The sequence below is a fragment of the Zea mays genome, chromosome 8 (assembly GCF_902167145.1).
Source record: "Zea mays cultivar B73 chromosome 8, Zm-B73-REFERENCE-NAM-5.0, whole genome shotgun sequence".
NCBI classification, from domain to species: domain Eukaryota; kingdom Viridiplantae; phylum Streptophyta; class Magnoliopsida; order Poales; family Poaceae; genus Zea; species Zea mays.
This window is the reverse complement of record NC_050103.1, coordinates 71,778,608-71,849,342: the sequence shown is the minus strand read 5'-3', so window position 1 is coordinate 71,849,342 and position 70,735 is coordinate 71,778,608. Positions and strand designations below refer to the sequence as shown.

Genomic DNA, 70,735 nt, shown 5'->3' with positions numbered 1-70,735 from the left:
GAGTAAAGAACCTATCATCAACCGGTATACCTTTTGATCCACTGACTTACCTCCAGTGTCGAGGTCGAGATGCCCATTAGTTCCCATGGGTGTCTTGATGGGTTTGGCATCCTTCATTCCAAACTTGCTTAGAATATCTTGAGTATACTTCGTTTGGCTTAGGAAGGTGCCCTCTTGGAGTTGCTTCACTTGAAATCCTAAGAAGTACTTCAATTCCCCCATCATAGACATCTCGAACTTCTTTGTCATGATCCTACTAAATTCTTCACATGTAGATTCGTTAGTAGACCCAAATATGATATCATCAACATAGATTTGGCATACAAACAAATCATTGTCAAGAGTTTTAGTGAATAAAGTAGGATCGGCCTTTCCGACTTTGAAGCCATTAGCGATAAGGAAATCTCTAAGGCATTCATACCATGCTCTTGGGGCTTGCTTGAGCCCATAAAGCGCCTTAGAGAGTTTATAGACATGGTTAGGGTACTCACTATCTTCAAAGCCGGGAGGTTGCTCAACATAGACCTCTTCCTTGATTGGTCCATTGAGGAAGGCACTTTTCACGTCCATTTGATAAAGCTTAAAGCCATGGTAAGTAGCATAGGCCAATAATATGCGAATTGACTCAAGCCTAGCTACGGGTGCATAGGTTTCACCGAAATCCAAACCTTCGACTTGGGAGTATCCCTTGGCCACAAGTCGAGCTTTGTTCCTTGTTACCACACCATGCTCGTCTTGCTTGTTGCGGAAGACCCATTTGGTTCCTACAACATTTTGGTTAGGACGTGGAACTAAATGCCATACCTCATTCCTAGTGAAGTTGTTGAGCTCCTCTTGCATCGCCACCACCCAATCCAAATCTTGAAGTGCTTCCTCTACCCTGTGTGGCTCAATAGAGGAAACAAAAGAGTAATGCTCACAAAAATGTGCAACACGAGATCTAGTGGTTACCCCCTTATGAATGTCGCCGAGGATGGTGTCGACGGGGTGATCTCGTTGAATTGCTTGGTGGACTCTTGGGTGTGGCGACCTTTGCTCTTCATCCTCCTTGTCTTGATCATTTGCATCTCCCCCTTGATCATTGCCGTCATCTTGAGGTGGCTCATTTGCTTGATCTTCTACTTCATCAACTTGAGCTTCATCCTCATTTTGAGTTGGTGGAGATGCTTGAGTGGAGGAGGATGATTGATCTTGTGCATTTGGAGGCTCTTCGGATTCCTTAGGACACACATCCCCAATGGACATGTTCCTTAGCGCGATGCATGGAGCCTCTTCAATACCTATCTCATCAAGATCAACTAGCTCTACTTGAGAGCCGTTAGTCTCATCAAACACAACGTCACAAGAAACTTCAACTTGTCCAGAGGACTTGTTAAAGACTCTATATGCCCTTGTGTTTGAATCATATCCTAGTAAAAAGCCTTCTACAGTCTTAGGAGCAAATTTAGATTTTCTACCTCTTTTAACAAGAATAAAGCATTTGCTACCAAAGACTCTAAAATATGAAATGTTGGGCTTTTTACCGGTTCGGAGTTCATATGATGTCTTCTTGAGGATTCGGTGTAGATATAACCGGTTGATGGCGTAGCAAGCGGTGTTGACCACCTCGGCCCAAAACCGATCCGATGTCTTGTACTCATCAAGCATGGTTCTTGCCACATCCAATAGAGTTCGATTCTTCCTCTCCACTACACCATTTTGTTGTGGCGTGTAGGGAGAGGAGAACTCATGCTTGATGCCCTCCTCCTCAAGGAAGCCTTCAATTTGAGAGTTTTTGAACTCCGTCCCATTGTCGCTTCTAATTTTCTTGATCCTTAAGTCGAACTCATTTTGAGCCCGTCTCAAGAATCCCTTTAAGGTCTCTTGGGTATGAGATTTTTCCTGCAAAAAGAACACCCAAGTGAAGCGAGAATAATCATCCACTATTACAAGACAATACTTACTCCCGCCGATGCTTATGTAAGCAATCGGGCCGAATAGATCCATGTGGAGTAGCTCAAGCGGCTTGTCAGTCGTCATGATGTTCTTGTGTGGATGATGGGCACCAACTTGCTTCCCTGCTTGGCATGCGCTACAAATCCTGTCTTTCTCAAAATGAACATTTGTTAATCCTAAAATGTGCTCTCCCTTTAGAAGCTTATGAAGATTCTTCATCCCAACATGGGCTAGTCGGCGGTGCCAGAGCCAACCCATGTTAGTCTTAGCAATTAAGCATGTGTCGAGTTCAGCTCTATCAAAATCTACTAAGTATAGCTGACCGTCTAACACACCCTTAAATGCTATTGAATCATCACTTCTTCTAAAGACAGTGACACCTACATCAGTAAAGAGACAGTTGTAGCCCATTTTGCATAATTGAGATACAGAAAGCAAGTTGTAATCTAATGAATCTACAAGAAAAACATTGGAAATAGAATGGTCAGAAGATATAGCTATTTTACCAAGACCTTTGACCAAACCTTGATTTCCATCCCCGAATGTGATAGCTCGTTGGAGATCTTGGTTTTTCTCGTAGGAGGAGAACATCCTTTTCTCCCCTGTCATATGGTTTGTGCACCCGCTGTCGAGTATCCAACTTGAGCCCCCGGATGCATAAACCTACAAAACAATTTTAGTTCTTGACTTTAGGTACCCAAACGGTTTTGGGTCCTTTGGCATTAGAAACAAGAACTTTGGGTACCCAAACACAAGTCTTGGAGCCCTTGTGTTTGCCCCCAACAAACTTGGCAACTACCTTGCCGGATTTGTTAGTCAAAACATAAGATGCATCAAAAGTTTTGAATGAAACAGCATGATCATTTGATGCATTAGGAGTTTTCTTTCTAGGCAACTTGGCACGGGTTGGTTGCCTAGAGCTAGATGTCTCACCCTTATACATAAAAGCATGGTTAGGGCCAGAGTGAGACTTCCTAGAATGAGTTCTCCTAATTTTGCTCTCGGGATAACCGGCAGGGTACAAAATGTATCCCTCGTTATCTTGAGGCATGGGAGCCTTGCCCTTAACAAAGTTAGACAAGTTCTTAGGAGGGGCATTAAGTTTGACGTTGTCTCCCCTTTGGAAGCCAATGCCATCCTTGATGCCAGGGTGTCTCCCATTATAGAGCATACTTCTAGCAAATTTAAACTTTTCATTTTCTAAGTTATGCTCGGCAATTTTAGCATCTAATATTGCTATATGATCATTTTGCTGTTTAATTAAGGCCATGTGATCATGAATAGCATTTACATCAACATCTCTACATCTAGTACAAATAGAAGTGTGCTCAACGGTAGATGTAGAGGGTTTGCAAGATTTTAATTCTACAACCTTAGCATGTAATATATCATTCTCATTTCTAAGGTTAGAAATAGTAACATTGCAAACATCAAAATCTTTAGCCTTAGCAATCAAATTTTCATTTTCTACTCTAAGGCTAGCAAGAGAAATGTTCAATTCTTCAATCCTAGCAAGTAAATCATCATCGTTATTTGTAGAATTGGCAATTGAAACATTACAAACATGAGAATCAACCTTAGCCAATAAATTAGCATTTTCATTTCTAAGGTTGTCTATTGTCTCATGGCAAGTGCTTAGTTCACTAGATAGTTTTTCACATTTCTCAATTTCTAGAGCATAAGCATTTTTAACCTTAACATGCTTTTTATTTTCCTTGATTAGGAAGTCCTCTTGGGAGTCCAAGAGGTCATCCTTTGCATGGATGGCACTAATTAGCTCATTTAGTTTTTCCTTTTGTTCCATGTTAAGGTTGGCAAAAAGAACGCGCAAGTTATCCTCCTCATTGCTAGCATCATCCTCATCACTAGAGGTTTCATATTTAGTGGAGGATCTTGATTTTACCTTCTTCCTTTTGCCGTCCTTTGCCATGAGGCACTTGTGGCCGACGTTGGGGAAGAGGAGTCCCTTGGTGACGGCGATGTTGGCGGCGTCCTCGTCGTCGGAGGAGTCGCTTGAGCTTTCGTCGGAGTCCCACTCCCGACACACATGGGCATCGCCGCCCTTCTTCTTGTAGTACCTCTTCTTCTCCTTTCTTCTCCCCTTCTTGTCGTCGCCCCTGTCACTATCACTTGATAATGGACATTTAGCTATAAAGTGACCGGGCTTACCACACTTGTAGCAAACCTTCTTGGAGCGGGACTTGTAGTCTTTCCCCCTCCTTTGTTTGAGGATTTGGCGGAAGCTCTTGATGACGAGCGCCATTTCCTCATTGTCGAGCTTGGAGGCGTCGATTGGTTGTCGACTTGGTGTAGACTCCTCCTTCTTTTCCTCCGTCGCCTTGAATGCGACGGGTTGAGCTTCGGATGTGGAGGGATCATCAAGCTCGTTGATCTTCCTTGAGCCTTCGATCATGCACTCAAAACTTACAAAATTCCCGATTACTTCCTCGGGGGTCATTAGTGTATATCTTGGGTTGCCACGGATTAATTGAACTTGAGTAGGGTTAAGGAAAATAAGAGATCTTAGAATAACCTTAACCACCTCGTGGTCATCCCACTTTTTGCTCCCGAGGTTGCGCACTTGATTCACCAAGGTCTTGAGCCGGTTGTACATGTTTTGTGGCTCCTCCCCTTTGCGAAGCCGGAACCGACCGAGCTCCCCCTCGATCGTTTCCCGCTTGGTGATCTTTGTGAGCTCATCTCCCTCGTGCGCGGTTTTGAGCACATCCCAAACCTCCTTGGCGTTCTTCAACCCTTGAACTTTGTTATACTCCTCTCTACTTAAAGAGGCGAGGAGTATTGTTGTTGCTTGAGAGTTGAAGTGCTCGATTTGGGCCACCTCATCCTCATCATAATCTTTATCCCCTATGGATGGTACCTGTGCACCAAACTCAACAACATCCCATATACTTTTGTGGAGTGAGGTTAGATGAAATCGCATTAAATCACTCCACCTAGCATAATCTTCACCATCAAAAGTTGGTGGTTTGCCTAATGGGACGGAAAGCAAAGGTGTATGTTTGGAAATGCGAGGGTAGTGTAGGGGGATCTTACTATACTTCTTGCGCTCTTGGCGCTTAGAAGTGACGGATGCCGCGTCGGAGCCGGAGGTGGATGGCGATGAAGAATCGGTCTCGTAGTAGACCACTTTCCTCATCCTCTTTTTCTTGTCCCCACTCCGATGCGGCTTGTGAGAGGAAGATCTCTCCTTCTTCTCTTTGTGGTGAGAAGAAGATTTCTTCTCCTTCCCTTTGTTGGAGGAGCTCTTCTTCTTCTCCTTCCTCTTGGTGCGGGACTCTTCCGATGAAGTGCTCCCGTGGCTTGTAGTGGGCTTTTCGCCGGTCTCCATCTCCTTCTTGGCGTGATCTCCCGACATCACTTCGAGCGGTTAGGCTCTAATGAAGCACCGGGCTCTGATACCAATTGATAGTCGCCTAGAGGGGGGTGAATAGGGCGAAACTGAAATTTACAAATATAAACACAACTACAAGCCGAGTTAGCGTTAGAAATAAAAACGAGTCCGCGAGAGAGGGTGGAAAACAAATCGCAAGCAAATGAAGAGTGTGACACGTGGATTTGTTTTACCGAGGTTCGGTTCTCGCAAACCTACTCCCCGTTGAGGAGGCCACAAAGGCCGGGTCTCTTTCAACCCTTCCCTCTCTCAAACGGTCCCTCGGACCGAGTGAGCTTCTCTTCTCAAATCAAAACCGGGAACAAAACTTCCCCGCAAGGGCCACCACACAATTGGTGCCTCTTGCCTAGATTACAATGGAGTTTTGATCACAAGAACAAGTGAGAAAGAAAAGAAGCAATCCAAGCGCAAGAGCTCAAAAGAACACGGCAAATCTCTCTCGCTAATCACTAAAGCCTTGTGTTGAATTGGAGAGGATTTGATCTCTTTGGAGTGTCTAGAATTGAATGCCTAGCTCTTGTAAGTGGTTGAGAAGTGGAAAACTTGGATGCGATGAATGGTGGGGTGGTTGGGGTATTTATAGCCCCAACCACCAAACTTGACTGTTGGTGGGGCTGTCTGTCGTATGGCGCACCGGACAGTCCGGTGCACACCGGACATGTCCGGTGCCCCAGCCACTTCATCAGTGCCGTTGGAATCTGACCGTTGGAGTTCTGACTTCTGGGCCTGCCTCGATGTCCGGTGGCGCACCGGACACGAACTGTTCAGTGTCCGGTGCGCCGGTATGGGCGCGCCTGCCATCTGCGCGCGCTGCGCGCGCATTTAATGCATTGCAGGTAGCCGTTGGCGCGAAGTAGTCGTTGCTCCGAGGATGCACCGGACAGTCCGGTGAACACCGGACATGTCCGGTGAATTATAGCGGAGCAGCCGTTCTGATTTCCCGAGGCTGGCGAGTTCCTGAGGCCGCTCTTCAGAGAAGCACCGGACACTGTCCGGTGTACACCGGACAGTCCGGTGAATTATAGCGCGAGTGCCTCTTGGAAATTCCCGAAGGTGGCGAGTTCGAGCTGGAGTCCTCTGGTGCACCGGACACTGTCCGGTGTGCACCGGACAGTCCGGTGCCCCCCAGACCAGAGGTGCCTTCGGTGGTCCCTTTGCTCCTTTGTTGAATCCAACATTTGATCTTTTTATTGGCTAAGTGTGAACCTTTTACACCTGTATAACTTACACACTAGAGCAAACTAGTTAGTCCAATCATTTGTGTTGGGCAATTCAACCACCAAAATTTTTTAGGAACTAGGTGTAAGCCTAATTCCCTTTCAGATAGCTTCGGCGCGAACAACGGTTCCCCCGAACGTCTTCTCCCGGGACCTACATCAACCCTCAGTCAAGACAAACGACACGCCTGAGCCCGAGAAGGTCTCGGCCCTGCTCGAGGTGCCCTTGGCTCAGCTCGAGGCACCCTCAGCTACCGAGGGTGAGGCTCTACGCATCAAGGAAGAGCGGAATGGGGTCACGCCTAATCGAAACTGACAGACCCCGTACCTGCAATATCTCCACCGAGGAGAGCTACCCCTCGACAGAGCCGAAGCTCGGTGACTGGCGCGGCGCGCCAAGTCATTCGTCTTGCTGGGTGACGGAAAGGAGCTCTACCACCGCTGCCCCTCCGGCATCCTCCAGCGATGCATATCCATCGCCGAAGGCCAGGAGCTCTTACAAGAAATACACTCGGGGGCTTGCGGTCATCACGCAGCGCCTCGAGCCCTTGTTGGAAACGCTTTCCGACAAGGTTTCTACTGGCCGACCGCGGTGGCCGACGCCACTAGAATTGTCCGCACCTGCCAAGGGTGTCAATTCTACGCAAGGCAAACGCACCTACCCGCTCAGGCTCTGCAAACAATACCCATCACGTGGCCGTTTGTTGTGTGGGGTCTGGACCTCGTCGGTCCCTTGTAGAAGGCAACCGGGGGCTACACGCACCTGCTGGTCGCCATCGACAAATTCTCCAAGTGGACCGAGGTCCGACCCCTAAACAACATCAGGTCCGAACAGACGGTGGCGTTCTTTACCAACATCATCCATCGCTTTGGGGTCCTGAACTCCATCATCACCGACAACGGCACCCAGTTCACCGGCAGAAAGTTCCTGGACTTCTGCGAGGATCACCACATCCGGGTGGACTGGGCCGCCGTGGCTCACCCCATGACGAATGGGCAAGTAGAGCGTGCTAACGGCATGATTCTGCAAGGACTCAAGCCACGGATCTACAACGACCTCCACAAGTTCAGCAGGCGATGGATGAAGAAACTCCCCTCGGTGGTCTGGAGTCTGAGGACAACGCCGAGCCGAGCCACGAGCTTCACACCGTTCTTTTCTAGTCTATGGGGCTGAGGCCATCTTGCCCACAGACTTAGAATACGGTTCCCCGAGGACGAGGGCCTACGACGACCGACACAACCAGACCAACCGAGAAGACTAACTGGACCAGCTGGAAGAGGCTCGGGACATGGCCTTACTACACTCGGCGCGGTATCAGCAGTCCCTGCGACGCTACCACGCCCGAGGGGTTCGGTCCCGAGACCTCCAGGTGGGCAACTTGGTGCTTCGGCTGCGACAAGACGCACGAGGGCGCCACAAGCTCACGCCTCCCTAGGAAGGGACATTCATCATCGCCAAGATTTTGAAGCCCGGAACATACAAGCTGGCCAACAGTCAAGGCGAGGTCTACAGCAACGCTTGGAACATCCGACAGCTACGTCTCTTCTACCCTTAAGATGTTTTCAAGTCATTCATACACCTCGTTTACATACGCCAATAAAGTCTAACCATCGTGGAAGGGTCAGCCTTGCCTCGGCAAAGCCCGACCCTCCCTCGGGGGCTAGAAGGGGGGAACCCCCTCCGCGTCAAAATTTTCCTCGGAAAAAGTCTTTCTGCCAGAATATCTTTCGTGCTTTTCGACTACTTCGGTAGTGGGATCATGAAAACGACGGAGTACACGTAAGCAGGCAAGGCCGATCGAGCCGAGGGACTCCTACGCCTCCGGGATACGGATACCTCACTCATCGCCTTCTGCGAGAAGTAACTCGCGTTCGGATGAGCGATCCTGCTGACCGAACAAGCCTTAACGCTCAAAAGACTTTCTGCCGAAACGGTTTTTTTGGGTTTTCTCGGCTACGTCGATAATAGAATCCCACGGACGAGCAAGAGTACACGTAAGCGGCAAGGCCGACCGAGCCGAGGGATTTCCTACGCCTCCGAGATACGGATACCTCACTCATCACCTTCCGTGAGAAGTAACTCTAGCTCGGATAAACGATTCTGCTACCGACGAGCAAGCCCTGATACTCGAAACAAGAGGAAAAGAAACGCAGCTTTACAACGCGATGACAGTATGTTTGGGCCTCGGCGGCCGCAAAAAACATACACACACTACAGACAAAGCTGATCCTACAGGCTCAGACGTCGATGGAGGGGGAGCAGCAGCACCCTCAGCGTCAACTCCACCTTCGGCGAAGTCCGACCGAGCCTCGGACGGCAACACGGGCGAAGGATCTCCGCTCTGAAGGACGACGTCAGCACCACGCCCGGGCCATCGCCGCCAGGGTCTCCTCCAGGAACCCGGCCCGAGCAGACGGCTCGGCCGGCCGCCCCGAAGCCTCAGCCAGCTGTCCCCCGAGGACACTAGCCCGACTCGTGGCCTCGGCAACTCGACTCTGGCGCTGGTCCCGCCAGTGGACGGCCCAGCCAGGCTCCGGCCGACGAAGTTTTCTTTTCGAGCCAACTCTGCCTTTGTTCGTGCTGGCACCGCTACCTCTGGCTCCGGCTCATTGAAGAGCGGTCGAGGGGTCCTTTAACTACGCAAGAGAAGCCTCGGACGGCAAGGCCGACCGAGCCGAGGGACTCCTACGCCTCCGGGATACGGATACCTCACTCCACCTTCGCACGAGGCAACTCACACTTGGTTAAGCGGTTCGGCTAGCCGACAGGCAAGTTCCAGTGCTCGAAAATAAAGAAAAAACATGGTATTACACCCAAAAATACCTACGTGTTCAGGCCCCGACAGCCACAATGAACAGACACCGGCACTCAAGGTGCCATTACAAACGGAACTTCGGTTCCACCCCCGCAGGTACGAACAACCTCCACATCGGGGAGCCTGCAGGGCGACAAACTCCCGGTAACTCGCCAGCGACCTCTGCAGCAGCAGCGACGGTCCCAGGACGAACGCTGCCGCCAGAAGGCTCTCGTTCGCGTCCCCACTCAAGGGACGCGAACCAGACATTAAAGCCAAAGAGCCAGAGGTCGGTCCGCGGGTAGCACTGACGGGCTTGTCGGTGGAGAAGCTTTCTCCAGCTGCCACCACGTCAGCACCGACGGCGGCGTCCACCAACACCACACCAGCGAGTGCCAGCCGCCCCAAAGCGCACCGGCAGGTCCTCACTCCCGTCCTCGCCACGAAAGCGAGGACAAAGGACGGAATGTTGCATCCTAGCTGGGCAGCAATAGTCCGCCTTCCCCGGCATGGCTGGGGGCGCCTCCTCCGCAGAGCTGGAGGATGGTTTCCACCCCCAGAAGCTGGAAGAGGCGGGACGCCAGCCCACGTGAAGGCAGGCCCCGGCTTGCCTCGCTCTCCGCCCCAGCAAGGATGATAAAGATCCTTGAAGCTGAGGGCGGGACTGAGGTCGCAGCCCGGCTCGCTTCTCCCCACCATCGAACTGGTGGTCACCGTCTTGGGTGACCACCGGCGAGGGGATGTGGCCGGGCTGCCTGATGAAAATTCTTGAAGCCGAACGATGGCTGAAAGGTACCAACTTCCGCGAAGTTGCGTTCCTCCAATGACAGCAAGACGAAAGCGACGCGAGTGCTCCCCATCCGGGGGCTCGGAAGGTGGAAGGACGCGATGCATGAAGGGAGTGCGAAGACATGGTTGCCATCCAAGGGAGTAACCCTCCTTTTAAAGGCGACTCTCCCCACTTGCGTCCTCAGCCGTCGTGGACTGAGTCTTCTCCAACATGCTCCAAGGTCCTCCCCCTACGACACGGGGGCTGGGTCCCACGCGTCATGCAAGCTGGCCCAGGATAGAAGGAGCCAAAACCGCCGCGCGCGGTGCGCGCAACTGCCCAGCAGTTACAAGCCTTCCTCCACTATCGCCCGGACCAGCGGGTGAAAGGGCGGACCGCCATGCAGGCGGCATGCAACCGCACCAAGGGGGCACACCTTTTCGACTTCGACGCGTCCAGCATGGAGGCCTAGGTCCACACGTCATGTAACCGGCGCGCCGGTTACTACGTGCGAGAAACTGCACCGCCACTCACGCCAGTACCGCGCCTCCCCGACTGCGGAACCGGTGTCGCGACTCGAGGCGACCCTGCGCATGACCCGATAGTGCCAACCGAGCACTTCGGTCACGGGTCAGTCAGCCGCGGGAGAAGGCGCGACGGTCGATACGGCCAGAAATGGGCCGACAGTAATGGCGGTGGCAGGCGGGCGGAAGCAGCAGTCAAGTCGTCAGCAAGCTCACGCCCCCTCCTGGGACAGCGAGAGAACCCTCTCCCACGGCGTGAAGACGACGCGCCCGTGTTCCGTTCCTCGAACGGCTCGCGCACGCACAACGACTGCCCCGTGAACCACTCGTCCCGTCGCATTAACTCTGCGGCTGGAGAGGCGACACCTTTGGCAGGCGAAGCAGGCGACGCTTCACCTCCGCCATAATGACCGCGTCAAAAAAGGTGCGCCACGTCATTCGATTTCGTATCCTTTTCCACTTCCTCTTTATCTCTCTTGCTACAGGGACCGGGAAAGGGGATGCTCCGAAAGGGATCCTTCTCCGCGAAGGAAGCGGGCCCCGAGCCCCCCTACTGATAAGAGGTTCGAAGGCTGGCCCCTCGGAAGGGTTCAACAGCCGCCTCAGAGCACTCGGGCTCCGCGCCCACTACTGGTCAGAGGCTCGAAGGCTGGCCCCTCGGAAGGGTTCAACGGCCGCCTCAGGCCACTCGGGCTCCACGCCCACTACTGATCAGGGGTTCGTAGGCTGGCCCCCGAAGGGTTCGACAGCCGCCTCAGAGCACGCAGAGCGAGGGATGACCCTAGGTACGTTTGATACATAACCAAGGCTCGGGCTACGCTCCCGAGGTACCCTAGGACATTTCTGAGACCGACGGGAACGATTTTGTAACGGAATCCCACCAGAGGGAGGCATCGAGCCCTCGGACCCCGTCAAAAGGGGACCGGGTCCGGCGAATCACCCGCAGGTACTTTTGGAGCGCGCCTCCGGGCCACTAGCCGACCCCTAACGAATGGGGCACGGGCGTCCACTCGGATTACCCGTTAGCAACTCACTGGAGACACCATGTTCGGCGCCCTCCGAGGGCAACATGGCGCTCTCCCCCCTCCTTGCGGAAAGGCGACGCAGTGGCGTATGAAAAAAGCTGAGTCTGTCCTTGACCGTCCTCACGCTCTGTGCGGAGGCTCGGGGGCTGCTCTCGCAAACCCGGCTCCGGCCAAACCGTTGACAGCGTCAACATACCAGCCCAAGAACTTGGGACTCGACTATGCACCCGGGCTACGGCCAGTTCGCATGAGGGAACAACCAGACCTGCCGAAGCATCACGAAACGCGCTAAGACCTCGAAGGAGTCAAACCACTCCTCCGAGGCCTCGGGGGATACACCCGGCGGGTGCGCTCGCGCGCACCCACCGGAACGAAACGCAACCGAGAAAGGCCGGTCCCCTTGCAAACAAGTGCGACAAAAGCCTCCAAGCGAGTATCAACACTCCCTTCGAGGCTCAGGGGCTACTGTCGGGGACCATAATTAGGGGTACCCCCAAGACTCCTAATCTCAGCTGGTAACCCCCATCAGCACAAAGCTGCAAAGGCCTGATGGGCGCGATTAAGGTCAAGGCTCAGTCCACTCAAGGGACACGATCTCGCCTCGCCCGAGCCCAGCCTCGGGCAAAGGCAGCCGACCCCGGAGGATTCACGTCTCGCCCGAGGGCCCCCTCAAGCAACGGACACACCTTCGGCTCGCCCGAGGCCCAGTCTTCGCAGAGAAGGAACCTTGGCCAGATCGCTACACCAACCGACCGTATCACAGGAGCATTTAATGCAAGGATCGCCTGACACCTTACCCTGACGCGCGCTCTTCAATCGACAGAGCCGAAGTGACCGCAGTCACTTCGCCGCTCCACTAACCGACCTGACAAGAAAACAGCGCCGCCTGCGTCGCTTCGACTGCTGTGCCACTCGATAGAGTGAGGCTGATAGTAGCTAAGTCCAGCCTCGGGCGCCATAGGAAGCTCCGCCTCGCCCGACCCCAGGGCTCGGGCTCAACCTCGACGCTAGACGACGGACTCCGCCTCGCCCGACCCCAGGGCTCGGACACAGCCTCGGCCTCGGAAGACGGTCTCCGCCTCGCCCGACCCAGGGCTCGGACTCAACCTCGACCTCGGACGACGGACTCCGCCTTGCCCGACCCCAGGGCTTGGACACAGCCTCGGCCTCGGAAGACGGACTCAGCCTTGCCCGACCCCAGGGGTCGGACTCAGCCTCGGCCTCGGACGACGGACTCCGCCTTGCCCGACCCCAGGGGTCGGACTCAGCCTCGACCTCGGAAGACGGACTCGACCTCGACCTCGGAGGAGCCTCCGCCTCGCCCGACCTAGGGCTCAGACCGACCACGTCACAGGGGGGCCATCATTACCCTACCCCTAGCTAGCTCAGGCTATGGGGAACAAGACCAGCGTCCCATCTGGCTCGCCCCGGTAAACAAATAATGATGGCGCCCTGCGTGCTCCATGACGACGACGGCTCTCAGCCCCTTGCGGAAAAAGGAGACGTTAGCAAGGATTCGACAGCCCCGACAGTTGTCCTTCCGCAGGGCTCCAGCTCTCCTCCGACGACCACGACATCACATGAACAGGGTGCCAAAACCTCTCCGACTGCCACGACGGCATGTACTTAGGGCTCTAGCTCCTCTCTGCTAGACACGTTAGCACACTGCTACACCCCCCATTGTACACCTGGACCCTCTCCTTACGCCTATAAAAGGGAGGTCCAGGGCTCTCGTACGAGAGGGTTGGCCGCGCGGGAGAACGGACCGGCGCATAAGGCTCTCGCTCTCTCCCACGCGAACGCTTGTAACCCCCTACTGCAAGCGCATCCATCCGCCCTGGGCGCGGGACAACACGAAGGCCGCGGGTTCCCCTTTACTGTCCTCCCCCCTTTGTGTCCCGTCTCGCGCTGACCCATCTGGGCTGGGACACGCAGCGACAATTTACTCGTCGGTCTAGGGACCCCCTGGGTCGAAACGCCGACACGTTTAGAAGACGCTGCTGAAGAGCGTAGTTGACCGTTTGATCCTCTATATTTAGGGTATATGAGCCTTTAGATGTTCTTACTGGAGCCAGTCTTACATATTATCAGAGACAGACAAACATAAAAGAAGTTAGAAGTTAATATAAGCGTTTAGAATAAATGTCGATACAACACATGTATAGAATAAACTTTTTAGGTTTATATATAATAATAATGTGTTTAAAACGGTTTGGCTTCTATGAGAGAAAGTGCCAAGGACGTTTTTTTTAAAAAAGGGAGGGAATACTCCTACGGTTACATCTGAGGAAGACTAGAAGAACATGTTCCTTGACAAAAGAGAGCGAAAAAGAAGGTACACGCAGTGCACGCAGAGGCGAAAGAAGATGTGACTGCGATCCGTAACTCGTGATGAGAATGGAAAAAAATGAGTGCCTAACCACTTGTCACGGAGAAAACATACTTGTGTGTCCCTATAGAATGTGTTTGGTTGCTTGGCCCAGCCTGAGCCAGGCTCATTGAAAGAACCAGGCTCAAGAGAGCCCGCATCTACAGAGACGGTTCAAAATGTTTGGTTGTCTGATCAAAATAAGCTAGGCCCATGTGGCACATTGTTTGGTTCTCATTTTTTTTAGCTTGGCCCAATTGGGTTGCCGCCACTTTTCAGTTTTGATGTTTACAATACAGCTCCCGCCAAATTTCAAAATCGAACTAATTGCAATCATCTAAATATAAACTAATTACAGCAGATTTGAACTAAAAATATGTTTACAACAGATTTGAACTCAAAATCTCGCTGTGATTCTTGCAATCAGACTGAAGCGTTGAAATCCAATAGATGTGATTACAACAGATTTGAACTAAAAATATAATTTTGACCCATAAATTGAACTAATTGCAATCATCTAAATATCATTTACAATAATCTGAATTAAACAGATCCATACAACCGAACAGCAACATATTTGAACTAAAAATATGATTTTGATCCTACAAACCCTGATCCATTTGACAGCAACAACTTGAGAAGAGAAGAAACATAAACAGAATTAAACAGAAATTCAATAGCGCAAACACTGCAGAATTACATTAACCGAAACTGACTCAATAGCGCATTAAACAGAAAACAGTAAAAGATGTGATTTTGACATCTATTACTGTGAATTAAAACCCTCATATACAGTAGTCACATCTATTTGACAGCAACAGACATATTTGACCCTTGAGTATATGAACAGCCAAGCAAATTAGGCCGTAGATCGATGTGACTACTGTATAAAAAATTAACGAGCTACAATCCTCCCTAGATTCCTCGATGTCTAAAAACCAGCTACTTGAACAAGAAGTCAAGGAGCTGACTGATAAATGTTCAGAGCATCAAGAACAAGCACATTTAGTTCAGCAAAGAAGTCTGGAGCTGGAAGATCTGCTTCACACATCAAAGACTCATGCTGAAGGTGCATACTCTCGGACACAGGAACTGGAGCAGGAGCTGAACAGCACATATGAAAAGCTCAAGGGGGTTGAAGAAGAACGTGAGCAGTACAGAAGCAAGGCTTCGCAGCTCTCTAATGATCTAGAAGCTTATCAGACAAAAGCAGCTAGTCTTGAAGCTGTGGTGGAAGCAGCAAGTGAGAAAGAGAAGGAGCTTATGGAGTCATTGAGCCAAATAACTGAAGAAAAGAAGAAAAATTGAAGAACTGACTGCAGAATACGAAGCTAAACTTGAAGAGAGCTTGAAGGAAAAGCAATCTCTTGAAGAGAACTTGAAGGAAAAGCGATCTCTTGAAGAGAGTCTGCAACAAGAGCTGGTGAAATTAAGAGAAGAAAACGAACACCATCAAAACAACATTGTTGATCTGAACCTTCAACTCTCCACTAATAATGACATGCACAGTCAACTGGAGACCCAGCTAAAGGAGATCAATTAACTGAAACAGTGATTTCAGAAACAACTTGAGAAGAGAAGAAAGAACATAAACTGCATAAACAGAATTAAATAGAAATTCAATAGCGCAAACACTGCAGAATTACATTAACTGAAACTGACTCAATAGCGCATTAAACAGAAATTCAGTGCCACTAGACTCTTCAATGTAAGTTGGCTGTTTCATTAAACAGAAACTGCTGTAAAATACCATGAGACCTGAAACAGAAACTGAAACAGTAACACCAATTTCTCATGAAAAGTGTTTGCCTCAGAAATTATTATCAATTTAAATCGCTTGATCAACTCATGAGAGTAATACAATAGATTGCCTCAGTTTTGTATGAATAAACACATCATATGACCATACATGGGAGAACATAGGGCAGGTGGAGAAATCTGATTAAAGGATAGAGAGTATGTTTGGTTGCCTGACCCAAGAAGAAAACCAAGAGCAAGGAAAACAAAGCAGTAAGTCAACCTCCCATGAATGGTCATCAGTCAAATATATTTCATCACAAGCAAAATTCACAAAATGAGCAAGGAAAACAAAGCAACAAGTCATACTCCCTTGATTGATCATCATTATAAAACATATCATCATAGGCAAGTAAAGGCAACAGTTCAATATAAAATCATCACAGACAGGTAGAAAAGTCTCAGAATTATTAATTATCATCCACAGTTGAAGCGTCCCCAATCCTCTGGGACTCAAATGTGATACAATTACTAGTCCCAGGAGGCTAGTAAACACATTTATACATCAGATGATTCCAGATCTGCTTAAACGAGACAAACCTATAAAGGTGGCGATCAACTTTAAGAGTTGGTCCACAACTCGGGACATATCATCAGAGTGGGGCTGAAGCAGCCCGATATACGCAGCGAAGCAAATCAGCGGTCCAACAGCCACAGGCAAGGTTGGGAACAGTCGTAACTCTTACTCGATCTCCTTTTTCTGAAAAACAACAAATAAGCAAGGGTGAGTACAAACGTACTCAACAGCCCACCTTCACCCGTGGAATGGGGAAATCAGATATAATGCATGGAATATGTGGAGCTCAGGATATTTGCAGAAACAGCAATATTTTATGCAGGGTTGTTTTTGAAAAACATTTTGTATTTTGCAAAGCGCATCCTCTCCAAAAAGAGCAGGAAGTTTTTCAGTATTATAACAAAATCCCCTGGACTAAACCATCCAGGTATCTCAGCAGTTTCCCACTGGTTTTCATTTCCAAAAACAGCTACTGGACTTCCCGTCCACCATAGCTCACGACTCAACCGCCGAACCTTTTAAAAACCACTTTTCTCAAAACCATCTCTTTTTTTGGAAAACAAAACATTAATTGCCATACCATACCAGACTCGTCCATTCCTGTGGACACAGACTATTCGAATAGGTTTTCAAACTCTGCGCAGAGGTGTACACTTTACCCACTAGTTCGGCTCTGCGATCCCATGGCCAATGAGACCCGAATCCGACTTTCTTTCTTTCCCCGCACGTCCTAACCTTAACGGTTATCCGGAAGGAGTCAGGCCACCACCATGTCCAAACCGGACAAAACTTTCCCCCTCCTTATCCTCCCGGTGCTCCCCAGCCTTCATAACCCTGGGGTTGGACCGTACGAGTTCAGATTGAGTGACTGCCCACACAGTCTCGAGTGGTTGTACTATTAAAGAGTACAGGTAGTGAAGATGACAAACCGGTCGTTATACGAGGAGACAATCCTTCTGCTCACGCCTAAACCAGCTGAGCCAACACCTTAGGCCCTCCCCTAAACCAGGGAGTCCCTGATTATCCCACTCACAAGGTGATAAGGGTGAAAACCCTTCATCACACACATTTTGAAAAGCATTTTCTTTTGAAAACTCACACCTGTTCTCAAATCATTTGGAACATATATATCAGGGATTGATTGTGGCAAGCGGCTGGGTGGCCATAATAACTTGTCTCAAAATCATATCATGCATAAAATAACAGGCTGAGGGTTGTGGTTGAAAAATCATAGGTAATTTATGCATCAAAGGGATCCAGTGAGCTTGCCGTGCTTATCCGGCGAAGGGGGAAGGAGAGCTCGCGGAACTGGCTTCTGGCTCCACCGCCTGGCGTAGACTTGCAGATCTGGCCTCCACGAGATGGCACGAATGCTCCGATAACTATGCAACATGAACAAGCAAACATACAAACAAGCAAGTATACCATCAAATATTTAGTATAGTGTTCAGAATAGCGATATATGGATGGGTAGAGTCTTGAGTAGAATCTGTGTCATGTGGTGTTGTGATATTACTGGTGGTGGAGCGGAGGTGCTTACCAGGAGGGTGGACTGGAGGCGAAGCGACACTATGCGTGTAGTCGGCAGAGCAGAGTAACTGAGTGGGTGGGGTGTTTGCCTTGGTTGAGGGTGTTGAGTGTGTGTGGAGAGGGAGAGGGTAGCTGGGTGTATTTATAGCTGGGTGTATGTGGTGTAGCACAGTGAAGTTCACTGTTGGTGAGAATAGTGACGAATGAATCGTCTGACTTAGTATGAACAGGAGAGTTATAGGCAGAATATGGGACAAGAGTATTTTGGGAGTTTTTTGGAATATGGACCATGCTTAAGGGATGACATGGTTGGATAGGGAATAGTTTGATAAGAATTTAGAAACGAGAATTATTGGAATCTGAGTTTGGGAGCCTGGTTCGAAGGAATCTCAAAGTTAAGCGTGCTCAACTTGGAGAAACCTGGGATGGGTGACCAAATGGGAAGTTCCCACTGGAAGGAAAATCACAGTCACCAGAGTTCGTATGACTGGAATATGGGTCTGGCTGGTCTTAGGTGGACTGGACAGCATGATGTATGAGTAGTTGAAATTTGGGGTGACGACGAAAAAGTTACTAGATTTCATCGATGAGTAGTAACGATGATGAATAGTAACGATGATGAATAGTAACGATGGTGAATAGTGTCAGTGAATAGTAATGATGAATAGTAACCGTGAATAGTGATGGTGAATAGTCGTATGAACGAACGATGACCGATGAATAGGAACTATGAACGAACGATGAACGATGAATATGAACTATGAACGAACGGACGAACGATCGAATGATCGGACGAACGAACGATCGGAATTTCGGCAGCATAACAGTAGGACAAAGATTATCTGGAAGAACAATGAATAGGGACCATGAACGAACGATGAACGATGAATAGGAACTATGAACGAACGATGAACGATCAAATGATCGAACGAACGAACGATCGGAATTTCGGCAGCATAACGGCAGGACAAAGATTATTTGGATGAACGAACGAACGAACGATCGAATGATTGGACGAACGAACGATCGGAATTTCGGCAGCATAACGACAGGACAAAGATTATCTGGAAGAACGATGAATAGGGACTATGAACGAACGATGAGCGATGAATAGGAACTATGAACGAACGATGAACGATCGAATGATCGAACGAACGAACGATCGGAATTTCGGCAGCATAACGGTAGGAAAAAGATTATTTGGACGAACGAACGGATGAACGATCGAACGATCAGACGAACGGACGAACGAACCATGAACGATCGGACGAACGATCGAACGATCGGACGAACGAACGAACAAACTAAGAACAGGGGACGAACGATCGAAGAACGATCGAACGATCCTTGTGCTAGTGTGTGCTTGTGTGGAACATGGAGTGGGTGTGTGGGGGGGGGGGGGAGAGTTGCCATGAAATGGCTTGGGGTGGGATGAGAGGAGGCCCTTGCCCCTCTATTTATAGCCATGGTGGGGGGATTAGGGGGAGGGATGAGAGGATTAGTGGGAGGATGAGAGGATTAGTGGGAGATTAGCATGTATTTGTCTTGTATAAGTGAGATTAGCTTGTAGAGCTCACCGTATGACACTAGAGGCATACGTATACGTTTGAGCATGAAGAAAGTTATGAAGAAAATATTTATAGGGACTTGAAAAATGATTCTAAAGTTATTTCTCAAGAGGAAAATACTTGGAGATATATCGGTGGAATATCTGGGCAATATTTCTTGAAAGAACTTGAGGGGGATTACTCGGGAAATATCTGGGCGGTATTTCTGGAAAGAATTCGAGGGTGATCACTGGGGAAATATCTGGGTAGTATTTCTGGAAGAATTTGAGGGGGGTCACTGGAGAAATATTTGTAGGATATTTGAGGAGGATTTTGGAGAGAATATAGACCACTATATTTTATTTGCTGATATCAACTCGCAAACAAACATTTTGAAATGAAATTTGAAATTCATTTTGAATTTAGAGCGAGTTTGAGAAAATTTCAGGATTTGAATTTTTGGGATGCTACAAATCTACCCCACTTAAAAGGAATATCGTCCTCGAGATTCGGCTTAGAAGAGTTATGGGTATAGCTTTACTTCAGCTACATATCTTCACTTTGCAGACTCTTCGAGAAGATGGAACTTCAACAAAATCTGGCCTTTGCGGAGCATCTGGTTGCCGATTGCAAACGCTGATTCTGGCTACTCAAAGATCATCTTCAGGCTTCTAGGTTTCGCTTGGCGGCTAGCTTATTGAGGAAGCATTGATGCCAACACACAAACCTTTCTCTTGCAAACTCCCACATGGATTCCTTACTTGATTGGTCTTCTGGTGCTTCATCAACAAAACTTGGGTGACCACTTCTCATCCAGAAACTTATAAGCTTCGATGATCTGGTCCTCCACAAGCTTGCTACATGCCTTCTTCTTTTTCTCCATAGCAGAAACCTTATTGGAACACTACCCCACTTAAAATGAATGAGGGTAGATCTCTTGAATCTTGGGGATTTGAACTCCTTGAAGTACCACATAACAAGGGTGTTACGGGTCCTTCTGCTGTTGTTGCTGCTTGAGAAGGCTGCGGAGGGATGACTGACACAGGGTTGATTCTGGGAGAACCTTCTTCTTATCTTCTCTTCACTATCTTCTTTTCTCTTCTCACTTTTCACTTTTCACTGCCTCTTTCTTTCTCTTTGCTCTTCCCACTCGAGGAGTCTATCGATGAGTATTACCATCATACACTGGAGGAAACCAAAGACTATGAACCATGTGCAACAGTCTTCAACCCAAGAATCACCAAGCATTATGATCTTAGGGGCGAGGGAGTGGAAAAATGGAGTTGCTTGTGATTTGGCAGAGGGGATTTTATCTGGTGTGTGCTTTGCTTGGGATGGGAAATGAGGGAGCTGTTGGGGGGTTTATAGGCGAGAGGGGGTGCTCGGGGGGGGTGTGGAGTGGTAGTGATGGAGCAGGTGACACGAGGCAGCAGGCGCGACATGGGGAGGGGGGCCTGTTGCCGGCGACGATGGCGGTGGGTGCGCTGCAAAAGGGGGCGTGGGTGGCGGTAGTGCGCTGCAAAGGGGGCGTGGGGCGGTGGTAGTGCGCATGGAGGCGGACACGCGTGCGAGGGGCACGGGTGAGTGGTGGGGTCGATGACCCTGATGTTTGTGATCTCTGGTTCCAAGAATCTTTGCCTCTCTGTATGGTAATAACTCCTTATGTCCTCTTTTCCTGTTTACTTTGACTCAGGGGCAGTGCTTTGATTCTCAGGGTCGATCCTTTTGACTGAGCGGCTGGACTGGTTTCTTCTGTAGCTTGTTCCAGGCTTCAAGGGTAAGCTTCTCGATATCTTCTTGGGTAAAGCACTTTTCTCTTGAGATGGGTTAAGGTGAGAATGGAAGCATAAGGTGAGGATTAGATCTAATTTGTGATCTATGTTTTTAGAGAAAACCTTTCTTAAAAAGAAAGAAAACACATAAGTTCAGCAATGATAAGCACAAACAAATCAAATATTTTGAATAGGGGAATAATAGAGTTTTTCCAAAGCACGAACTACTCAGATTCGGGGGCTAAGCATAACTACTATTGCTTGGCTCCTGAATTGAGAACTATGCTAAATGCAACTTATGAGCACTAACGTTAAAGCATCACATATGCACTCAAAAGGGAGGAAAACATCAAGCGAAATTCATTTTGAAATGCCCTAGGGGGCCACACAATTAGAGTTTTGCAAAACACGTGTCTACACGATTACCTCTCATACATGCAGGGCTCTAGCCAAAGTGAAGAAAAACTTCACTACCCAATGCATGCAGAGGACTGGGCATAACTAACTCAGACCTGGCAGCTTCTCTTCTGGCAAGGCTGGCGCACAACTTCAATCTGAGACATCTCCTGGATTGGTTAAGAGGGAGCTGATGTTGATGACTTCTTCTGGCAGCGACTGAGATGGCAAGACGGGGTCGAACTCTTCTTCAAGCGCGACTGGCTCTTGTAGCTCCTCAGAGGGCGGTGGTGCTGGCGGGGTGCTTGCAGCTTCTTCCTTGACTTCAAGGGATGGTGCTGGAATCTTCTTCATGGTGAGGGGCTCAAACAACTCTGGCGGGGGATCTTGGGAGGACTCGGGGTGCTCTTTCTTATCCATAGCCTTAGGGAAGACTGGAATTCCTTCCAAGACTATGGCTCTTTCCGGGAGTTCCCAAGACTTCTTTTCTCCTCTGGTAGAGACCGGGTGACCTTCAAGAATCTGGGGGTCTTCAGCTCTGATGGGTTGAACAGGGTTGGATGAAGCGGGCTCTTGGATCCGCAGGGCTCTACGTTGGTTATGGGTTACCAAGTAGGCCTCCATCAGCTTCTAGACATGCTCATCCTTGGCTTGCTTCAGGGCTTCAACAGCAATGACTTCACGACTTTCCAATGCAGTTGCACGGGCTTGAGCTGTGGTGAGATCCACATGGAGCTTACGGTTGAGCTTCTCTTCATCTTCTGCTCAAGCAATCATCTAACGGTGGTGCCGAGCCAAGAAATCATACTGTGCATCTAGGGTGAGCAGGTAGGCAGTGAGGTACACGACTATGGAGTCGTCCTCAAGCAGCTGTTGTCCTTCCAATGCACGCATCCTGGCCATCCAAACGGGACAGTCTCTCTGAAAGGGCGGAAAGAATCTGAGCGGTGTGTCGGCCACTTCTTCTTCATAGATCTGACACAGGGTCCTCAATGCCTTGCGGGCGACGACTTGGCAGGTGTCTCTGAATCTGTGCCCAGCAGCAGTGACACTCCATTCCACATGGTGTGGACTGGATCCAATGTATACAATCACGACACACTTCTCTGTGCCATGCTCGACGAATTCATGACCATCATACTCTGGCTGGCTCCTGATTCCGAGGCGAACTATGCATGCTCTCAGCAACTTGGGGAAACCATCTTCATTTTGGCAAAAGCTGGTTTGGCAGCGAACCTCCATCTGACTTCTGAGAGAAGGAAAGGGGGAAAGCATTTTTGAAATGAAGGGATGAGAGCAAGATTTTTTTTAAGAAAATAGTTTGGACTCAAAAACTTTTGATCAGGCTAAGGGTTATGTCCTGCGGCCAACCTAACAGCTTCGATACCACCTGAAGCGTCCCCAATCCTCTGGGACTCAAATGTGATACAATTACTAGTCCCAGGAGGCTAGTAAACACATTTATACATCAGCTGATTCCAGATCTGCTTAAACGAGACAAACCTATAAAGGTGGCGATCAACTTTAAGAGTTGGTCCACAACTCGGGACATATCATCAGAGTGGGGCTGAAGCAGCCCGATATACGCAGCGAAGCAAATCAGCGGTCCAACAGCCACAGGCAAGGTTGGGAACAGTCGTAACTCTTACCCGATCTCCTTTTTCTGAAAAACAACAAATAAGCAAGGGTGAGTACAAACGTACTCAGCAGCCCACCTTCACCCGTGGAATGGAGAAATCAGAAATAATGCATGGAATATGTGGAGCTCAGGATATTTGCAGAAACAGCAATATTTTATGCAGGGTTGTTTTTGAAAAACATTTTGTATTTTGCAAAGCGCATCCTCTCCAAAAAGAGCAGGAAGTTTTTCAGTATTATAACAAAATCCCCTGGACTAAACCATCCAGGTATCTCAGCAGTTTCCCACTGGTTTTCATTTCCAAAAACAGCTACTGGACTTCCCATCCACCATAGCTCACGGCTCAACCGCCGAACCTTTTAAAAACCACTTTTCTCAAAACCATCTCTTTTTTTTGGAAAACAAAACATTAATTGCCATACCATACCAGACTCGTCCATTCCTGTGGACACAGATTATTCGAATAGGTTTTCAAACTCTGCGCAGAGGTGTACACTTTACCCACTAGTTCGGCTCTGCGATCCCATGGCCAATGAGACCCGAATCCGACTTTCTTTCTTTCCCCGCACGTCCTAACCTTAACGGTTATCCGGAAGGAGTCAGGCCACCACCATGTCCAAACCGGACAAAACTTCCCCCTCCTTATCCTCCCGGTGCTCCCCAGCCTTCATAACCCTGGGGTTGGACCGTATGAGTTCAGATTGAGTGACTGCCCACATAGTCTCGAGTGGTTGTACTATTAAAGAGTACAGGTAGTGAAGATGACAAACCGGTCCTTATACGAGGGGACAATCCTTCTGCTCACGCCTAAACCAGCTGAGCCAACACCTTAGGCCCTCCCCTAAACCAGGGAGTCCCTGATTATCCCACTCACAAGGTGATAAGGGTGAAAACCATTCATCACACACATTTTGAAAAGCATTTTCTTTTGAAAACTCACACCTGTTCTCAAATCATTTGGAACATATATATCAGGGATTGATTGCGGCAAGCGGCTGGGTGGCCATAATAACTTGTCTCAAAATCATATCATGCATAAAATAACAGGCTGAGGGTTGTGGTTGAAAAATCATAGGTAATTTATGCATCAAAGGGATCCAGTGAGCTTGTCGTGCTTATCCGGCGAAGGGGGAAGGAGAGCTCGCGGAACTGGCTTCTGGCTCCACCGCCTGGCGTAGACTTGCAGATCTGGCCTCCACGAGATGGCACGAACGCTCCGATAACTATGCAACATGAACAAGCAAACATACAAACAAGCAAGTATACCATCAAATATTTAGTATAGTGGTCAGAATAGCGATATATGGATGGGTAGAGTCTTGAGTAGAATCTGTGTCATGTGGTGTTGTGATATTACTGGTGGTGGAGCGGAGGTGCTTACCAGGAGGGTGGACTAGAGGCGAAGCGACACTATGCGTGTAGCCGGCAGAGCAGAGTAACTGAGTGGGTGGGGTGTTTGCCTTGGTTGAGGGTGTTGAGTGTGTGTGGAGAGGGAGAGGGTAGCTGGGTGTATTTATAGCTGGGTGTATGTGGTGTAGCACAGTGAAGTTCACTGTTGGTGAGAATAGTGCCGATTGAATCATCTGACTTAGTATGAACAGGAGAGTTATAGGCAGAATATGGGACAAGAGTATTTTGGGAGTTTTTTGGAATATGGACCATGCTTAAGGGATGACATGGTTGGATAGGGAATAGTTTGATAAGAATTTAGAAACGAGAATTATTGGAATCTGAGTTTGGGAGCCTGGTTCGAAGGAATCTCAAAGTTAAGCGTGCTCAACTTGGAGAAACCTGGGATGGGTGACCAGATGGGAAGTTCCCACTGGAAGGAAAATCACAGTCACCGGAGTTCGTATGACTGGAATATGGTTCTGGCTGGTCTTAGGTGGACTAGACAGCATGATGTATGAGTAGTTGAAATCTGGGGTGATCGGCTAATCAATGAATAGTAACGACGAATAGTGACGACGAAAAAGGTACTAGATATCATCGATGAGTAGTAACGATGATGAATAGTAACGATAATGAATAGTAACACTGAATAGTACGATGGTGAATAGTGTCAGTGAATAGTAATGATGAATAGTAACGGTGAATAGTGATGGTGAATGGTCGTATGAACGAACGATGAATGATGAATAAGAACTATGAACGAACGATGAACGATGAATATGAACTATGAACGAACGGACGAACGATCGAATGATCGGACGAACGAACGATCAGAATTTCGGCAGCATACCGGTAGGACAAAGATTATCTGGAAGAACGATGAATAGGGACCATGAACGAACGATGAACGATGAATAGGAACTATGAACGAACGATGAACGATCAAATGATCGAACGAACGAACGAACGATCGGAATTTCGGCAGCATAACGGCATGACAAAGATTATTTGGATGAACGGACGGACGAACGATCGAATGATGGGACGAACGAACGATCGGAATTTCGGCAGCATAACGGCAGGACAAAGATTATCTGGAAGAACGATGAATAGGGACTATGAACGAACGATGAACGATGAATAGGAACTATGAACGAACGATGAACGATCGAATGATCGAACGAACGAACGATCGGAATTTCGGCAGCATAACGGTTGGAAAAAGATTATTTGGACGAACGAACGGATGAACGATCGAACGATCAGACGAACGAACGAACGAACCATGAACGATCGGACGAACGATCGAACGATCGGACGAACGAACGAACAAACTAAGAACAGGGGACGAACGATCGAAGAACGATCGAACGATCCTTGTGCTAGTGTGTGCTTGTGTGGAACATGGAGTGGGTGTGTGGGGGGGTGGGAAGAGAGTTGCCATGAAATGGCTTGGGGTGGGATGAGAGGAGGCCCTTGCCCCTCTATTTATAGCCATGGTGGGGGGATTAGGGGGAGGGATGAGAGGATTAGTGGGAGGATGAGAGGATTAGTGGGAGATTAGCATGTATTTGTCTTGTATAAGTGAGATTAGCTTGTAGAGCTCACCGTATGACACTAGAGGCATACGTATACGTATGAGCATGAAGAAAGTTATGAAGAAAATATTTATAGGGACTTGAAAAATGATTCTGAAGGTATTTCTCAAGAGGAAAATACTTGGAGATATATCGATGGAATATCTGGGCAATATTTCTGGAAAGAACTTGAGGGGGATTACTCAGGAAATATCTGGGCGGTATTCCTGGAAAGAATTCGAGGGTGATCACTGGGGAAATATCTGGGTAGTATTTCTGGAAGAATTTGAGGGGGGTCACTAGAGAAATATTTGTAGGATATTTGAGGAGGATTTTGGAGAGAATATAGACCACTATATTTTATTTGCTGATATCAACTCGCAAACAAACATTTTGAAATGAAATTTGAAATTCATTTTGAATTTAGAGCGAGTTTGAGAAAATTTCAGGATTTGAATTTTTGGGATGCTACAACAGTTCCAGATTCAGTGCCATAGGCATAGAGCAAAGTATTAGGCATAGATCAAAGTACTACGCATAGAGCAAGGTATTAGGCATCATAGGCATAAGACTGGTCTGCTCAAATCTTTGGAAGGTGCTGCCTTAGCCAAAGCACACGGTGTTTAGGCTCCATCTTCACAAAGCCATCACCTTGCCTTTTGTTGTCCAATAGGTAGGTAAGGCAAGTCATCAACTCCTCATCAGTGAAACCTGGAATACTCATACAAATTTGATACAGATCAGGGTGGACATCTGTGGTCTGGACTACAACAGGTGCTTGGACAGCTTCAGCTAATTTGTTCACAGCTCCAGTAAGCCCTGTCATAATCTCCAACTCTTCATCACTGAGTCTCCTTTTCTTTCCATATGATCCATAGGAACTACCAACACCAGCACCACTATGAGAAGGGCTGGCACCAGCAGAACCAGAAGCAGTAGTACCAACAAGACATGGTTCTTCAGATGCACCAGCACCTTTAGTGACATCCGAGATGGTGCCAAGGGGCTCATTTGAGGCCATGGCATACTTGCCAGTAGCCTGCCCAGCTCCAAATATAATTTGCATCTGCACATAGTTTTCAATTGCCACATTGAGGAATTCAGCATCCTTTGGGTTGTCTTTTGTATGGCCCAGCAGATGTTCATCATCAAGGATGATTGTGAATGTATTCTCATCCCAATGAGCACCGCTTAGGTCCTTGAGCCTACAAACCCTGATCCATTTCTGACGCCACTTCCTCAAATGATTGTAGACCTAGGTTCCTGTGACTTCTTGGCCACTGAATTCAGTCAAAGCCTTGGCAACAGAGTTGACATGGACCTCCTTGAACCCTTTATCCGTTTTTACTCCTTGCCCAACCAAGTCTGCAAACTTCCTCAGGATAAAGCCTGACATCACAGGGGTCCAGCGCATGGCAGTCCTTGAGTTACTACCAGCAGCAACTTGCTCAACTTCCATAGTCTATATAAAATTGAAGTCAAAAGAAGAGGTAATGAAATGGCATCATAGCATAGGACCAGTTTTCTCAGAATATAAAAATAATTAAGTTTCAAAGCAGAAAGTAAGGCTGATAACAAAAAACATCACTGCAGATCATAATTTCTCTCAGCATATAAAAATAATTAAGTTCCAGAAAAAACATCACTGCAGATCACAATTTCTCTCAGCATATAAAAATAATTAAGTTCCACAAAAAACATCACTGCAGATCACAATTTCTCTCAGCATATAAAAATAATTAAGTTCCAAACATCACTGCAGAGTACAATGTTTCTCAGATTGTAAGGCTGAAAACAAAAAACATCACTGCAGATTACAATGTTTCTTAGAAGAAAACCACAAAGAAATTACACACGGCTAGACCCCCTATGCTGCCACATTTGAGTTGATATAGCATCTCTTTGTTGGGTCCAAGTTTGGTTATCATGAACTGCATCAATGGCACCTTCCACATTGGCAATGTTTGGAGCCCAAGTGTTTTCCGAAGGAAAATGTGAATCCAGCCCATATCTAAGAATCCAGTTGTGAAGGATGGTGCATGCTAACACAAGCTTAACTTGTGTCGGATATGGATGAAAAGGCTTGTTGTATAGAATCTTGAATCTATTCTTCAAGACACCGAAAGCTCTCTCAATTGTTACTCGGAGGGAAGAATGCCTTAGATTGAAGAGTTCTCTTGGATTGAGTGGATGATTTCCTCCACCAAATTCTCTTAGATGATATCTTGTGCTACGGTAAGGAGGTAGAAATCCAGGTCTAACAGCATAACCAGCGTCAACTAAATAGAATTTTCCTAGTTCAAAGAATTCTAGTTAGTTTGATTGTGAAGTAATTTAAAATCATATTCAAACATGTCATGGAATTACCTGGTGGCACAATGAGACCATCAGATCTTTCCAATGCATCTGATAGAATCAAGGCATCATGAGCTGAACCTTCCCAGCCAGCAAGAACATAGGTAAATCTCAAATCAAAATCAACAGCTGCTAGAACATTTTGTGTTGTTGTGTGCTTTCTACCCATGAAAGCTGCTCTCATTGAACTAGGAACCCTAGCCAATACATGTGTGCCATCAATGGCACCAACGCAATCCTAAATGTTTAAGTTAAAATTATTAAAACAAAGACAATACTAATAGATTTCAATTAAATGGTTAATGTGCAATCCTAAGTGGAATGGAAAGTACCTTGAAGTACGGGTACCATCTTCTACTAACATGAATTTTGGGATGGACAGAGGTGGAAGGAGGGGTGATCATCTCAGTGCGTAGCTTACCAATTGCACTTAACACCTCGTGAAAATATCTACTAATAGTCTCAGTAGATCTTCGGAAGGTGAATTTGAGAACTCTAAACCTTTGATTATGACCAACAACATGTAGAAACATTGCAGCTTGTTCTTCTACAGAACTGTGAATACTATCCCTTAGCAAGTGTCAAGACCGAAACAAAGCACAAAGCTCAAAGAAAGGGACCTTAGACATTCTAAGCAGCTCCACACATTGAATATCATCAGATTCATAGATAAATCTAAGATTTGCCTGCCTCTCAATGTCCCTTTGAAACATTGGACCATATGTGACACGAGGATGAAAGAGTACGTGTAAGGCATGCAAACAGCCAACAAGATATAGCAACAACCAATGTCGATGCTCTCAACTTCAGCAAATGACGATTTGGACCCAACATATCTGAATAAATAAGATAAGGGAATTGTTGAATGAGAAAAAAATTGTACTCTGCTCAGATTAAAAAAACAAGCCAGGGTTGCTACATCTAATGATGTTCCTCCAAACTGGCTTGGTAACATCACTGAAAAATTGTAGTCTGCTCAGATTGAACCAAAAAACATCACTGAGAAATTGTGGTGTGCTCAGATTGAACCAAAAAACATCACTGAAAAATTGTGGTCTGTTCAGATTGAAAAAAAACATCACTGAGAAATTGTGGTCTGCTCAGATTGAAAAAAAACATCACTGAAAAGTTGTGGTCTGCTCAAATGTACAGAAAACATCACTGAAAACTGGTCCTAAGCTCAGACTTTACATAATTTCATCACTGAAAAAATGGTCAGAATATAAAGAAGAGAGTTATGGAGGTAGCAGCATAATATAATGCATTAACTACCTGCATAGTATAAAAAGAAGATAGTTATGGAGGTAGCTGCATAATATAATGCATTAATCCATTAAATTAAACAAGACAATAGGCTACAGAGGGGGAGAAGAAAGGAGGAACAAAAGGTAAGATTGTTGTAAGGAAAGAGGAAAACAGGAATACATGAAGGTAAGAGGGGGAGAAGAAAAGAGGAACAACTAGCTACTTAATATAATAGACAGATTATGCTAGTTGCATAATCCATTAAATTAAACAAGACAAGCATGACAAACATGTTAAATTCAGTTAAGTCAATAAATAAACACATCACTGAAAAGTTCAGTTAAGTTAAGTTAAGTTAAGTTATAATTGAACAACATGCTACTTAATATAATATTGAAAAGTTCAGTTAAGTTCAGTTATAATTGAAAAGTTCAGTTATAATTGAACAACATGCTACTTAATATAATATTGAAAAGTTTAGTTAAGTTCAGTTATAATTGAAAAGTTCAGTTATAATTGAACAACATGCTACTTAATATAATATTGAAAAGTTCAGTTAAGTTCAGGTAGTCAAGAATATTGAAAGCACATCACTGAAAACTTCAGTTAAGCACATCAGTAAAAAAATCTATTGATTGCAGATATAAAGAAAGCACATCACTAAAAAGTTCAGTTAAACATGCTCAAATGGCTTTCTTACAGTACTGACAGAGCCTTAAAACATCACTGATGAATCATACATTATCAAAAGGGTATGTTTCCTATTTATTCTGTAAACAGATCTAGACAAGAATTTAACGAGGAATACTAATCAGATATACTAATCAAATATATAAACAAAGACAAGAGTTTGGTACTAGACAACAGATCAGCAAGGCAAGTATACTAATCAGATATATAAACAAAGACAAGAACTTTACGACAAACGAGAAGATCACAGATCAGTAATCGAGGGAACTAGGAGGACAAACGAGAAGAGAAGATCTAGATGGGTACTAACCTGAGAAGAGGGAGACGACACAGCTAGGGTTCACTCGCAGCTGAGAACCGATCGAGGTCGTAGGAGAGCGATCTAATCTGAGAAGAGGGAGACCACACGGCTAGGGTTTGCTCGCAGCTGAGAACCGATCGAGGTCGTAGGAGAGCGATCCTTGCGAAGCAGATGAAATCAAATGAGAAGATAAAGCAGATGAAAGTAGATGAGCAGCCAAGAAAGGGGCTTACCTTGCGAAGTAGATGAAAGTAGATCGACAGATCGAGCTCGTCCGCGGGCGTGGTGTCGTCACCACGGGTGGAGAGAGATGACGGCGGCGAGCCCGTGAGCACGGCGACTGCGAGTGAACCCGAGAGGCGAGAGCGAGTGAACCCGAGAGGCGAGAGCGAGTGAACTCGAGGGCGAGAGCCGCGGCGGCGGCTGCGAGTGGCGAGAGAACCCGAGAGGAGAGTGGTGAGAGGATAGAACCCTAGAGCCGCGGCGGCGCCTGCGAGTGGTCTGAAGACGAGAGCGAGAGGAGAGTGGCGAGAGGAGAGAACCCTAGCACCGCGGCGGCTGCGAGGGGTCTGAAGACGAGAGCGAGAGGAGAGTGGCGAGAGGAGAAAACCCTAGAGCCGTGGCGGCTGCGAGTGGCCAGGCTCACTTGCGAAGCAAATTTTCCGCGTTCGAAATGGGCCTGGTTGTGCGCTCGTTTGAGACAGGCTCGTGCGCTGGGCCACGAAACCAAACATTGAGACGTTGTTTCAAATGGGCCTAGTTGTGCTCTGGGCCAGGCAACCAAACATACCCATAGTTGTCCAAATGGGCCGGCCCGTCGGGCGGCACGCGGCCCGGCACTGTAGCAGCCCGGCATGAGCACGGCCCGGCCCGATTGGAGCCGTGCCCGGGCCAGCCCGGCACGGGCACAGTGCCATGCTTGGGCAGCTAAGTCGGTCCGCGGTGCAGGCACGAGCCTAACACGGCAAATAGGCCGGCCTGGTACCAGCCCGCCTAAACGCGGATGTAATACCGTCGCGCGCCGCGCCTAACCGCGATCCCCATTCCCCACCCGAAAACCTAAACCTAATCCCGCGATCGCCTCTCCTCTCGCTCTCGCGCCTCTCCCACGCTGCCGGCTGCTGCCTCTCCCTCGTCCGCTCCCCTCCGATCAACGGCGAACCTGTGCCGGCTGCTGCCTCTCCTTCGTCCGCTCCCCTCGGATCCGACGATCTGGTGACTGGTGTTGTCGGGTATCGTATCGGCCTCCGTCTCTCGCCCTCTCCCTCGTCCGCTCCCCTCTGCTCGACAGATCTGCTTCTCCCTCGTCCGCTCCCCTCTGCTCGCCGGCGAGCCAGCGCTGTGCCGGACTGCCGGTCGTCGACGGATCCGTCGATCTGGTGACCGGTGCTCTAATCCTCCTCTCCTATCCCTACTCCGTAACCCTAATCCTCGATCTGGTGACTGGTCTTCGTGTCTCCTCTCCTCTCGTTGCCTCATCGGTGGATCTGGTGCTTCGGCGAGCAGGTATGCTCCTCTCGTTGCCTCATCAATTTCGTGTCTCCTCCTCTACTAAGACCTTGTCCCTCTCCTCTCTGCATGTGAAGGACGTCGGCCATCTGGTTGGTGTCTCTCATCGTGAGGAGCCGGAGACGCCGTGAGCTCGTGACGGGTTGGGCTGGCCGCTGGCGATGGCATCCATTGGAGACGTCCAGGAGCTAGACCCAATCGCCGAGGATGAGGAGAGGAGGCTAGAAGACGAGAACGCAGCCGATGATGCACTCCAGTTCCTCATCGGTAGTGCTGGTGTCGTTGAGGCGGGAACCGCGACTGGATCCACGCCGACTGGATCCACGCCGACGAGCCCCACGGTCGAGGCGACCAGTGGCTCTGGATCCCACATCCGTTCGAGGAGGAGGGGACCTACGTCCAAAGTATGGCAAGACTTTGAAGAAGTGACTGCCATGGAGGGAGGTAAGGAGGTAAGAATCGCTGCCGTTTGCCATTACTGCAAGCAAACTTTATCTGCTAAGTCTTCTTCTGGTACTGGGCACTTGATCAGACACTCGATGCATTGCTTAGCTAAGAAAGAAAAGGAGAAAGCTGGCATTGTCCAGTCTGTTCTTAGATTTAATACTGATGGTTCTGTTATTACATGGGAGTACTCTGCTAGTGTTGCACGATCTGAGCTTTGTCGTTTGATTGCTAGATTAGATTTGCCTATTTCATTTGGTGAATCAGATGCTTTCCAGGAGTACATTACCCGTGCTCACAATCCTAGGTTCATTAAGTCATCTAGGCAAACAACTGCAAGGGATTTAATTAAACTCTTTAATGACCGGGCTGGACAACTAATTGAGGTCTTAAAATCTGTATCCTCTGTTGCTTTAACCTCTGATATTTGGTCTGGCAAGGCCAAAGAGGATTACATAAGTGTAGTTGCTCATTTTGTTAATTGTAACTGGTGTTTAGAAAAGAGGCTGCTTGGTTTAAGACCTATAGAAGTTGCACATACAGGTGAAAACATAGCTGAGCGTGTTGCAATTGTTGCAGATGACTATGAGATTAGTGATAAAATTTTTGCTATTGTTCTAGATAATGCTTCTTCTAACAAAACTGCAATGCATCATCTTAAACCTGTTTTCTCTGGTTACATTGGCCATATAATACAGTCTGATGCTTCTACTGATGAATGCTTGAGTGAAGTTTTCTTGCATCAGCGTTGTGCTTGCCATATTATTAATTTGATTGTGAAATGTGGTTTGAAACGCTTGAAACAACATGTTGAAGATTTTAGAACTGCTATTACTTTTTTAAATGCTTACAATCAACGTATTGCTGCTTATAAGCAATATTGTTTGAGTGTTGGTGTTAGACCTCGCAAGTTTGGAGTGGACATGGATGTTAGATGGAACTCAACTTTTCTTATGCTTAAGCATTTAGTTCCCTATAGAGGGACTTTCTCTGTGTGGATTAAGACAAACCATCCTTGCAAAGAGGATGGGTCTGTCTTACTTAGTGATGATCATTGGTACATTGCTGAGAAGATGTTATCTTTTCTTCAAGTCTTCTATGATTCAACTGTTGCACTGTCTGGTGTTTACTATCCAACATCACCTTTAATGCTACATCATATCTTGAAAATTGCTAGACAACTAAATGCATTTGAAAATGATAGACTGCTTAGAGAAGCTATTGTTCCTATGAAGTCCAAGTTTCTGAAATATTGGAGGGATATACCCATTCTCTATGCTTTTGCTTTCATTCTTGACCCTAGAGCTAAGATGAGGGGGTTTCACAAACTTCTTCTCAGGTTGTCTTCTCTAATTGCTACTGATTACAGTACCTTTCCATCTACTATTCGTACCAAATTAAGTAAGATGTACATAATCTATGAGACCAAATTTGGTGAGGTGTGCTTGAATGCAAATCAGCAGCCTGCATCTGGTGGTTCTGGTAAGGCTAGTGAGGCTTGGGATGACATCTATGGTGATGATGATTCTTTTTTTGCTTCTATTGGAAGGGGTGCAGGTCCCTCAGTATCATCTTCTCAATCTGCTCTCTCTGAACTGTCTTCATATCTTGACAGTGACACTGAAACTCAGTTTGGCTCTGATTTCAATATTCTTACCTGGTGGAAAAGCCATAACCAGACTTATCCTATACTTTCTATAATTACTAAAGATGTACTAACTGTCCCTGCTTCTACAATATCTTCGGAGTCCACTTTTAGTCTTGCTGGCAGGGTCCTCGAGGAACGGCGACGGCGGCTAACAACTGACATGGTGGAGGTCCTCTCATGCATCAAGGACTGGGAGCTAGCAGACTTGCACAAGCAGCATGAGGTGGAGAAGGAGACCAAGGAACTAGAAGTGGCTTATGGATCTTTGTACCTGGATGATGAACAAGAAACAGTTTCTGGGATCAAGAGAAAGGAGCAAGAAAGAGTTGAAGTGACAAGGAACAGGAGAATTAGAACTTGAACTCATGATTTATGTAATGGACTGTAAGTCTGTAATTGACACTTGAACTTGAACAGTTTAACTATAACTCTATAAAGAGCTGGTTGTACTCTTTTCCTTCCTAGGGTTTTCTTACGAGGTGTGAGTTTTTACCTAGGAAGGTTTTTAATGAGGCAGCATTGCACTAAGGCTCCAGTCTTAATTAATTCTGTGTATATTGCTAAAATGTGTGTAGAAATCTGTGTATGAAACTGTTTATGTTTTTTAGTACAAATCTGTTTATGGGCCCGGGCCCGAGCACGACACTAGTAGCCCGTCGTGCCTCCGGCCCAGCCCAGCCCGTGTAAGATCAGCCATGCCGGGTCTGGACTGGTTACTGTAGCCCACGGGCCGGCCCGGCCCGGCCCGACACGGTATATGATCGGGCCGGGCTTGGGCAAGTGTATTTCGTGCCGGGTCAAATCGTGCCCGGGCCGGCCCGGCACGAACGTTTGGACATCTATACCCAGTGGCGAAGCCACCAGGGGGGCCGGAGTGGGCCTGACACCCCCAATGGCCCAACCAAGTCAAATTAATAATGTATCCTATAACCCATTATCTTGCTGCCAGTTTATTATTTGGTAGTCTGAAATCCTTAATTTTTGGCCAACCAAGTGGATTAGTTAAGCTGGGTAAAGATTCTTCTTATCCGATGGTAAATAAATTATTGAGATTACTCTTAACTCTCCCTGTGTCAACTGCGACCACAAAGAGAGCCTTTTCAGCTATGAAATTTGTGAAGACACGTCTTCGAAGAAAAATAGAAGATGCCTATTTACGGGATTATCTAGTCATTTATATTGAAAGGGAATTAGCGGCAATGATTTGTTCTGATGATATTATCAAGGCCTATAATCTAGCTAATACACGTAGAGCTAAATTCAAAATAACTGAGATGTAATTTTATTTTGTTTGACAAAATAGATGTTGTTTCATTATACAGTTTTTTAATGAAGATTATATATCAATATATACATTGTGGTTGGTTCCCTTACCATTTTTATATTATGTTTTTGCTGGTTTGGTTGCTTGGAGGCTAAGCCTATCTCCTCTGTCTTTGGATCCTGGCTTCGCCCCTGTCTATACCTGTCCCTTGCACTCCTCTGCCTTCCTGCGTAGCATAGCAAAGAAAGCGCATGAACTGGCTTCGATGGAACTCGCCTTTCGTTAACCAAAAACTCGCCAACTGGAAGCTGTGCTGTGCCGGAAACGAGTGCTTTATTTCTAGTCGCTGTGTTGCTGGTGCCAGACTGCTCGCTCGCTCGCTCGCTCGCTCTCCGTTGCATCGCTGTTGCCTTGCTTGCGCACAAAGCAAAGCCGAGGAGCGCGCCGGAACAAAGCAGAAACTCACAGGGGCCAAAGTGCCAGAACCCCCCTCTCCCGTCGCCTCCCCCATATATCTTCGAGTCTTCTCGTCGTCCGCTCCAGTCCCTGCAGCACTGCACGTCGCGTCGCCCACCACCCCCACGTCCTCCCTGTCTCTCTCCCCCGTCTTACCAACCACCAGTCCACCACCCGATCGCAACGTTTCCAGCCAAACCAACGCACGGACGCCCTCTCCCGCACCAGGGCAGCGGCAGCGGAGCGGCGGCCAATGGCCATCGAGGCGGACACGGCGGCGGCGAGGGCGGGCTCGGTTTCGGAGACGGCGCCCATATCCCCGACCGATGCGGTGGCGCCTGCGGGTCCGGCGCGCTCGCGCGGGTGGCTGAGGAAGCTCGTCTCCAGGGACTACAACCTGCCCCGGAGCGGCCGGCGCTGGAGGCTGGCCGTCCCATCCGCCGCCGGCGCGTCCAGGCTCGCGTCGTCGCTCTCGCGCTCCCTCAGGTGGAAGCGCCGGCTCCCGGGTCTCCCCTCCCTCACCCTGCGCAGCGGCTCCGCGGCCGCCGTGGTCGACGCCGTCGCGTTCCGCGTCATGTACGTCGTCGAGGCCGTCGTGCTGGGCCTCGCGCTCTCCTGCTTCTTCCTCTGCTGCGGCTGCCACCTCTAATTGAGCTGCCCGCTTTTATTTCTCCCGTCTCTTCACTTCACTTCACCGCTCGGCCTTGGCGTGTACCAAATGCCCATCGTTTTGTTTTCCCCTTTCGATGTTCTTCCTGTACATCTCCTGCTTCTGGAACAAAGCAATATGAAAACTTGCGGTGCCTATCGGGTGTTGATTATTTTAATTTGCGTGTTTTTGGATTCATGCAAGAAATTGCGATCACGGAGAGTGGGACCCAGCGAGTTTCTTGTTTGTTTATGCACATCACTGTCGCTGTCCCGTTGAAAAAAAAAAGAAAGCAACGGCGGGATATCTTGCAATCCAACCAACCAACCAAAATCGTGGCTGCGGCTGTGGACAATCGGCAGCTTGCGAGTAGCTCCGGTACGGAGGGGATCATGGAGGAGGGGCGGCAACTGGAAGCGGCGGCGTTCGGTTTTCCGGCGCCGGTGCAGCCGGGGGCCACGCGCGTGGGGTGGATCGGCATCGGCGTCATGGGCGGCGCCATGGCCAAGCGCCTCCTCGCGGCAGGGTACGCGGTCACCGCGTACGCTCGCACGCCGTCCAGGGCGGAGAGCCTCGTCGCGGCGGGCGCGAGCCTCGCGGACTCGCCGGCCGCCGTGGCCGCCGCGTCCGACGTGGTGTTCACCATGGTCGGGAACCCCGGCGACGTCCGCGCGGTGGTCCTGGACCCGGCCGCCGGGGCCCTCGCGGGCCTCCGCCGCGGCGGCGTGCTGGTGGACTGCACGAGCTCCTCCCCGTCCCTCGCGCGCGAGGTCGCCGCGGCCGCGGCCGCGGCGGGCTGCCACGCCGTCGACGCGCCGGTCTCCGGAGGCGACGTGGGCGCGCGGGACGGCACGCTGGCCGTCTTCGCCGGCGGCGACGAGGCCGTCGTCGCCTGGCTCGCGCCGCTCTTCGCCAGCCTCGGCAGGGCGACCCGCATGGGCGCGCCGGGCAGCGGCCAGAGCAGCAAGATCGCCAACCAGGTCGCGGTGGCCGGCGCGGTGGTGGGCCTCGGCGAGGCCGTGTCCTTCGCCCGCGCGGCGGGGCTCGACGCGCCGCTGTTCCTCGGCGCGGTGTCCAGGGGCGCGGCCTGGTCGCGCGTCATGGACGTCTTCGGCGGCCGCTTGCTCCGCCGCGAGTTCGCGTCCGGGGGCAGCGTGCGGTACATCGTCAAGGACCTCGGCATGGCGCTGGAGGTCGGAGACGGCGGGGAGGAGGAGGTCAACGTGCTGCCTGGAGCGGCGCTGTACCGGCAGATGTTCTCGGCCATGGTGGCCAATGGCGACGGGGACCTGAGCTTGCAGGGACTGATCACCGTTATCGAGCGCCTGAACGGCATTGCAAAGTAGCGAAGGCTGCAGCAGGCAAGGTGCTGCTTTTTTGTTGATGGAGACTGCAGGAAAGGTGTTCGCCGGAATGCAACACTGGACCCGAAGACGCCTGAGCTTGTGACATGGACTTGTTTTTTGTATTCAAAACACTGTTTCGAGCTTGATTTGCGTTTGTAATTTCGCCCCTAAATAAAACTTTGCTTTCAACGTGTGAATTGTGAAATAACGCCACAGCAAAATCAAAGCGCCTCAACTGAAGCCAACGTAATCATCTGACGGCTGGGCTAGCTCGCGACTCGCGAGGACTGTAGACACCACGAAAGACGGCTGAGGACCGCCGGAGGCAGGGGGAGTAGTGTCATCTTTATCTCTTTCCCCTTCACAGCCAAAATCTTCAGCAGAGGGTTTGTGGGAACCTCGTTTCTGTAATACAAATGAGATCTTGCACTTGCAAATCTGACCCTTTCTTTACAGTTGTGCCGAGAAAAAAATTCTGCATAGAAAAGTTCACAGAGATTTCAATGCTTTGTAGAAAAAACAATTCATCTTTTGTATGTGTTAGAGAAATAGAAAATGGTTAACCCCATATGTGCCTAGGCCATTTGGCCTAAGGGTATTTTTTAGTCTGAGAGCCTGTTAAACATATTTTCCCTACCAAGAGTTGGAATAAAAAAGAAGACACCCTATCTATATGATTCCAAGGGGAGGGGCAATCCCACATTCTTGTTTGAATGTACTGGTTACTAGTTCACAGCTAATATTAGCTTAATTCTGTTTGGAACCAAAAGCTAAAAGGTAGATATATTGATGGTTTTATCTATCATGTATTTCGCCTTTTATATGCTACTGGTAAACCATGTGAATAGAGGTAAGTGAAAAGGCCAAAATATCAGATCTATTGGGTAGGTTGGTACAATTAGTGAGGTTCTTGTTATTTGGCTACTTAGCTAATAATTAATTGATATATTATCTGCACATATTATAATCCATCCTAGCTAAGCTAATTTTTAGTATCTAACAATTACCGAAGTGGATTCTAACACCTCCTTAGTTGAAACAATGTATATATGCAAATTTACTAAGTGATGGTATCAAACATCGACAATTTACACGCTATATAGTGGTCTGTTGCACATTTTTACCACCACCAAGCTTTTAGATACCGTATTTATCTCTAGAATATTCATACTTTATCATTAAGTATAGTTAGTATCTTTGTTCTTGGACATGGAGATAAATCTAAAATATTCTATGAAAAAATATCTCTTCTCATATATTTGTTTTTCGAATCCTTCAATAAACTCTCAAGTGAAATACTCGATCCGTTTCAAATTATAAAATATCTTATTTTTGTTGGAGAGTCAAAACGTCTTAAGTTCGATTAGAATTATTTTTAAAATATTATTAGAAAAGAATCTAATAGTATCATAAATACTATTACTTTATTATACAAATTTGATCAACATCGAATGTTTTGACTTACCAAAATGTTAAAATATCTTATAATTTAGGGTGAAAGGAGTATTTTTTTCTCAAGTACTTAATGTTTTTTATGGAAATTTTCAAATATGCAGTGCTATATTCGACAGTTTCCTTGATAAAAACCACCTACCACTACTATTCGTCGTGTTCTTTCATAAAAAATGTTGCAAGATACCCTCATATTTAACTACAAGTTCATTAAAACAACAAAGACTCCGTGGCCCAATGGATAAGGCGCTGGTCTACGGAACCAGAGATTCTGGGTTCGATCCCCAGCGGAGTCGCATTTGTTTTTTTTTCTAGTTTCATATATTTGCATATAAGATATTTTAACTGATTACGAATATTCCTTTTTCAATTTCAGAGTTTTCACTGATCACTTTTCATTTCTCTTCAGATATCTCACTGAATGTCCTTGCAGCATTCATATTTGTTTTCACTGAATGGCCTTTGTTTTTATCTTCAGAACTTTCACTAAACGCCCTTGCATCATTCTCACTGAATGTCCTTGCAGCATTCACATCCGTTTTCACTGCGCAGCCTTGCAGCATTCGTATCTTTCAGTGCGCGACCTTGCAGTATTTTTTTTTTCTTTTCCATATTCAGAACTTTCACTGAACGGCTTCACAACATGCCAGCGTTCATGCATTCACTGAGCGGGCTTGCAGACTATTAACCTCCCACTCGTAGTCCAGAGCGTTAATACCGAATCCACGAAGCTATGGAATTTTAAGGAGAAAAAGGATATCTCAAATGTGCCATTAAACTCAAGTATGGAATTTTAAGGCTCCATGTCTTTACTTCTCAAGTGCAATTCACCAAATGATGCAGAGTTTATTGAGAAAAGGATGTCTCGAATATGTCATTTAACACATGGATGGAATTTTAAGAGTCCATCCATGTCTCTACTTGTCAAGTACAATCAGCAGCAAATGACGCAGAATTTATTGAGAAACGAACAGATGACACATGCATGTGGAAGTGCCGACTGAATCAAATCTGCATCCAACATATGGCCCCAAGTCGTGAGATCTTATCGCCGCTTATTACCAGTCGCGATCTCCCACGCCTGCAGAATATGGTTCACGATCCCCTCCACGCCCACTCCATGTTTCACCTGCATAATTATATAAAGATGCCATCATCACTGATTTCAGTGGAAGTAAAATGTCCTTGAACATGTAAACCTTGTTCTCCTCTCAACTAGCACAAAGTCACGAGGAAAAAAAAACTAAAGATGTGCATAGTTTGATCTTGAACCTGTGCAAACACAAAGGGCCCTCCTTCGCGCATGCGAAGTGCGTCTCGCTCCATTACAGACAGATCAGCTCCAACAGCAGGTGCTAGGTCTGTCTTGTTTATTACCTGAGTTCAGAAACTCAGACATTTTATGCCGGCCAATAAAATATGACCAGTGTGCAAAAGTCAAAATAAGTTTGCAGAGCTACAAATGAAGTTAAGTGCACAAGGTTATAGATGATGCTGGTGAATACAGCACGACGCACCAACAGATCGGCCTGGGTTATCCCAGGGCCACCTTTTCTTGGTATCTTGTCCCCACCAGAGACATCGATAATGTAGATTATGTAGTCTGCTAATTCTCTGCTGAAGTTAGCTGCCAAGTTATCTGCATGGAAAAGGCACAAATGGCACTCTTTAATGCTGGATTGTTGAAATTTTTCAGAACCAGAGGGATGCTTGACATATTCAGGACACCTGAGGTTTCAGCTAACATGATGCTCCAAAAAAAACAGTAGAATCAGAATGCAAAATTTTCTTTTACGCAAGAACTTGAAAGGAGCATATTCTAATGTCCAGTATCAAACATGAGACAGCCATAGAAGCAACATGATCCATGTAGAAACTATTACTCTGAAATAATGTTTAGATGGGTATGTAGGTTTGCACTTTGCACAGATATATCAATGACAATAGGAATGACCTAGATTGAGTTTAGATCCAGTAAAAACATTCTGTAGGTTGATACGGATATATGCATTGTTAGGAAAGTAATCCTTGATTGGTGCTAGTTTACTTATTCTGTTTTAGGAAATAGCAAGTATGGTAGTGGATCAGTCTTATATTGACGGATCCAATCAGCAAGATCAGGACTGATAGCAGTCTGGATTATTCCCTTGTAATAGCTAGTTTGTTTCCTTATGATAGTCTATAAATATATGGCCTTAGAGGCTAAGAAAAGGCGTCAATAGGACGCCACCAAATCTGCTGTGTTTCTCTCTAAAGTGTTCGCGTGCGTGTGAGTACCAGTGAGGTTTCTCATACCTGGAGAAACTTACCTGGGAGGTAGGAGCTCGCCGGCAACCTGCAGGGTTGTCTCTCCGGCGTAGATTCTAACATGCATAACAATAGAAATGACCTACATTTATTTTGGATCAAGTAAAAAAATATACCTCCTCCAGATTCACAGAGTAGCAAATCAGCTTTGTACAAGTTCGATAGCTCCTCCAGAGGACCAAGATTTATGCTGATGTCTTCGCGAATAGCCGCATGAGGGCAGCCTCCAGTTTCCACTGCACGTATACGTTCTTCAGGGAGCGCTCCATGTTTAATTAAGAATTCTCCATCTTCTTTTGTGAATATATCATTTGTGACCTGAATGTGAAGAGAACAAATAGAAAAGGCTCATTGTAGATATTCTATGTTCTGGAAATTTTCGCAAGAAGAAAAACTACTTTATTTCTATATCAGTGCATCGCACAGGTAAAATCACTGATTAAGAAAGTGAAAGACGCTTTGGTTTAAGTTGAATTATCAGAAATATGACAAATAAAACCTGCTTTATTTTACAAGTGAAAAGTCTGAAGATGAGAAGCAAAACTGAAGCACTGGGTTATAGGTGAATATCTCGAAACTATATGACCAGGCATGCAGAAAATCTTATGTAGCATTGCATTTTCAGTTCGGTGAGGAAACCAGATCGCTTCTGTAGAAGAATAAGAGGGCAGAGTGCCACGTACAGCTGCAAGACTATACTTGTCGCGTAGAAATCTGCACAATGCTAGCATGAGGGCAGTTTTCCTGAATAAGGAAAAAAATGTTCAAAAAAGTGTCAGGATCCATATAACTGAAAGTGTAGCTGGTGCTGGTCAATGCACAGACAATGAAGTTTATTGGTTTCAGTAGTAGAATGTTATTCAGGCTACTAATCTACAGGATGATTATGCGTACATGCAATGTTCCAAATTAATCATATCAACTAACCACTCCAAATGTCAGGACGGAGCTTCAGGAACAAAACCAACGAAAGGGTATGAATCAGCACAAGCAAGCGCTTTATCGACAAAGATCCCATCGATGTCCAGAAGCCTCCATCAAGAACAAACCTAACCCCAGATTAAGCTGCAATTTGCACCGGTGCAAGTAGGAATTACGAAAGAAACTTCACACAGATGTCGTGGAGGCGCGTCTCTCTCCGGCCGCCACAATTTCACATCTTCCGCCAAGTAACCGCACCGGAATTATGAGATGTAAATGTAGGCTACCAGCCTACCAGAGATTGGAATTTGGAAGGAGTAAAAGCAAGTAGTAGAAAGCATCCGAGCTCACCCGGTGCCTACGGGGCCGCCAATGCCGACGGTGAAGGCGCGGTCAGCGAAGTCGCGCGAGGCGAGCGGCGGCGCGCGCTTGGTGAAGTCGCCGGGGGAGTAGATGGGCTCGTGGGAGTGGGGCGCGAGGCCGTCGTGGGAGTGCCACACGCGTCCGTCCTCCCCTACCCACGATCCCCCAGCCGCATGGCCACCGCCGTCCCTGAAAGCGCAGCAAATTAAATGCCACACCAAGAGCGCGTCGAGTCAGATGTGCAGACAGCGACCGAGATCGCGGAATTCTAGGAGCGATGGCACGCGCGCGCGCACCCGTGGGAATGGTGGTGGTGGTCGTCGTGGGAGTGGGAGTGGTGATGATCATGAGACGCCATGGCTGGGACTGGGAGCTTGGAGGTGGAATCGGAAGGGAGGCTGGACTCTGGAGGTTTTCAGATAAGAGAGGTGGCGGATCGGAGCGCAGGTTCCGTGAGGAGCTAGCTTGCTAGACTAGTCTGAAGATGCTCGTTGATTTCGGGTGTGGCGGAAGAAGTGGACCAATTCAGAATGGGCCGATCGCGGGGCTCCCAGCTGCGGTTATTTCCGCAACATAGAGAAATGGGCCGTTAGGAAGATAGACCGTTTGAGGCGCTGACGCACTCAGGGAGGCCGTGGATTAGAGGAGGCGTGACGGAATGCGATGCGAGTATCCTATCAATCTGTTCGGAGTATGACTGTGCCTGGAGTCAAATTTAAGAAATGTGCTGAATTAGCAAAAGTACAGACCAAAGCATTTTTAACCCTTGATGTTTGCACTAGGTGGAATTCAACATACCTTATGCTAAATATTGCACAACAATATGAAAAGGCATTTGAAAGGTATAGTGATGAAGATCCATACTATAGGCTAGATTTAGAAGGTGAAAATGGCCTCGGTGTTCCTGAGAAATCAGATTGGGAAAAGGCAAGAAAAATGGCTGAATTCCTAGAGCACTTCTATGAACTTACCCTTCGTGTTTCAGTCACAAGTAAACCAACCTCACATTCTTACTTCCACGAGATTGCTGATGTTTTGGTTTTATTGCGAGAGTGGTGTCGTAGCGAAGACAACTTATGTGCTGAAATGGACAAGAGAATGATTGCAAAATATTATAAATATTGGGGGGAGAAGTACGGAGAGAAACTCAACTTGGCTGTTTTTTCTGTGTTGCAATTTGAAAGGGAATTAGGCTTACACCTAGTTCCTAAATAATTTTGGTGGTTGAATTGCTCAACACAAATATTGGACTGACTAGTTTGCTCTAGTGTATAAGTTATACAGGTGCAAAAGGTTCACATCTAGCCAATAAAAAGACCAAGTGTTGGATTCAACAAAGGAGCAATAAGGCAACCGAGGGCACCTCTGGCTGGAGGCACCGGACTGTCCGGTGTGCACCGGACAGTGTCCGGTGCGCCCGTAGACTTCGTTTTCTACCCTTCGCCAGAGGACTTCGACTTCAACCCTTCGCCCTCGGGAATTCGCGGAGGCCGGCGCGCTATAATTCACCGGACTGTCCGGTGTGCACCGGACATGTCCGGTGCGCCAACGAACCGCGGCCTCCGGAACTCGTCATCCTCGGGTTTTCACGACAGCCGCTCCGCTATAATTCACCGGACTGTCCGGTGTGCACCGGACTGTCCGGTGTGCCAGCGGAGCAACGGCTCTCTGCGGCGCCAACGGCTCCCTGCGGAGCATTAAATGCGCGCGCAGCGCGCGCAGACGTCAGGGCTGCCCATACCGGTGCACCGGACATCAAACAGTGCATGTCCGGTGTGCACCGGACACCTCGGCGGGCCCACAAGTCAGAAGCTTCAACGGTCAGAATCCAACGGCAATGGTGACGTGGCAGAGGCACCGGACTGTCCGGTGCGCCATCGAACAGAGGCTGCCAGCAACGGTCACTTTTGGTGGTTGGGGCTATAAATACCCCAACCATCCCACATTCATTGCCATCCAAGTTTTCCACTTCTCAACTACTACAAGAGCTCTAGCATTCAAATCTAGACACACCAAATAGATCAAATCCTCTCCAATTCCACTCAAGCCCTTAGTGACTAGCGAGAGTGATTTGCTTGTGTTCTTTCGAGCTCTTGCGCTTGGATCGCATTCTTTTCTTTCTCATTTATTCTTGTGATCATACTCAATTGTAACCAAGGCAAGAGGCACCAATTGTGTGGTGGCCCTTGCGGGGAAGTTTTGTTCCCGGTTGATTGAGAAGAAGAGAAAGCTCACTCGATCCGTGGGATCGTTTGAGAGAGGGAAAGGGTTGAAAAAGACCCGGCCTTAGTGGCCTCCTCAACGGGGAGTAGGTTTGCGAGAACCGAACCTCGGTAAAACAAATCCGCGTGTCACACTCTTATTTGCTTACGATTTGTTTTGCGCCCTCTCTCGCGGACTCGTTTATATTTCTAACGCTAACCCGGCTTGTAGTTGTGATTATTTTTGTAAATTTCAGTTTCGCCCTATTCACCCCCCCCCCCCTCTAGGCGACTATCAATTGGTATCAGAGCCCGGTTCTTCATTAGAGCCTAACCGCTCGAAGTGATGTCGGGAGATCACGCCAAGAAGGAGATGGAGACCGGCGATAAGCCCACTACAAGCTAAGGGAGCACTTCATCGGAAGAGTCCCGCACCAAGAGAAGGGAGAAGAAGAAGAACTCCTCCAAGCGGAAGGAGAAAAGATCTCCCTCTTCTCACCACAAGGAGAAGAAGGAAAAATCCTCTTCTCACAAGCCGCATCGGAGTGGGGACAAGCCCAAGAGGATGAGGAAGGTGGTCTACTATGAGACCGACACTTCATCGACATCTACCTCCGGCTCCGACGCGGCGTCCGTCACTTCTAAACGCCAAGAGCGTAAGAAGTATAGTAAGATTCCCCTACGCTATCCTCGTGTTCCTAAACATACACCTCTACTTTCCGTCCCATTAGGTAAACCACCAACTTTTAATGGTGAAGATTATGCTATGTGGAGTAATTTAATGCGATTTCATCTAACCTCTCTCCACAAGAGTATATGGGATGTTGTTGAGTATGGTGTACAGGTACCATCTATAGGGGATGAGGACTATGACACGGACGAAGTGGCCCAAATCGAGCACTTCAACTCCCAAGCCGCAACCATCCTCCTTGCCTCCCTAAGCAAGGAGGAATACAACAAAGTACAAGGGTTGAAGAACGCCAAAGAGATTTGGGATCTTCTCAAGACGGCGCACGAAGGTGATGAACTCACCAAGATCACCAAGCGGGAAACGATCGAGGGGGAGCTCGGTCGCTTCCGTCTTCGCCAAGGGGAGGAGCCACAAGACATGTACAACCGGCTCAAGACCTTGGTGAACCAAGTGCGCAACCTCGGGAGTACAAAATGGGATGACCACGAAGTGGTTAAGGTTATTCTAAGAGCTCTTATTTTCCTTAACCCCACACAAGTTCAATTAATTCGTGGTAATCCAAGATATCCACTAATGACCCCCGAGGAAGTCATCGGGAATTTTGTTAGTTTTGAATGCATGATTAAGGGCTCCAAGAAGATCAACGAGCTTGACGAGCCTTCCACATCCGAGGCGCAACCGGTGGCCTTTAAGGCAACGGAGGAGAAGAAGGAGGAGTCTACACCAAGTAGACAACCAATTGACGCCTCCAAGCTCGACAATGAGGAGATGGCCCTAATCATCAAAAGCTTTAGGCAAATCCTCAAGCAATGGAAGGGGAAGGACTACAAACCTCGTTCCAAGAAGGTTTGCTACAAGTGTGGTAAGCCCGGTCACTTCATTGCAAAATGTCCTATGTCTAGTGACAGTGACAGGGGCGACGACAAGAAGGGAAGAAGAAAGGAGAAGAAGAAATACTACAAGAAGAAGGGCGGCGATGCCCATGTTTGTCGGGAGTGGGACTCCGACGAAAGCTCAAGCGACTCCTCCGACGACGAGGACGCCGCCAACATCGCCGTCACCAAGGGCCTTCTCTTCCCCAACATCGGCCACAAGTGTCTCATGGCCAAGGACGGCAAAAGGAAGGTAAAATCAAGGTCCTCCAATAAATATGAAACATCTAGTGATGAGGATGATAAAAATGAGGAGGAAAACTTGCGTACCCTTTTTGCCAACCTTAACATAGAACAAAAGGAAAAATTAAATGAGTTAATTAGTGCCATCCATGAAAAGGATGATCTCTTGGACTCCCAAGAGGACTTCCTAATCAAGGAAAACAAGAAACATGTTAAGGTTAAAAATGCTTATGCTCTAGAGGTAGAAAAATGTAACAAATTATCTAGTGAGCTAAGCATATGCCATGACACTATTGCCAACCTTAGAAATGAAAATGTTAAATTAATTGCTAAGGTTGATTCTCATGTTTGCATTGATCCTAGAAATGATAATGTTGATTTACTAGCTAGGATTGATGAATTAAATGTCTCTATTGTTAGCCTTAGAAATGAGAATGAGAAACTAGTTGCTAAGGCTAAAGATTTTGATGTTTGCAATGCTACTATTTCCGACCTTAGAACTAAAAATGATTTGTTGCATGCTAAGGTTGTTGAACTTAAATCTTGCAAACCTTCTACATCTAATGTTGAGCATGTATCCATTTGTACTAGATGTAGAGATGTTAATGTTGATGCTATCCATGATCACTTAGCCTTAATTAAAAAACAAAATGATCACATAGCACAACTTAATGCTAAGATTAGTGAGCATGACTTAGAAAATGAAAAATTTAAATTTGCTAGAAGCATGCTCAATAATGGGAGACGCCCGGGCATTAAGGACGGCATTGGCTTCCAAAGGGGAGACAATGTCAAAATTAATGCCCCTCCTAAAAACTTGTCTAACTTTGTTAAGGGCAAGGCTCCCATGTCTCAGGATAACGAAGGATACATTTTGTACCCTGCCGGCTATCCTGAGAGCAAGATTAGGAAAATTCATTCTAGGAAGTCTCACTCTGGCCCTAATCATGCTTTCATGTATAAGGGTGAGACATCTAGATCTAGGCAACCAACCCATGCCAAGTTGCCTAGAAAGAAAACCACTAATGCATCAAATGATCATATTGTTTCATTTAAAACTTTTGATGCATCTTATGTTTTAACTAGCAAATCCGGCAAAGTAGTTGCCAAAATTGTTGAGGGCAAACACAAGGGCTCCAAGACTTGTGTTTGGGTACCCAAAGTTCTTGTATCTAATGCGAAAGGACCCAAAACCGTTTGGGTACCTAAAACAAAGAACTAAACTTGTTTTGTAGGTTTATGCATCCGGGGGCTCAAGTTGGATACTCGACAGCGGGTGCACAAACCATATGACAGGGGAGAAAAGGATGTTCTCCTCCTATGAGAAAAACAAAGATCCCCAACGAGCGATTACATTCGGGGATGGAAACCAAGGTTTGGTCAAAGGTTTGGGTAAAATTGCTATATCCCCTGACCATTCCATTTCTAATGTTTTTCTCGTAGATTCTTTAGATTATAATTTGCTTTCCGTATCCCAGTTATGTCAAATGGGCTACAACTGTCTATTTACTGATGTTGGTGTTACTGTCTTTAGAAGAAGTGATGATTCAATAGCGTTTAAGGGAGTGCTAGAGGGTCAGCTATACTTGGTAGATTTTGATAGAGCTGAACTCGACACTTGCTTAGTTGCTAAGACTAATATGGGTTGGCTATGGCATCGCCGACTAGCCCATGTTGGAATGAAGAATCTTCATAAGCTTCTAAAGGGAGAACACATTTTAGGACTAACCAATGTTCATTTTGAGAAAGACAGGATTTGTAGCGCATGTCAAGCCGGGAAGCAAGTTGGCATCCATCATCCACACAAAAATATTATGACTACCGACAGGCCACTGGAGCTCCTACACATGGACTTATTCGGCCCGATCGCTTACATAAGCATCGGCGGTAGCAAGTATTGTCTTGTAATTGTGGATGACTATTCTCGCTTCACTTGGGTGTTCTTTTTACAGGATAAATCTTATACCCAAGAGACCTTAAAAGGATTCTTGAGACGGGCTCAAAATAAGTTCGGCTTGAGGATCAAGAAGATTAGAAGCGACAACGGGACGGAGTTCAAGAACTCTCAAATTGAAGGCTTTCTTGAGGAGGAGGGCATCAAGCATGAGTTCTCTTCTCCCTACACTCCACAACAAAATGGTGTAGTGGAGAGGAAGAATCGAACTCTATTGGACATGGCAAGAACCATGCTTGATGAGTACAAGACACCGGATCGGTTTTGGGCCGAGGCGGTCAACACCGCCTGCTACGCCATCAACCGGTTATATCTTCATCGAATCCTCAAGAAGACATCTTATGAACTCCTAACCGGTAAAAAGCCAAACATTTCATATTTTAGAGTTTTTGGTAGCAAATGCTTTATTCTTGTTAAAAGAGGTAGAAAATCTAAATTTGCTCCTAAAACTGTAGAAGGCTTTTTACTAGGATATGACTCAAACACAAGGGCATATAGAGTCTTTAACAAGTCCTCAGGACTTGTTGAAGTTTCTTGTGACGTTGTGAAACTAACGGCTCTCAAGTAGAGCAAGTTGATCTTGATGAGATAGGTGAAGAACAGGCTCCATGCATAGCGCTAAGGAACATGTCCATCGGGGATGTGTGTCCTAAGGAATCCGAAGAGCCTCCAAATGCACAAGATCAACCATCCTCCTCAATGCAAGCATCTCCACCAACTCAAGGTGAGGATGAGGCTCAAGATGTTGAACAAGAAGATCAAGAAGATGAGCCACCTCAAAATGACGGCAACGATCGAGGGGGAGATGCAAATGATGAAGAAAAGGAGGATGATCAACCAAGGCCGCCACACCCAAGAGTCCACCAAGCAATACAACGAGATCACCCCGTCGACACCATCCTCGGCGACATTCATAAGGGGGTAACTACTCGATCTCGGGTTGCACATTTTTGTGAACATTACTCGTTTGTTTCCTCTATTGAGCCACACAGGGTAGAGGAAGCACTTCAAGATTCGGATTGGGTGATGGCGATGCAAGAGGAGCTCAACAATTTCACAAGGAATGAGGTATGGCATTTAGTTCCACGTCCTAATCAAAATGTTGTAGGAACCAAGTGGGTCTTCCGCAACAAGCAAGATGAGCATGGTGTGGTGACAAGGAACAAAGCTCGACTCGTGGCCAAGGGGTATTCACAAGTCGAAGGTTTGGATTTCGGTGAAACCTATGCACCCGTAGCTAGGCTTGAGTCAATTCACATATTATTAGCCTATGCTACTTACCATGGCTTCAAGCTTTATCAAATGGACGTGAAGAGTGCCTTCCTCAATGGACCAATCAAGGAAGAGGTCTATGTTGAGCAACCTCCCGGCTTTGAAGACAGTGAGTATCCTAACCATGTTTATAGGCTCTCTAAGGCGCTTTATGGGCTCAAGCAAGCCCCAAGAGCATGGTATGAATGCCTTAGAGATTTCCTTATTGCAAATGGCTTCAAAGTCGGCAAGGCCGATCCTACTTTATTCACTAAGACTCTTGACAATGATTTGTTTGTATGCCAAATTTATGTTGACGATATCATATTTGGGTCTACTAACAAATCTACATGTGAAGAATTTAGTAGGATCATGACACAAAAATTCGAGATGTCGATGATGGGGGAGTTGAAATATTTCCTAGGATTTCAAGTCAAGCAACTCCAAGAGGGCACCTTCATCAGCCAAACGAAGTATACTCAAGATATTCTAAGCAAGTTTGGAATGAAGGACGCCAAGCCCATCAAGACACCCATGGGAACAAATGGGCATCTCGACCTCGACACGGGAGGTAAGTCCGTGGATCAAAAGGTATACCGGTCGATGATTGGTTCATTGCTTTATTTATGTGCATCTCGACCGGACATTATGCTTTCCGTTTGCATGTGTGCAAGATTTCAAGTCGACCCTAAGGAATCACACCTTACGGCCGTAAAACGAATCTTGAGATATTTGGCTTATACTCCTAAGTTTGGGCTTTGGTACCCTCGGGGATCCACTTTTGATTTGATTGGTTATTCGGATGCCGATTGGGCGGGGTGTAAGATCAATAGGAAGAGCACATCGGGGACTTGCCAGTTCTTGGGAAGATCCTTGGTGTCATGGGCTTCAAAGAAGCAAAATTCGGTCGCTCTTTCCACCGCCGAAGCTGAGTATATTGCCGCAGGTCATTGTTGCGCACAATTACTTTGGATGAGGCAAACCCTGCGGGACTACGGTTACAAATTAACCAAAGTCCCTTTGCTATGTGACAATGAGAGTGCAATCAAAATGGCCGACAATCCCGTCGAGCACAGCCGCACTAAGCACATAGCCATTCGGTATCATTTTCTTCGGGATCACCAACAAAAGGGGGATATCGAGATTTCTTACATTAACACTAAAGATCAATTAGCCGATATCTTTACCAAGCCACTTGATGAGCAATCTTTTACCCGACTTAGGCATGAGCTTAATATTCTTGATTCTAGGAATTTCTTTTGTTAGTCTTGCACACATAGCTCATAAATATACCTTTGATCATGTCTCTTTAATATGCTATGACTAATGTGTTTTCAAGAGAATTTCAAATCAAGTCATAGGTATATTGAAAGGGAATTGGAGTCTTCGGCGAAGACAAAGGCTTCCACTCCACTCTACTACTCATCCTTCGCTGTCGCTCCGCATCACTCTCCAACGTTGGTATAATCTTCACTTATTCATTTTATGACCAAAAGGGGAGAAAGTACATAAAGGGCTTATATCTCACTCAAAGTATCCGTTTTTGGCGATTCATGCCAAAGGGGGAGAAAGTATGAGCCCAAAGCAAAAGGACCGCACCACCCTAATCTTAAAAATTTGATGATTTTTCAATTGATAAATTTCAAAATTGGTATCTCTTTGTGTTCTAAAGGGGGAGCAAGTAGTATTTTCAAACTTGATATCTTAAAACCCTCTTGAACACTAAGAGGAGACTTTATTTGAGGGGGAGTTTTGTTTAGTCAAAGGAAAAGCATTTGGACAAAGGGAGAAAATTTCAAAACTTGAAAATGCTTTGCAAATCTCATTCATTTACCTTTGACTATCTTGCAAAATGACTTTGAAAAGAATTTGCAAAAACAAAACCCTTGGTGCAAATGTGGTCCAATATGTCAAAAACAAAGAAAACAATCCATGCGCATCATATGAGTATTTATATTGGCTCAATTCCAAGTAACCTTTGCACTTACATTATGTAAACTAGTTCAATTATGCACTTCTATATTTGCTTTGGTTTGTGTTGGCATCAATCACCAAAAAGGGGGAGATTGAAAGGGAATTAGGCTTACACCTAGTTCCTAAATAATTTTGGTGGTTGAATTGCCCAACACAAATATTGGACTGACTAGTTTGCTCTAGTGTATAAGTTATACAGGTGCAAAAGGTTCACATCTAGCCAATAAAAAGACCAAGTGTTGGATTCAACAAAGGAGCAATAAGGCAACCGAGGGCACCTCTGGCTGGAGGCACCGGACTGTCCGGTGTGCACCGGACAGTGTCCGGTGCGCCCGTAGACTTCGTTTTCTACCCTTCGCCAGAGGACTTCGACTTCAACCCTTCGCCCTCGGGAATTCGCGGAGGCCGGCGCGCTATAATTCACCGGACTGTCCGGTGTGCACCGGACATGTCCGGTGCGCCAACGAACCGCGGCCTCCGGAACTCGTCATCCTCGGGTTTTCACGACAGCCGCTCCGCTATAATTCACCGGACTGTCCGGTGTGCACCGGACTGTCCGGTGTGCCAGCGGAGCAACGGCTCTCTGCGGCGCCAACGGCTCCCTGCGGAGCATTAAATGCGCGCGCAGCGCGCGCAGACGTCAGGGCTGCCCATACCGGTGCACCGGACATCAAACAGTGCATGTCCGGTGTGCACCGGACACCTCGGCGGGCCCACAAGTCAGAAGCTTCAACGGTCAGAATCCAACGGCAATGGTGACGTGGCAGAGGCACCGGACTGTCCGGTGTACACCGGACTGTCCGGTGCGCCATCGAACAGAGGCTGCCAGCAACGGTCACTTTTGGTGGTTGGGGCTATAAATACCCCAACCATCCCACATTCATTGCCATCCAAGTTTTCCACTTCTCAACTACTACAAGAGCTCTAGCATTCAAATCTAGACACACCAAATAGATCAAATCCTCTCCAATTCCACTCAAGCCCTTAGTGACTAGCGAGAGTGATTTGCTTGTGTTCTTTCGAGCTCTTGCGCTTGGATCGCATTCTTTTCTTTCTCATTTATTCTTGTGATCATACTCAATTGTAACCAAGGCAAGAGGCACCAATTGTGTGGTGGCCCTTGCGGGGAAGTTTTGTTCCCGGTTGATTGAGAAGAAGAGAAAGCTCACTCGATCCGTGGGATCGTTTGAGAGAGGGAAAGGGTTGAAAAAGACCCGGCCTTAGTGGCCTCCTCAACGGGGAGTAGGTTTGCGAGAACCGAACCTCGGTAAAACAAATCCGCGTGTCACACTCTTATTTGCTTACGATTTGTTTTGCGCCCTCTCTTGCGGACTCGTTTATATTTCTAACGCTAACCCGGCTTGTAGTTGTGATTATTTTTGTAAATTTCAGTTTCGCCCTATTCACCCCCCCCTCTAGGCGACTATCACAATTGATCCAAGGTACAAGCTTTCTAATTATGTAAAGTTGGCTACCATGGTAATGTTTGGTGAAGACGTTGGAGAGAAATTATGGACAACAGTAAACACTTCTTTTCGTTTCTTGTTTGATGAGTACAAAGATATGTATGCTCCAGCTGAGAAGACACCACAACCAAATGACTCTAAAGAGCAGCCATCACATAGCAAACGGTTGATGAGGTCTATAGTTGCTCAACAAATGAACAATAATGGGAGTGGAAATATTACTGTCAAGTCTGAACTAGATAAGTATTTATCTGAGGACAGTGAGGAAGATAAGACTGGTTTTGACATTCTTAATTGGTGGAAGGACAATGCTACTAGACTGCCAATACTTGCTCGCATGGCCCGTGACCTTTTAGCTATTCCGATATCAACAGTAGCATCTGAGTCAGCATTTAGTTCGGGTGGAAGAACACTAGATGATTTTAGGAGCTCGCTCACACCAACAATGGTCGAGCGCTTGATTTGTGCCAATGATTGGATTCGTGGATCCAACATTATTAATGTTGAAGAGAATACCGAAGAAATGGCTAAGCTTGAGGAAGGTACAAACTATGAAACTAGTTCTGAATATATTTAATCAAACATATTTTATATACTTATTGAGAATGCAACTGTACAGATATTGGTGGCCTTACCATTTCGAAGGAGGGGACTACTATTGAATCTTGATAATGGTATGGGAATTTATTTCACATAGTTGGATGGTGTATAAGTGTATTGATATTGCCATATTGTTAAGCAGGACTGCAGGAGATTGCAGGCTGCCAGGCGTGTGCTCTCAAAGTGTCAAGGACTCAGCTGACTGCAAAGTGCAAACTGAAATTGTTGTCTACTGGTCTACTGGAGTGCTGCCGTGTTGGTGCTGTACTGTTGTTTATCTACTGTTGTTGTCGCTGTGTGTAATAATCTTGGTTCGGTGGTTCCTGCCTTCCTGGAGTGCTGCCGTGTGCTGGTGCTGTACTGCACTACTGTTGTTTATCTGCTGGTCAGCTGGTGGCTGGTGGCTGCCGGCTGGTGCTGTACGCCTATACTGTTGTTTATTTGCTGTTAGAATGAACTTTTTTATGAGAATTACCTCTTTGATTTATTGATTTACTGTCAACTCTGTGTCTTTGTTGGAATGAACTTATTATTATTTATGTGATGTACCATGTATTCCTAAATTCTGTCTACATTCTGTCTATCTGATGTCCTGATAGCTATATGTACGCCTGATAGCTTTCTAATTATGTACGCTTGTATAGTGTTTGGGTTTTACCGAACAACCGAAGTAAAAAATCGAAACCAAACTCCTCGGTTTTTTATTTTCAAGAAAACCGATCGGTTTCTAATGTCTAGAAAACCGAAGTTTTTTAAACCGAAAAACCGAACCGAAGTTTAAAAAAACCAAATGCCCAGAACTTGATAAGACCTTTCTAAAATTTTGCGGTAGAAGATTTTGCTGGTGTTCATCTTGTAGCTCTGCTCTGGATTTGAGCCAACCATGGGTCGATGAGGTAAGGATGAGAATCACACAACCTGCAGATGCGAGCATTCTTTTTTTTTTCTTCTTCTCTTGAACATTACTCCTCGGCAGACACGAATGTCAAAAGGTGGCAAGCAACAGCTAAAACAGAGCTCCTGAACAGCCGTGGCTGCAAATACTTTGAGAACAGCCCAGGATCTCAGTCGAGACAGCTTGAACAGCGGGCTGGTAGTGCAAGGGCTACAGATACCATCACCTCGATCCTTGGAGGGAGCTAGTGACATCTAGATCCAGCAAGGCAGCCGCGAGCGTGCGCTGTGTCCTCCCCACCCGTCCATGTGCTGTGAATGCATTGGCGATGTGCAAGCAACATGAAACCATCACAGCAGTAAATTTTGCCCCCCGCCAACTCTTGTCAAGGCCCCTTACTGCTGTTTCTTCTGGGTGATATAGCAAGGGTTCCAAACCCGCGGCATACAATCCTGTGTCTTAGACGAAAATACTACAGGCAATCAGCAGGCCGCAGCACAAAATTTTTTCCCCCCAACAACTATCCTGCAATTTAGACAGAGTAAGCACCTCGAGAACCAGCAGTGCCACCACCAAAAGTCAGGGCAGGTAAATAGCAGTAGTTGATAACTAATTGCAGACAAGTCATTGTTTTACACAGCATCATTCAAATCCTTAACTGGAATCAAACAAAGTGCTCAATGAACAGGGCACCAAAAACTTGCACAGGAAGAATCCTTATCTCTCGGGCGCTCAAGACACAGAACACGGGTACGATATACCTCTCACATGAAAAGGTTGGGCCTGGAAGCCTTGAAAGTGGTCCGGAGCTTCCTGGTAGGCGGCCTGACCTTGCGGTACACAAGCGGGAACTTGATCTCGGAGTTGTGGAACTGCTTGGTGTTGTCCCTCTTGCACAGCTTGAAGTGGACCGTCGCTGTCTTGATGATCTGTATGCAGGGGGACCTCACGCGGTGGCGGGAGGCCATCTCGTTGTACATCTGCTCCACTGCGCCGTTCAGGGTGGTGTCGCGGTACTCCTTGTACATGTTGTGGTAACCAGTCCTGCTCTGGTAGCGCAGCCAGATGCCATAGTTCTTGATGGTGGTCGGGTTGCGCTCAAAGATCTGAGAAACATCGAAATGTGTTATGAAGCTCAGAAGTAGATGTGGAGAAAAACAAAACATCTAAGTGAACAAGTGACTTTGGGATTGCAAGCCCATCCTCAAATAGTTCTGGCCATACCTATCTAACAACTAACAGAAATAGCTAAAGCACCATTCGACAAACATTACTGAATCAACCTATTGGTAAGTTTGCCACCTCAGTATGACACCAGGCCACTACATGTTACAAAGTCTGGTCGTCAAGGTCCCTTTGAATTAATAATGGGCAGTGGGCACTGCCATAGCTGCAACAGGATTTTGAAATAAATTGAGAGCCCAGAGTTCTACAGGTTTCTTTAAACACCCTAATGCTGAAAAGTGGAAGACATGCACTTTATATGTTTATACAACATCCTAAGTACTTGTCAATTTTGACCTCGTTCATCAAGCAATGGTAGAAGTCAGGCGGCAAACAAATCCAAACTGAGGAATGTGTGACATCACAACTTCTGCAACAGCCGATACACAAATGCATATGCATCAAACGTACTACCTCTTTAATATTTGGCATAGGTTAGTTAAAGACTGGATGTCATTGTACGACACCACAGATTCATTTAGCGCAGCACACACACATTGCTAAAATAACCAAAGAGCAAACCTAATACACACATGACTGACAAACTTAGAGCCCGGTACAGAGCCTGAGACAAAATCTAAAATGTGTCCACAATGAAACAAGGGTCATCTCTACAACTTAAGGGTTTTGAGCTCTTATAGTGAAGAATCACTGAACGCATATACATTTTATCTATTCAACTCATAACTAATCAAACCATGAGATGAGAGACATTATCGCTAATCCGGCCAGAGAGAGCATAAACTTGGCAGCATGTCATCAGCAATGGCAACACAAACGAGAATTATCTATCGATCCACACCTATTCATATACCATAGAAAGAGGAGAAAGGATCGGTATACCTCGTTGATGGCAAGCATCTGGCCATTGCTCTTCTTCACCTTCTTGAGCTTTCTCAGGAAGTACCTGCGCGCAATCAAGCGAGACGCCACCGTCAGAAATACGAACCAAAACGCAATCAGACAATGCTAGCATCGGCCCGAGTGTGTAATGCACTGACCAGAACTTGGACTTGGCGCGAACCTCGTTGGTGGCCCAGAGCTTCATGCGGTAGATCTTGGGGTGCTCATCGGTTGGGGTCGGCAGCGCGCGACCCACCACCTGGTACTGATGGAACTGCCGCGAGCGAAAAAGATCCCAGAGAAGCGGTGGAGATCAGCCACATCGGGATGAGCAAAGACGTGGAGGATCAAGACAAGAGAAGGTGTAGAAAGCGGCGGCGGTAGGCTTACCCTGTGGGCGACCATTTCGGCGAGCTCGCGTGGCCGGAGGGACGCCGAAGGTCTCCTGGTAGAACCTAACAGCGGTGATGGCGGCTGACTATGGAGAATTTGGAGGCCGAGGAGTATTTATGTGCTGGGGAGAGAAACCCTAGCGGGCCGTGTATCGTGGGCCTGAATGCTTGATTACTTTCATCAAGTCAAAGTAGTGTACTGGATGGATATGATGTTGGGCTGTTATCTCTGGCAACAATAAATTGGGCTGGCTAGAGGCCGGATTTCTCTCTGGTAAATGGGCCCTCTTCAGTAATTATTGTGTTTTCTATTTTCTGATTGTTGTCTACCTAATTACCCTATTTTCTGGGGATTCTTGACCCTTGATGTGTGTTTAATGTGTGCATATAATATTATCTGAGACTGTCTAGTGGACCAGTGCTGCATCTAGCAATTCATTCGAAAACAGAAAATCAACAATTTATACCAGGTGTCGGGTACCGTAATTAGAGGTACCCCCAACACTCCTAAACACGGCGGGTAACCACCATCAGCACAAGTTGCAGAGAGTGATGGGCACGGTTCAGGTCGAGACCTCATCAACCAAGGGACGCAATCTCGCCTCGCCCGACCCCGGCCTCGGGCGGGAACAGTAGTCCCGGACGAATTCACGCCTCGCCCGAGGGTCTCCTCAGGCAGCGGGCACACCCTCGGCTCGCCCGAGGCCCAGCTCGGGCAGGCTTCATCAAGAAGCCACCTTGGCCAAATCGCCTCACCAACCGACCGTGTCGCAGGCGCATTCAATGCGAGGATCGCCTGACACCTTATCCTGACACGCGCGCCTCAGTCAGCCAGGTCGAAGTGACCGCAGTCACTTCGCCCTTTCACCGACCGACAGCATCGCTCAACCCGCTCCGACTGCTGTGCTAGCCACCCGGGCAAGGCTGACAACAGCAAGTTCAGCCTTGGGCGCAACAGGAAGCTCCGCCTCGCCCGACCTTAGGCCTCGACCTCGGGAGGAGGTCTCTGCCTCGCCCGACCCCAAGACTCGGCCTCAGCCTCGGCCTCGGGAGAAATCGCGTCCTCGCCCGACCCCGGCCTCGGCCTTAGGAGAATTCTCCGCCTCGCCTGACCTTAGGCTAGGACCGACCGCACCATAGGGGATACATCATTACCCTGCCCCTAGATAGCTCAGGCTACGGGAGAACAAGACTGGCGTCCCATCTGGCTCATCCCGGTAACAGGCAATGATGGCTCCCCGCGTGCGTCCATGACGATGTTCTCAGCCCCCTACGGAAGCAAGGAGACGTCAGCGGGATCCCAGCAGCACCGCCAGCTGTGCTTCTACAGGGCTCAGACACTTCTCCGATGGCCACGCTATCTCATACACAGGGCTCTAGCACCTCTCCGACAGCAACGTTGGCATGTACACAGGGTTCAGGCACCTCTCTGCCAGACACGTTGGCACATAAGGTACACCCCCCATTGTACACCTGGACCCTCTCCTTGCATCTATAAAAGGGAGGTCCAGGGCCTTCCTGCGGGAGGGTCGCGCGGAGGGACGAGCAAACGAACAGGCTCACTCTCTCTCACGCGCGAACGCTTGTAACCCATACTACGAGCACACCCCCCCCTGGTGCGAGATAATACGAGCCGCGTTTTCCCCTTGTGTTCCATCTCGCGCCAACCCATCTGGGCAGTAGCACGCAACAAAAAATTTACTGGTTGGCTCACGGACCCCCCGGGTCCGAAACGCCGACAGTTGGCACGCCAGGTAGGGCCTGCTGCGTGTTGACGAACAACTTCCCGTTGAGTTCCAGATGGGTAGTCTTCAGCAACCTCTTCAGCCCAGGACGGTGCTCCGCTTCGGGAGTCTCGAGTTCATGTCCCTAGACGCTAGCTACGACATGTTACTCCTCCCCCCGCAGCGCGACAGCAACAACGACGGTCGTCAGATCGCCCGGCGGCGACAAACTCGACGACGTCTTCCCCCCCGTGGCGGAAGAGCAGCATCCGGGTTTGCCTCGCCACCCTCCTCGTCACAGAAGGAGGAGACGGGGCAACCATGGCCAGGCAGGAGGCGGCGCCTCGTCGGCTGTCGAGCGAGTCGACGACACCGGCACCCCAGCAGGGGACATGTCGGGCGTTGTCCTCGCACCTGAGACAACGACAGATGTCGTTTCCCCACAACGTGCCAACCCCAAGCGAACTGATGACGCCAGCACTCTCGCGAAGGACTTGTTGGGCGTTAGCCTCGTACCTGAGATGACGGTGCAGTCCGTCCCCGATGCGACTTCCTCACCGTCCATCGACCAAGAGGTACCGTCCGTTTTCCATCCTGTGCCTTTTAGATTCAGCTTCGATCCACCAAGCGACCCCGCTGCGGTGAGCGCTTTTGTAAAGGCGTACCCTAACCTTCTGGGGCACCATATGTGGTCATCTTGGGACCAACTGACAACTGTCTCAACCTACAGGCCCCCGGGTTCCGAGGAAGAGGACGACCCCGACTCCGGTTGGGATTTCACCGGGCTCAGTGATCCTAGTGCCATGCGAGACTTCATGACCGCATGTGACTACTGCCTCTCCGGTTGCTCTGATGATGGCCACAGCCTTGGCGACGAGGGTTGTGGCCCGAGTCGCGAATGTTTCCACGTCGATCTGGGGGATCGCGACGAAGGCAACCACCTTGGTATGCCGGAGGATGATGATCCCCCTGTGCCTGCTTCACGCGTTGACATCCCGCGAGAGCTAGCTGTGGTCCCAGTCCCTGAGGGGGGTCAGGACACACAGCTCGAGCAAATCCGCGAGATGCAGGCCAAGCTCGACGAGGAAGCATGGCAACTTGTGCAGCTCCGGCAAAACATCGAGCAGGAGTGGGCAGGCCGAGCACTCGCCGGAGAAGCGTGTCATCGGGCCCGGGATGTCCAACACCGTATTATTGACGATGCCAGGGCAAGGCTGCCCCCGGCCTCCAGCGGGGTCGGCCAGAATCTAGCTGCAGCGGCAATACTACTCCGAGCGATGCCGGAGCCATCCACCACCGAGGGGCGGCGTATCCAGGGAGAACTCAAGAATCTCCTGGAGGATGTTGCGGTCCGATGGGCCGAAAGCTCTGCCTCCCGAAGGCAAGGGTGCCCCCCGGAGCATCACGCAACGACTTCCTGACTCATGCGGGAGGCCTCGGTCCACACCGGGCACACGTAGGGCTGGAAAAAAAGCTCGAGGCTCGCGAGGCGGCTCGGGCTCGGCTCGGCTCGGTGAGGCTCGCGAGCCTAAACGAGCCCGAGCCGAGCCTAATTCTACGGCTCACTACACTAACGAGCCGAGCCGGCTCGAGGCTCGGTCCAAACTACTACAACTATCACTTATCAGTTGTCAGTTTGTTTACTAGTGTCCAGTCATCTAGATCCAATGACCAGTGTGTTGATTTGGTCACAACTCACAAGAAACTAGAGTGCATAGACATAATTTTTTATTATATGGAACATATTGTGCTTCAAATTTGAGCTAATGACTGTAATTAGTGTTGTTGAGTACTTGAGTGTACAGGCTCGCGAGCCGAGCCGAGCCTCATTACCGAGCTCGCGAAGTGACCGAGCCGAGCCTGGCTCGGCTCGCTATTCCACCGAGCCTCACCGAGCTGAGCCGAGCCTGGCTCGGCTCGGCTAGTTTTTAGCCCTAGGCGCACGTGGGACGGGACGCCTGCAGCCCCGGGTCGCCTCGGCGACGAGCCACACCATCACAACCGTCGAGCCCGCCTCGACGAGAGGGTGCGCCGAGGCTACCACCCCAGGTGCGGAGGACGCTATGACAGTGAGGAGGATCGGAGTCCCTCGCCCGAACCACCAGGTCCGCAAGCCTTCAGTCGGGCCATACGACGGGCGCCGTTCTCGGCTCGGTTCCGGGCCCCGACTACCATCACCAAGTACTCGTGGGAGACAAGGCCGGAGTTGTGGCTTGCGGACTACCGGCTGGCATGCCAGCTGGGAGGGACAGGCGACGACAACCTCATCATCCGCAACCTCCCCCTGTTCCTCTCCGACGCTGCCCGAGCCTGGCTGGAGCATCTGCCTCCCGCGCAGATCTCCAACTGGGATGACCTGGTCAGGGCCTTCGCTGGAAACTTCCAGGGCACGTACGTGCGCCCTGGGAACTCATGGGATCTCCGAAGCTGCCGCCAGCAGCCAAGGGAATCCCTGTGAGAGTACATTCGACGGTTTTCAAAGCAGCACACCGAGCTGCCCAACATCAATGACTCGGATGTCATCGGGGCGTTCCTCGCCGGCACCACCTACCGAGACCTGGTGAACAAACTGGGGCGCAAGACTCCCACCAAGGCGAGCGAGTTGATGGACATCGCCACCAAGTTCGCCTCTGGCCAGGAGGCGGTCGAAGCCATCTTCCGGAAGGACAAGCAGCCTCAGGGACGGCAGCAGGAAGACGTCCCCGAGCCATCCGCCCAGCGTGGCACGAAGAAGAAGGCCAAGAAGAAGGCGCAAGCAAAGCGCGACGCCGCTGACGTGGATCTCGTCGCTGCTGTCGAACACAGGAACCCTCGTAAGCCTCCCGGAGGGGCCAACCTGTTCGACAAGATGCTCAAGGAGTCGTGCCCCTATCACCAGGGTCCCATCAAGCACACCCTTGAGGAATGCGTCATGCTTCGGCGCTACTTTCATAAGGCCAGGCCCCCGGCGGGAGATGGCAAAGGCCAAGACAACAACAAGAAAGAGGGCAACAAGGAAGAGGAGTTCCCCGAGGTCCACGACTGCTTCATGATCTACGATGGGCAAGTGGCGAACGCCTTGGCTCGGCACCGCAAGCAGGAGCGCCAGGAAGTCTACTCGGTGAAGGTGGCGGCGCCAGTCTACCTAGACTGGTCCGACAAGCCCATCACCTTCGACCAAGGTGACCACCCCGACTGCGTGCCGAGCCCAGGAAGGTACCCGCTCGTTGTCGATCCTGTCATCGGCAACGCCAGGCTCACCAAGGTCCTCATGGATGGAGGCAGCAGCCTCAACATCATCTATGCTGAGACCCTCGGGCTCTTGGGGATCGATCTGTCCACGATCCGGGCCGGTGCGACGCCCTTTCATGGGATCGTCCCCGGAAAGCGCGTCCTCCCCCTTGGACAACTCGATTTTCTCGTCTGCTTCGGAACTCCCTCCAACTTCCACAGGGAAACCCTCACGTTCGAGGTGGTCGGGTTCCGAGGGACCTACCACGTGGTGCTGGGGAGACCGTGCTACGCCAAGTTCATGGCCGTCCCCAACTACATGTACCTCAAGCTCAAGATGCCAGGCCCCAACGGGGTCATCACCGTCGGATCCACGTACCGACACGCGTATGAATGCGTCGTGGAGTGCGTGGAGTACGCTGAGGCCCTCGCCGAGTCCGAGGCCCTCATCGCCGACCTGGAGTGCCTCTCCAAGGAGGTGCCTGATGCGAAGCGCCACGCCGGCAACTTCGAACCGGCTGAGGTGGTTAAGTCTGTCACCCTTGACCCCAGCAACGACGCCTGCAAGCAAGTCCGGATCGGCTCCAAGCTCGACCCCAAATAGGAAGCAGTGCTCGTCGACTTTCTCCGTGCAAATGCCGAAGTTTTTACGTGGAGTCCCTTGGACATGCCCGGCATATCGAGGGATGTCGCCGAGCACTCACTGGATATTCGAGCCAGTGCCCGACCCGTGAAGCAGCCTCTGCGCCGTTTCGACGAAGAAAAGCGCAGAGCCATAGGCGAGGAGATCCACAAGCCGATGGCTGCAGGGTTCATCAAAGAGGTATTCCATCCTGAATGGTTAGCTAACCCTGTGCTTGTAAAAAATAAAGGCAGGAAATGGAGGATGTGCGTAGACTACACTAGTCTAAACAAAGCATGTCCGAAGGTTCCCTACCCTCTGCCTCGCATCGATCAAATTGTGGACTCCACTGCTGGGTGCGAAACCCTGTCATTCCTCGACGCCTATTCAGGTTATCACCAAATCAAGATGAAAGAGTTCGACCAGCTCGCGACTTCTTTCATCACACCTTTTGGCATGTACTGTTATACTACCATGCCATTTGGCTTGAGGAATGCAGGTGCAACATACCAAAGGTGCATGAACCACGTGTTCGGAGAGCACATCGGCCGAACGGTCGAGGCTTACGTCAATGACATCGTTGTCAAGACGAGGAAAGCCTCCGACCTCCTCTCCGACCTTGAAACGACATTCAAGTGTCTGAGAGCGAAAGGCGTGAAACTCAATCCCGAGAAGTGTGTCTTCGGAGTCCCCCGAGGCATGCTCCTGGGGTTCATCGTCTCCGAGCGGGGCATCGAGGCCAATCCGAAGAAAATCGCGGCCATCACCAACATGGGGCCTTTCAAAGATTTGAAAGGAGTACAAAGGGTCATGGGATGCCTTGCGGCTCTGAGCCGCTTCATATCGCGCCTTGGCGAAAAAGGCCTACCCTTGTACCGCCTCTTAAGGAAGGTCGAGCGCTTCACTTGGACCCCTGAGGCCGAGGAAGCCCTCGAAAACTTAAAGGCGCTCCTTACAAACGCGTCCATCTTGGTGCCCCCGCTGCGGGAGAAACCCTCTTGATCTACGTAGCCGCAACCACTCAGATGGTCAGCGCCACGATCGTAGTCGAGAGACGAGAAGAAGTGCATGCACTGCTCGTCCAGAGGCCGGTCTACTTCATCAGTGAGGTGTTATCCGAGACCAAGATCCGCTACCCACAAATCCAGAAGCTACTATACGCAGTAATTCTGACGCGACAAAAATTGCGACACTACTTCGAGTCTCATCCGGTGATTGTGGTGTCATCCTTCCCCCTGGGGGAGATCATCCAGTGTCGAGAGGCCTCGGGTAGGATAGCAAAGTGGGCGGTGGAACTCATGGGCGAGACAATCTCGTTCGCTCCTCGGAAGGCCATAAAATCCCAAGTCTTGGCGGACTTCGTGGCTGAATGGGTCGACACCCAATTGCCAACAACTCCGATCCAACCCGAGCTTTGGACCATGTACTTCGATGGGTCGTTGATGAAAACAGGAGCCGGTGCGGGCCTGCTCTTCATCTCACCCCTCGGGAAACATGTGCGCTACGTGTTGCGCCTCCATTTTCCGGCATCAAACAACGTGGCCGAGTACGAGGCTTTGGTTAACGGGCTGCGCATCACCGTCGAGCTAGGGGTTCGGCCCCTCGATGCTCGTGGCGACTCACAGCTTGTCATCGACCAAGTCATGAAGAACTCCCGCTGCCGCGACCCGAAGATGGAGGCCAACTACGACAAAGTTCGGCACATGGAAGACAAGTTCTACGGGCTGGAGCTCAACCACATCGATCGACGGTATAATGAGACTGCGGACGAGCTGGCGAAAATAGCTTCGGGGGCGAACAACGGTTCCCTCGGACGTCTTCTCTAGAGACATACATCAACCCTACGTCAAGATTGACGACACGCCCGAGCCCGACGAGACCTCGGCTCAGCCCAAGGTACCCTCGGCCACCGAGGGCGAGGCCTTGCGCATCGAGGGAGAGCGGAATGGGGTCGCGCCAAACCGAAACTGGCAGACCCTGTACCTGTAATATCTCCACCAAGGGGAGCTACCCCTCGACAAGGCCAAAGCTCGGTGACTGGCTCGGCGCGCCAAGTCGTTCGTCTTACTGGGTGATGAAAAGGAGCTCTACCACCACAACCCCTCAAGCATCCTCCAACGATGCATATCTGTCGCCGAAGGACAAGAGCTGTTGCAAGAGATACACTCGGGGGCTTGCGGTCACCACACAGCACCTCGAGCCCTCGTGGGAAACGCTTTCCGACAAGGTTTCTACTGGCCGACCGCGGTGGCCGACGCCACTAGGATTGTACGCTCCTGCCAAGGGTGTCAATTCTACGCAAGACAGACGCACCTGCCCGCTCAGGCTCTGCAGACAATACCCATCACCTAGCCATTTGCCGTGTGGGGTCTGGACCTCGTTGGTCCCTTGCAGAAGGCACCCGGGGGCTTCTTGCACCTGATGGTCGCCATCGACAAATTCTCCAAGTGGATCGAGGTCCGACCCCTAACCAGCATCAGGTCCGAGCAGGCGGTGGCATTCTTCACAAACATCATCCATCGCTTTGGGGTCCCGAACTCCATCATCACCGACAATGGTACGCAGTTCACTGGGAAGAAGTTCCTGGACTTCTGCGAGGACCACCACATCCGTGTAGACTGGGCCGCCGTAGCTCACCCCATGACGAATGGGCAGGTGGAGTGTGCCAACGGTATGATTCTGCAGGGACTTAAACCGAGGATCTACAACGACCTCAACAAATTCGGCAAGCGGTGGATGAAAGAGCTACCCTCGGTGGTCTGGAGTCTGAGGACGACGCTGAGCCGAGCCACGGGTTTCTCGCTGTTCTTTCTAGTCTATGGGGTCGAGGCTATCTTACCCATAGACTTAGAATACGATTCCCCGAGGACAAAGGCGTACGACGACCGAAGCAACCAGACTAGCCGAGAAGACTCACTGGACCAGCTCGAAGAAGCTCGAGACGTGGCCTTACTACACTCGGCACGGTATCAGCAGTCTCTGCGATGCTACCACGCCCGAAGGGTCCGATCCCGAGACTTCCAGGTGGGAGACCTGGTACTTCGGCTGCGACAAGACGCCCGAGGGCGCCACAAGCTTATTCCTCCCTGGGAAGGGTCGTTCATCATCGCTAAGATTTTGAAGCCCAGAACATACAAGCTGGCCAACGATCAAGGCAAGGTCTACAACAACGCTTGGAACATCCAACAGCTATGTCGCTTCTACCCTTAAGATGTTTCAAGTCATTCATATACCCCGTTTTCTTTACATACATAAATAAACTCTAACCGTCAAGGAAGGATCAGCCTTGCCTCGGCAAAGCCCGACCCTCCCTCGGGGGCTAGAAGGGGGGAACCCCCTCTGCGTCAAAATTTTCCTCGGAGAATTTTTCTACCAAGAAAGATTTTCTACCAAAATGACTTTCGTGCCTTCTCGACTATATCGATAACAGAATCCTGCAAACGAGTAAGAGTGCATGTAAGCAGCAAGGCCGACCGAGATGAGGGACTCCTACGCCTCCAGGATACGGATACCTCACTCATCACCTTCCGCGAAAAGTAACTCTCGCTCGGATAAGCGATTCTGCTACCGACGAACAAGTCCTAATACTTGAAACAAGAGGAAAAGAAACGTAGCTTTATAACACGACGTAAAAGTGTTTAGGCCTCAGCGGCCACAAAAAACACACACATACTGCAGATAAACTGTTTCGGCAGGATCAGACATTGGCGGGTCCACCCTCAGCGTCGTCTCCACCCTCGGCAAGGTCTGGCCCGGCCCCAGACGGCGACGCGAGCGGAAGGATCTCCACCTCAAAGGAGGACGCCAGCACCGCGCTTGGGCCCGCCACGGCCGCGTCAAGCCTCCGGACCTCGGCTAAGGCAGCCTCATCTTCGTCGGGTAGGCAGTACCCCTCGCTGACCCGCTCCAGATCCACGTCGTAGTGGGAAGCGAGCACGACGAAGGCCCGCCTAACGCCGTGGTGTAGCGCCCCACGGAGTCTGCTGCGCACATGGCCGCCCAAGGCCCGCAGGTGACTCTGGGGGGAGCTACCCGAGGGGACGTCGTCGAGGCCAAAGGACCGACAGAAGTCCGAGATGGCCTCGAACATAGCCGCGCGGTCGGCCTCCCTCTGCTCGGCCGCTTGGGCAAGCGCCTTGACGGACTCGTTAAGAGCCGCCTCGAACCCTGCAGAAAGCCGAACAAAATTCTTCAGACACGAGTCGAAGAATGAAGCTAAATCGAAGTCACAAAGCGGTCTAAGCGTACCTTCGGCCTGGGCACGCTGCTGCGAAGCCGCGACTTGGGTGGACTGGGTAGACCCGATGGCCATGGCCAGGTCCCCTGTAAGGGCCTCAGCCCGACCCACAGCCTCGGCAGCTTGGCTCCGAGATTGGTCCCGCTCGCCGATGACCTGGCCAAGCTCCAGCTGCCGCTACTGCATCTCCGTTCGTGCCAACGCCGCCTCTGCCCGCGCCGCCGCTACCTCTGACTTCAGCTCATCAGAGGGCAGCCGAAGGTCCGCCAACTCGGTGCTCCGTTGGGCAAGGCGTTCATTAGCCTCGGCAAGCGCGACCTTCTTAGACCACAGTGAACCCTAGACGCCGCTCTCACGGCGGATGAACAATGACTTGGCGGTGCTCATATCCGCAAGTTCCCGAGGAAGGAAAACATGATATTACAAATAATGCCCTAGTCACGCAGGGTGTACGCCTAAATCCTTACCTGGCAGACCCTGGGAACGTCCCTGGAAAGGACCTCCATGGTCAACCGAAGCGACCTCATCGCCGCCTCGGCATGCTCGCGGAGCTCATTCCGAGACTGCTCCTCCCGCTCATCGTTGAGAAAAAGGAGGAGCTCCGAGGCGCCGCGGCTCCAGAACCGGAACGGCTACCCACACCACTTATTGGGGTTGCGCTACGCAGGAATAAGGCCGCTGCTCCCCAAGACAGGCCACGGTTCGGCATGCCCCTCCACTAAGGCGTCGGGTCCCCCTGCAGTAGACGCGTCGAACACCATCGCCGTCGACGTATTGGGCCTCCCCTCGGCTAAGGTGACGGGCCTCCGGTCACCAACCTCGGCGATGACGGTCGCCCTCTCCTCGTGACCGAGAATGGGGAGGTTGGAGACAACCACGAGCGGTGGCACCTCAACCATCCCGACGTTGGAAGCGACGGGCGGCCCCGCGGGCGAATCACCGATGGCCCCGGCGGGAGCCGATGCCGGCACCAGCAACAGGTCAGGCGGGCTTGGAGCCACAGCCGCGTCAGCAGACTCCCCCGGCACGATGGCCGCCCTGACAGAGGGGTCAGCCTGGGAAGCTTGCCCCATGGCAAGTCGCGCCGCCTGGGCCCCCCGCTCGAGGGCGCCTTGCGCGGAGGCCAGCCAACTGGCCTGGCGCGCCGCGGCACCAGCTGCAGAATCCGAATCCGTCTTGAGGGCCTTCCTGGGGGCCAGACCGGCCAAGCCCTGCCTCCGCTTGCTGAAAGAAAGAGCAAGATCAAGACACAGAGAAAAAACCAAAACAGAGGTATCCTCGGATACTTACCCGCTCCGAACCAGGGCCAGTCGTGCCTGCGGGGAGGCCCCTTGGGCCTCGGTCCCCGCAGGCGCTGCCAAGGGTTGCCCCGCTGCCGACTCCGGCGCCGCCTCCACCTCGGGCGCTCGAGGCGCCGAAGGGGCAACCTACGCAGGCGCCGTCACGACGACCGGAGGATCAACCCCCTGTGCAGCCGGTACAGGCGCTTGCTCTTGGGGAACAAGCGGATCGGCCTGACTCCCCGGAGTCGCCTCAATTACATCGGCCAAGGGGTCAAGTACCCCCTCGGCCTGCCTCCGCTCCTCGGACCGGGACCCTAATGTCCCGGCCCCAGATACCAATGGCGCCAGCCCACTTGGAGGCTGGCTCGGCGACCCCTGGCCCAGCCTCAGATCGGGCTAAGACCAAGACGGGCTGCCATGTCGTCGCCTTCGTCATCATCATCGTCGTCAACGTCGTCGTCAGGCGTCTTCGGCGACGGCTCCCTCGGGAGCCCGTCCCTCTCCTGTCTCCGACGACGCTTTTCCAAGGCTTGCCGAGCCCGCATCCGCTCGCGAGCCTGGGCCTTTTCCGCATCCTTCTTCTCCTTTTTCTTCTCCGCGGTGATCCTCCGCGTGGCTCAGTCCACCGCGTCCTCCGGGACCGGTGGCGAGAGAGTTTAAAACCCCACAACCCCTGGGGGCGAACAGAAATCCAAACGGTAAGGATCAAAGGCAACCCGACGCAAAGCAGGAGAAGGAACGGACACTCACCAGGGACATGTACCCACGCTCGGGACGCATCATGGACTGGGTAAGGGCGCCGGCATCCAGCCTCCCTACCGTACCCGCTACCCGCCTGTGGAGGTTGTCGGCGGAGAAGGAAGCCTAGGACATCTGCGATCCCTCCAAATCAACCCCCGGCTTCATCTCCGAGAGCTGCAGCCGCCGCTCTGCCAAAGGGAGCACCCTCCGGCGATGGATGGCGGCAACCACCCCCGCAGCGGTGAGCCCCTCATCTCTTAACTTCTGCAAGGCATCCAGAAGAGGCTGGAGCATCTCTTGTTTCGCGCGTGTGGCTTCCCAGCGCCAGTTACTGCCGGCGGTGGTCACCACTCATTGAGAAAACGACGGAAGCCTCCCGTCATCGTTCCGGAGATAAAACCACCGGCGCTGCCACCCCTTGTTCGAAGATGCAAGGGTGGCGGGGATGTACTGCTGCATGCGCCCTGGCCTCAGCTGGAGGGTTGTCACACCCGGTTTTAGAAGGCAAACCGAATGCGAACCATGTACGTGCCAGGATCAGCAATTCACGTACACAACAGTTACATAATCATGGACATCATCACACGGTGCTCAAATAGTATTAAAAAGGGAAATAATAGTCGATTACATCATATGTCTGAGACATCCACATAGTCTTTACAAATAATCAAAGTGCGGAAAAGAAACGTAGATAAACGCGGCATTCACAGGCAGCCGACTGGGGGTTGCCGCTAACCCACGCCTAGAACTCGTCGTAGTCTTGGAACTCCTGGAAGTCTCCTTCTACGACTTCATCTTCTCCTGAGCAGTGGTTGCAATGCTGACAACCTGGGGATGGGGGGGTTTGGTGTGTAGAGCAAGGGTGAGTACACTTCAACATACTCAGCAAGTATCCTGTTTGGCTGTAGTGGACTAGCTTTATGTGGGGATAAGTCAAGCAGTTGCTTTTAGTTGGTCAGATTATTATTTACTAGTAGAAAGCCAAGTTTTAACATTCACCCAAGTTATTAGCCCGATGTACTCTTTCCAAACGGAAAGAATACCACTTACCAGCACCATAGTCATAACCAGAACCATCAATCTCATTGCCACCTGTAAACCAAAATGTCTCTGATCAAGTACCACTAATCACTGGAGCTCCCTTGGCCGC

The 70,735-nt window shown here is 49.2% G+C and overlaps 4 protein-coding genes and 1 non-coding gene across 7 annotated transcripts; 3 read left to right on the top strand and 2 right to left on the bottom strand.

Moving 5' to 3' along the window:
* The first annotated feature begins 37,094 nt into the window (after positions 1–37,094).
* On the top strand, positions 37,095–38,308 carry LOC100277777 (uncharacterized). The gene has a single exon (NM_001151261.2). It carries the CDS (start codon positions 37,166–37,168, stop codon positions 38,117–38,119), a length of 954 nt encoding a protein of 317 aa, NP_001144733.2. The 5' UTR covers positions 37,095–37,165; the 3' UTR covers positions 38,120–38,308.
* Positions 38,309–39,794: 1,486 nt separating this feature from the next.
* TRNAR-ACG (transfer RNA arginine (anticodon ACG)) lies at positions 39,795–39,867 on the top strand. Its single transcript has one exon. It is a non-coding gene; the product is annotated as a tRNA-Arg (tRNA).
* Positions 39,868–40,344: 477 nt separating this feature from the next.
* On the bottom strand, positions 40,345–43,917 carry LOC100217046 (uncharacterized). Of its 3 annotated transcripts, NM_001143418.1 has the most exons (8): positions 43,459–43,580; positions 43,151–43,351; positions 42,806–42,943; positions 42,562–42,622; positions 41,881–42,196; positions 41,089–41,210; positions 40,844–40,948; positions 40,400–40,700 (listed from the first exon to the last, which is right to left on the bottom strand). In NM_001143418.1, the coding sequence occupies exons 4-8, from the start codon at positions 42,607–42,609 to the stop codon at positions 40,617–40,619; spliced, it is 675 nt and encodes a 224-aa protein (NP_001136890.1). In that variant the 5' UTR covers positions 42,610–42,622; positions 42,806–42,943; positions 43,151–43,351; positions 43,459–43,580; the 3' UTR covers positions 40,400–40,616. The 3 variants fall into 3 exon arrangements, with proteins under 3 accessions (XP_035817215.1, XP_008654509.1, NP_001136890.1); XM_035961322.1 differs by lacking the exon at positions 42,806–42,943 and having other exon boundaries at positions 40,345–40,700; positions 43,459–43,917; XM_008656287.3 differs by lacking the exon at positions 42,806–42,943 and having other exon boundaries at positions 40,345–40,700; positions 41,995–42,196; positions 43,459–43,917.
* Positions 43,918–53,784: 9,867 nt separating this feature from the next.
* LOC103635338 (zinc finger BED domain-containing protein DAYSLEEPER-like) lies at positions 53,785–54,632 on the top strand. Its single transcript, XM_020542876.1, has 3 exons — positions 53,785–54,356; positions 54,434–54,488; positions 54,557–54,632. Exons 1-2 carry the CDS (start codon positions 53,825–53,827, stop codon positions 54,481–54,483), a joined length of 582 nt encoding a protein of 193 aa, XP_020398465.1. The 5' UTR covers positions 53,785–53,824; the 3' UTR covers positions 54,484–54,488; positions 54,557–54,632.
* A 1,259-nt stretch (positions 54,633–55,891) lies between these two features.
* On the bottom strand, positions 55,892–57,849 carry LOC100286074 (60S ribosomal protein L18a-like). Its single transcript, NM_001158962.2, has 4 exons — positions 57,767–57,849; positions 57,535–57,650; positions 57,377–57,440; positions 55,892–56,415 (listed from the first exon to the last, which is right to left on the bottom strand). The coding sequence occupies exons 1-4, from the start codon at positions 57,779–57,781 to the stop codon at positions 56,074–56,076; spliced, it is 537 nt and encodes a 178-aa protein (NP_001152434.2). The 5' UTR covers positions 57,782–57,849; the 3' UTR covers positions 55,892–56,073.
* Positions 57,850–70,735: the final 12,886 nt, after the last annotated feature.

Coding starts and splice junctions, on each gene's coding strand:
- LOC100277777 (NM_001151261.2), top strand. CDS start 37,166: ATGGAGGAGGGGCGGCAACTGGAAGCGGCGGCGTTCGGTTTTCCGGCG.
- LOC100217046 (XM_035961322.1), bottom strand. CDS start 43,520: ATGGCGTCTCATGATCATCACCACTCCCACTCCCACGACGACCACCAC. Junction 40,949..41,088: donor TAACCCAGGCCGATCTGTTG/GTGCGTCGTGCT, acceptor TTCTGAACTCAG/GTAATAAACAAGACAGACCT. Junction 40,701..40,843: donor GGCCCTTTGTGTTTGCACAG/GTTCAAGATCAA, acceptor ATAATTATGCAG/GTGAAACATGGAGTGGGCGT.
- LOC103635338 (XM_020542876.1), top strand. CDS start 53,825: ATGGTAATGTTTGGTGAAGACGTTGGAGAGAAATTATGGACAACAGTA. Junction 54,357..54,433: donor AATGGCTAAGCTTGAGGAAG/GTACAAACTATG, acceptor GCAACTGTACAG/ATATTGGTGGCCTTACCATT.
- LOC100286074 (NM_001158962.2), bottom strand. Junction 57,441..57,534: donor CGCGCCAAGTCCAAGTTCTG/GTCAGTGCATTA, acceptor GATTGCGCGCAG/GTACTTCCTGAGAAAGCTCA. Junction 56,416..57,376: donor AGATGCTTGCCATCAACGAG/GTATACCGATCC, acceptor GATGTTTCTCAG/ATCTTTGAGCGCAACCCGAC.